At 32.4% G+C, this 72,089-nt stretch overlaps 1 protein-coding gene across 7 annotated transcripts; it reads right to left on the minus strand.

Annotated features, from left to right (window-relative positions):
• Window positions 1-17,179: 17,179 nt before the first annotated feature.
• On the minus strand, window positions 17,180-45,571 carry LOC107858567. Of its 7 annotated transcripts, none has more exons than XR_007051976.1 (5): window positions 45,424-45,571; window positions 45,202-45,347; window positions 40,713-40,859; window positions 18,874-18,936; window positions 17,180-17,463 (listed from the first exon to the last, which is right to left on the minus strand). XR_007051976.1 is itself a non-coding variant. In XM_047406357.1 (4 exons), exons 2-4 carry the CDS (start codon window positions 45,333-45,335, stop codon window positions 40,735-40,737), a joined length of 321 nt encoding a protein of 106 aa, XP_047262313.1. In that variant the 5' UTR covers window positions 45,336-45,347; window positions 45,424-45,557; the 3' UTR covers window positions 40,563-40,734. The 7 variants fall into 7 exon arrangements, 1 of the variants encoding a protein (XP_047262313.1); XR_007051977.1 differs by having other exon boundaries at window positions 18,869-18,936; window positions 45,424-45,557; XR_007051979.1 differs by lacking the exon at window positions 40,713-40,859 and having other exon boundaries at window positions 45,424-45,557.
• Window positions 45,572-72,089: the final 26,518 nt, after the last annotated feature.

Raw genomic sequence — 72,089 nt, forward strand, 5'->3', positions numbered from 1 at the left:
ACACATCATTTAATTCTATTCCTTCATCGACTAGTAGGATCATACCTCCTAACTCACATCCAAACCTTCACACTTAGTTTTCGATCAATAACCTTAAATTTTTGCATGCACTGTTCAAGCCTACTAATTTACCTCCTATACAATTATCCCCATGAATACATAATCTTCTCGATATGGTTAATGCTATTCCAACTCTACTACTGCTAAACTCTTCTAACTCTAGGTCATATGATATCATAGGATTCTGAGGAAGGATCTGATGGAATACTACTAAGCCTGTGGGCGATCCCATAACTATCTGTAGGGATGGTATGAGAAAGCCCTATCTCTAGGACTTTAAGCTTCACTGTTTCTATTACCTTGAAGGTAAGGTGGAGTTGACATAAGTGGAGCATGTTTTGAATCTACATAACTTTATTAGAGGAGCTTTCTATAGCATGATCTGAGACATGAAAGAAGGGAAAATTTTCGTAAAACATCTTATACGCTCTTGTCTATAAATATGGCGCGCAACATACCCATACATAAGACTCTACTAGATGCGTCTTTCAGAATTCCTATGATACTATTGAACCTTATGCTCTAATACCAAGTTTGTGACGCCCGAGTCTGGCACCCTGAATGCTACACGGTGTTCATGATCTTGAAGGACCACAAGCCAACCTTTTTCTGGTACCTGTAACTAAGCACTGCATAATATATTAAAATAAATGTGGAAAACTAACGAAAACGTGCCATAAGGTTCAAAAAATTAAAATACGACTAAATAAAGTTTAACAATATTAAAACTGAACATCAATACTAAAAATTGAACAAACTATCTGAAGATACTCTATAGTCTGAAAGCCTCTAAACTATCTGAATAAGGAGTTGATGGGACATGTCCCCAACTAACTCTGTCTACTAAAATACTTAGTCTAGAAATATAATTAAATAATAGAACATCCTCGAATGATGAGGACTCACTGCTAGGTCTACTGCTACTGACTGAAATTGAGCTGCTAAGGGTGCTTTAGACTCGTGCTTCTAACCTATGGTGTAAAGTAAAACACCATAGCGCAAATACATCAGTACATGGGAATGTACTGAGTATACAAGATAAGGTAAGGCTAAATGCAAGGACTTATGCATGAACAATTACTTAATTGAATAACATAAGAGTACTGAATGAAGACATATGCATGAATGCACAAACCATAACTAAAGTCATCGTGACACTGAATACTGAGACTCAGATACTGCTTTACTGACGTCTAAACTCATTACTAATACTAAGATACTGAATAACTAAATCTTTTGATATTGATAACTGAGTACTGAAGTCGAGATCAGTCCTCTCTAGTAGGTGATCTCTGAAACTTAATGATAATGGGAATGCTCGACTGAAATCTGAGATCAATCCTATCTAGTGGGTGATCTTTGTATCCACTGATAATGAGAGTACTTAACTGAGTCTGAGATCAGTCCTACGTAGTGGGTGATCTTTGAATCTGATGATACTAAAGCTGATTAACTGAACCCGAGACCAGTCTTATCTAACGGGTAATCTCTGAGTCTATTTATAATCATAACAATTGAATGTATGTGACAGTCCTTACTTTATACTATGATTGAATGTATCTGACAGTCCTTACTCTATACTACTGAGCTAAGTTCCTTTACTTAGACTGATTCTGAAACTGAGACTGTGGGAAGTAGTCATCTAACCGATATGCCCCTTCTAGCTAAGTTGGGGTCCAACCTGTAACCCTAATTAGAAGGGTGTTAGTACCATGCCATGGGTAAAGACCTCTCATGTGAAGTCAGTCCTATCTAGTGAGTGACACCTAGGATCAGTCCTATATATATATATATAATATACTAACGGGTGATCCCTAAGTATGTCATTCATATCTAACGAGTGAAATCTCATACCTACACTGGCTACGTAGTTCTGGAACATAGGGATTGATCCTAGGGATCTCAGTCTTCTCTAACGGGTGAGCCCCCATCCTTAGGTTCGCTCGGTGTTAAATCGTACTCCCAACTGAAAAACTATGAACTAATTTTTTTCTTAAATTGTACTAGACTGAGCTAAATCTGTTACTTATCATACTGATCAACTGAGTTAAATTGAGTTCACTTGGTTCCGAAGACTGACAGAATACTACTGAATCTCGTTATCTAATTGAATGATACTAAGTTCTGAATTAATTACTTGAATTTTACTAAGGTCTGAACTGAACACTTGAATACTACTAAGATCAGAGCTGAGTACTGAACTGAAGCTGGAATGCTAATGATACTGAGATTATAGAGATTTCTTAAGCTCTGTAACTGTCTGAGAGTACTAAGTTTTGTAACTCACTAAGTTCTAAGAATCGTGGCTTAACTGAGATTATCGTGAAAATTGACACGGGCTCTAGACTTCCAGCTAAATTGTCGGGTATAAATACCCCCAGGACTCGATAACATAAAAGTAAAAACTAAATATTCTTGAATAATCATGACTGTGGACTTTCATTCACCATTACAATTATTAAAGCATCTCTTCAAGCACTTGGAAATCATAAACATGTGATAGTATAGGGAGACATACTATTGGCTCATACCCAATTTAACAAGGTCTTGTATCAAACACTTAACATGCATTAAAGAGCACATAGTTGGGGTATTTCATGCTAACATGTCATAATTCATTCTCTCAGGCTTTTCAACCAACACTTGGCATGCGTGGGCCTATACATAATTGGGGATTTCTTGTCAACATGCTATAATGCCCTATTTCCTTCACACAAACATTTTATCAAATATATGAAGAGCATGCTTTGGTTATTCAATAATTTCTACACCTAATTAACATAAACACATCACATAACAGGTAACTTGAAAAGGCTTTTTCATGAATATCAAATAATTATCACACAGTAGGATCAAAGCTTAGAACTTTGTATCTAAATCATGAATTAAAAACTTAACAACACAAAATCATAAACTTCTATACACTTAAATCATGAAATCTCATAAAACATAAATTTATAATTTTGAAAAGGATTCTTGAACTTCTTCGGTGGAAGGAACCCAGGCATCAACATCTGCATCCTCAAAAGCTTGAATTTTGAAAGATAACTAACGTTTCTTAAACGTTCTTGGATTGGAAAATATGGGTCTTGATGTTTTCTTGATAGTTCTTAAACTTGAAGAACTTGAATTTCTTAGTTTCTTGAAGAAGGGTTTGAATCTTATTATTGGGTTTTGATCTTTAAAGTAACCCTAATTTTGATGTTATAGATGAATGAGGAGTTATCTTCTTTGATTTGACGTGATTGGATGTTAAATAGGGTGGAAAAAAATCCAGAAATCCCTTTAAAATGGTGTTTCAGCACTGTTTCTGACAAAACTGATGGTCTGAGTGACAGACCGTCACTCTGGTGACTGAACATCACTCCAACTATTATTTTTGGGCCATAAAATGGATTTACTACTTCAGTTTTAATGGCCAAAGCGACGGTCCATTGCTGACTTGACGGTCCATCAGCTTGTCTATCGCTCCTGGGTAGCTCGAATAGGTCTTAGTAAAATGGCCATAACATTTTACTCCAATACTGGATTTTTGTGAAATTTATATCGTTGGAAAGATAATTCAATTATCTATCTGTTTATGGGTCATGATCTAAAAATTTCATAGTATAACAAAAGATATGCTCATTTAAAGTTAACTATACCAAAATCCTTCTCAAGAATTTAATTGGTAAGGGATGTTTTGATTCATCTAAAAGCTAGGATGTATTTAAGACATTAATATACATCAAACTTGATCATAAAACTACCAAATCACTAAGATTTATTTCTCATGAGCTTGAAGCATGGTTCTACTATCGGTTGAGATTCTCGAGGTATTATAGCATCTTTCCTTTCTTAAGTCCTGTTATGTTGTTAATTTTAGTCTAATGAAATAAAAGTGTTGTTTATGTTAGCACCTTGTTGTGAATATAGATGATGAATAATGTTGGCATCAAGCTATGACTATGTCTATATGACTGTTTATTTTTGTCTTCTAGTATATATGATCAACTGTTAGAGAATCTGTAGTTGGCATTAACTTATATAATATGCATGATATGTGGTGTAAATTTTAAGAGCAGTGGAATGAGTTTGACTTAGTTGCTTGTGTGTGCGAGTATTTATGTTAGTTCTTATATAGTGTTGCACCTAGAACTTGTCTGGTTCAATTGATACTATGTTATATAAGAAATGATAGCAGGTCGCCTTGTGATTTTAGTCGACTTAGCCAAAATAATTAACCCCACTAAAAAGAATTTTCCATTTTTGAACCCTTCTTTGAGCCTATGTTAATTTCTTTTCTTCTCCACCAATCACTATACTTAACTCTCTGTAAGTTGTTAGCACTTAGCTCTGGCCTTGGCCCAATAGTGGGAATTGTGAACCTAAACTTAGGCAAAACACCTAAGTTGAGGATGGCTATTGTCAAGTTGTTAGCTATCTAAGGGAAAGTTGGTTTAGAGCATCCGACCCTGGTCTACTCAGGACACTGTGCACCTTGACTGATTTTATTAGCATAAGTTGAGGGTGGTTAATGCTTGTCTGTGTGTGTATATATATATATATATATAAAGAGGGTGTTGTGGTAAAGTGTAAATAAATTTGACAAGGATGAGTGAGCTAGTTCAAAAATAGCCTTGGCAGGTAGAACTTGTGGGCAAAGAGAGTTAAATCCTAGTGTTAAGTCACTTTTTCCCAAAATTTCTTCCTCACCTAGACTCGAAACCTCATTACAAGCCTGAGAAAAGACCTTCTTGATCTTAGCGAATCAAATATAAGAGAGCATTGGATGATAAGGTCAAGCCTATGGGTATGTGTACTATGTTTGTAACTTCTTTGACAAGTATAAGAGTTCTAATTTGTATCCATAAAATATACTGAGTGGTGAATTTCCTTGAATGTGAGAGCAATCTGAGTTGCACTTTATTCGATTGATCTCTGTAGATTCTTGTATCTATATTTGTGCATATGTATTGATTATTAAATAATGCTGGTTATGGACTCTGGCATGTTGAACCATATAATTAGGATGGCAAGTAAATGGTTGTGTAAAAATTGGTTCAGCAAGTTGAATGTCTGTCATTGCATTGTTCATATTTATGGTCTGGTGCTGAGTTGCTTGAGGATAAGCAATTATCTTAAGTTGAGGATGTTGATGTTCTGACTTTTGACAAAATATTTTGCATGTTTTTCTTGGGAAAATTATGTGTTTTCAAGAAACCAAAGTTGTATTTAATGGTGGATTTGAGTAATTTCAGGTTAAGGAATAGCTGAAGGAGAAAACTTAAGAAAACAGCAGAAAAAAGTCATTGACGACCCAAGTGGCGGATCGTCAGTAATGCGACAGACCGCCAGAATGGCCGCCAGAGATAAACAGAAGATTCCAGGTGCAAGGCTCATGCGACGGTCCAAGTGATGGACCGTCAAGATTGGACAGACCACCAACAAAGCCATCGAACTTAAACAAAATATGGGACTTCAGAGGGCCTATTAATGGATTGTCTGACGGACCATCGGGATATCGACGGTCCGCCAAGGTGGCTATCAAGACTAAACAGAACCTGGCATCTTTGGATCACCTAGTTACGGACCATGTGAGGGACCGTCAGTTGTGCGATGGGCCATAAGTTGTACCATCAGCTTGGACGCAGCTATTTTTGAATTTAAATTTTAAATCTTTTAAACTTGGGAACATATAAATACCCAGCTAGGGTTTTATTTAGAGATTATTCTAAATCGGGATATTTTTTATCTTAGTTTCCATCTTTGATTCTCTCTGTAACATAGAAATTTATGAATCAAACTACATTTGGGATTTAATTCATTCTATTGCTATTGAAGATTCAAGAATTAATTCTTGTAACCTTTGTAAGTAAATTGTGAATTTGTTTATGAATAATACAAATATTTTTCTCCTTCTTCTATGGAGATGAGTGGATAAGCTCCCATAACTAGAGTTATGGGAGCCTTGATGTAAACAATAGATATGGGTTGTGATTCTAATTGAGTTTCTGTAGGTAATTGATGTTCCATAAACCCTTCTTTGCTTTAATTACTTTTCTTGGTTGCAAACCTGAAAGGTGAGCCCAAAAACAATCACTTGTTCGGATAGAAAAGTGTCTGTTGGGAAAAGAAAGGGTTTACATGAAATCTAGAGACCTTAATCTTTAGATTAATGGAAAATGCCTTAACAAGGATTTACCTACATGAGAAAATGGCTGAGTTAACAATACATTCTTTAAATTTGAGAGAGTTAAAGAATAAACTATCCATTAAGGTTGAGAAACTAATGGGTAAATAATAGAATTCAGCTAATTTTGTAGTTGAAGTTATTGAGTGGAACTAAAAAATGACTCACAACCCTAACCATTTAGACATCTTAGTAACCATAACTCTGGTTTATTTAATATCATTACATTACTACTAGTAGAAAGCATCATTAGTTGGAAAAACTCTATTACAATCACTTAGAATACAATTCATAAATCAAAACCCCTCTTATTTCGAAACATTTGATCAACAGTCTAATAACAATCACAATACTTAGTGAACACAGTATTCGCTATAGGATTCGACACCCAACCTAGTTAGGTTTTATATTTGACAGCGATCGTTCACTCTATCATAAGAGAGGTATAATTTGGGCGTATCAAATTTTGGCGCCATTGCCGAGGAATACGGTTGTCAATTAAGTTTATGTTTGTTAATTGACCTTTGGTCAAGTTTCCCAAATTTTACATTTATTTGTTGTTTTTGTTTTGTGTAGGGTAGTTGTTGTGTATGCCAAGTACATGGAGATCGGGTGCACTGTTATTACTAGTACATCCGAAACCGCAGTTAATTGGCAGACTCTTAATGGAACATTTTGCATTTTTTTCTTGGGAAAATTGTGTATTTTCAAGCAACCAAAGTTGTATTTAATGGTGGATTTGAGTAATTTCAAGTTAAGGAATAGCTAAAGGAGTAAACTCAGGAAAACACTTGAAAAAAGTCATTGATAGCCCAAGTGGCAGACTGTCAGTAATGCGACGGACCACCAGAATGGTTGTTAGAGATAAATAGAAGATTCCAGGTGGAAGGCTCATGTGACAGTCTAAGTGACTAACCATCAAGACTACGACGGACCACCAACCTTGTGCCAGACTTAAGCAAAATAAGGGACTTCAGAGGGCCCATTGACGGACCATCCAACAAACTATCGAGATATCATTGGTCCGCCAAGGTGGCCATCAGGACTAAACAGAACCTGACATCTTTGGATCACCTAGCGATGACCCAAGTGATAGACCATCAGTTGTGCGACGGGCTGTCAGCTGAACCGTCACTTTTTCTGAGTTTAAATTTTAAATCTTTTAAACCTGGGAATATATAAATACCCATCTAGGGTTTTATTTTGAGATTATTTTGAATCTGGATATTTTTTATCTTATTTTCAATCTTTGATTCTCTTTGTAAGTAGAAATCTGTGAATCAAACTACACCTGGGATATAAATCATTCCATTGCTATTGAAGATTCAAGAATTAATTCTTGTAACCTTTTTAAGAAAATTGTGAATTTGTTTATGAATAATACAAGTGTTTTTTATCTTTCTTCTATGGAGATAAGTGGATAAGCTCCCATAACTAGGGTTATGGGAGCCTTGATGTAAACAGTAGATATGGGTTTTGATTCCAATTGAGTTTCTGTAGGTAATTGATGTTGCATAAACCCTTCTTTGCTTTAATTACTTTTCTTGGTTGCAAACTTGAAAGGTAAGCCCAAGAACAATCACTTGTTCGGATAAAAAAGTGTCTGTTGAGAAAAGAAAGGGTTTACATAAAATATAGAGACCTTTATCTTTAGATTAATGGAAAATGCCTTAACAAGGATTTACCTACATAAGAAATCGGCTGAGTTATCAATACATACTTTAAATTTGAGAGAGTACAAGGATAAACTATCCATTAAGTTTGAGAAACTAATGGGTAAATAATAGAATTCAGCTAATCTTCCAGTTGAAGTTATTGAGTGGAACTCAAAAGTGACTCACAACCCTCACTGTTTAGAGATCTTGGTAACCATAACTCTGGTTTGTTTAATATCATTGCATTACTACTAGCAAAAAGCATCATTAGTTGGAATAACTCGGTTATAATCACTTAGAATACAATTCATAAATCAAACCCTCTTATTTTAGAACCTTTGATCAACAGTCTAATAATAATCACAATACTTAATGAACACAGTATTCCCTGTGGGATTCAACACCCAACATAGTTGGGTTCTATATTTGATAGCGACCACGTAGTCTCTTATAAGAGAAGTATAATTTGGGCATATCAATGGGAAAGAGGCAAAAAAAGAAGTTTAGTTATTTAAAGCACGGAACAAATCAATAGAATAGTGGGAGAGATAGTAGGTAGTGGAATAATAAGAGGAATTAGGGAAATTCTTATTTTACAGCTAGTGCTTCTTATCCTAAGCCTTCAGGTGATCGTTATTTTTAGGCTAGCAGTATTCCTAAGGCTCAAGGTGCCTAGTCTTAGGCCATTTGAGTTCAATCAACCCCATCTGAAGCTCCTTGCTATTTTTGTAGGCAACTTCACTTACTATATTATTAGGAAGAGAGAAATTAGTTCTTTAATTATGGTCAGCTTGGTCATATGCAATGAGATTTTCCTTAAGCTAGGGTTTTGACTGGAGCTAATAAGGTCCCGATCACCTCTTTTTCGTCTCGTTCACCTAAGGGCACCACTTTATATACTGACAATGGCCAAAATCATCTTTATGCACTTGCTACTCATTAGGAGTTTGAGGCATCCCTAGATGTTGTTACTGGTAGTTACAGCTCTTCTCCCATGATGTTTATTGCTTTCTTGATCCAGGTTCTACCCTATCTTATGTAACCCCTTATGTGGCTGTACATTTTAGTTTTGGTCCTGAAAGTACTTTTGATCCCTTTTCTTTTTCTACTCTATTAGATGATTCTATTGTTGCTAGAAAAATTTATAGGGGTTGTATGGTGTCTATCTTTCATGTAGATACATTGATGAATTTGATAGAACTGGATATTTAGATTTTGATGTAAAAGGGATGAGTTAGCTCCATTTGTGCTATGCTTCTCTCGATTGTTGAACTCAAATCATTTTCCATTTTCCCAGTGAATCAGTGATTATATGGGGAGAGTTCCTTAGTACTCAAAGAGAGGTTTATTTCTTATCTTATAGCAGAGAAAATGATTTCCAAAGGGTGTCTGTATCATCAATTTTGGGTTAAAGATTCTAATAGGTTAAAGATTCTAACTCTAAGAGTCCCTCTTAGCAATCTATTCCTGTAGTTAATGACCCCGATGATCTTTTTGGAATCCCTTCCAATGGATTTTTGGATTAATCTTCTACCATATACCCATCCTATTTCCATTCTTCCTTATAGGATGGATCCAACTGAACTAAATGAACTAAATAAATAATTAAAGGATCTTCCTGATTAGAGCTTTATCTGTCTTAGTGTTTCTCCGTGGGGTGCTCTTGTACATTTCATGCAAAAAAATATGGGTATTTTTGGATGTGTATAGATTATTATCAATTGAATAAGGTAACAATGAAAAATATGTATCCTTTACCTAGGATTATGACCTATTAGATCAGCTTCAGGGTTCTAGGTATTTCTCTAAGATTAATCTCCATTCGGGCTATCACCAGTTGAAAATTAGGGAGGTTAATATTCCTAAGTCTGCTTTTTGAACCCAGTATGGACATTATGAGTTTATGTTTATGTCATTTGAATTTAATAATGATCCGACTGCTTTCATAGGTTTTATGATTCAAGTTTTCAGGCAGTTTCTAGATTTATTTGTTATAGTCTTCATTAATGACATTTTAGTGTACTATAAAAGTGATAAAGATCATGTCAATCACCTCTGAATTGTGTTGCAGACTCCTAAGGACCAAAAATTATATGTAAAATTTTCTAAGTGTGAATTATTTCTATATGTTTTAACTTTTCTCGAGCATGTTATTTCTAGTGAAGAGATCAAGGTGGATCCACAAAAAGTTAAAACAGTTAAAAGGCGGCTTAGACCCACAACTCCAAATAACATTAGGAGCTTCTTGGGCTTGGTTGGGTATTATAGCAGGTTTGTGTTGACTTTCTCATCTATTGCAGCTCCGCCGATAAAATTAACTCAGAAAAGGTTAAGTTTTTATAGTTCGATGTTTGTGAAGGTAGTTTTGACAGGTTGAAGGATAAGTTGACTTTTGTGCCTATTTTGACCCTACCCAAGGGTAATGATGGTTTTGTTATGTATTGTGATGCATCTCAGGTGGGATGGGGTTGTGTTTTGATACAACATGGCAAAGTTGTAACCTATGCTTCCAGGAAACTTAAGGTTCACGAGAAGAGTTACCGAACTCATGCTCTAAGTTAGTGGCTATGGTTCTTTCCTTAAAGATTTGATGTCATTATTTATATGGGGTGCATATGTATATTATTCAGACTATAAGAGCTGCAGTAAGTGCTTATGCAGAAGGAATTGAACCTCAGGTAGAGGCTGTGACTTGAATTGCCTAAGGATTATGACATGATCCTTCACTACTATATAGGTAAGCTAATATTGTTGCTGATACTCTTAGTAGGTTATTTATGGCGAGCTTATCTCACGTGGAGAAGAAGAAAAGAGGGTTAGTAAAGGATATTCATAGGCTAGTTAACTTGGGAGATCATTTTTTAGACTCTGAGGATGGAGGAGTGATTGTTCAGGAAGTGGTTAAGTCATCTCTTAGTGTTGAGGTCAAAGAGAAATAGGTTATGGACCCTATACTTATGAAAATCAAAGTTGATGTGGGTCAATAAAAAGTTATGGATTTTGAGATTGGGAAGGATGGAATCTTGAGGTATCAAGGTAGGTTGTGTATTTTTGATATTGATGGGCTGCAAGAAAGAATTTTGACTAAATCTCCTGAGTCCAGATGTTATACTTCATCTGGGTTTGACCAAAATGTATCAAGACTTAAAGGAAATCTATTGGTGGAATAAGATGAAGAGTGATGTGAAGAATTTTGTTGCAAAATATATAGTCTGTGAACAAGTCAAGGTAGAACATTTGAGGCTTGATGGCATGTCTTATGAGATATAGTTGCCCATATGAAAGTGGGAGATGATATGATTAATATGGACTTCGTTACTGGTCATCCACGATCACGGAATGAATATGATTCTATTTGGGTAATTATGGATAAAATTTCTAAGTCTTCTCATTTCTTGCCGATAACGACCAACTACTCAGGAAAGGATTATGCTAGGTTATTCATTCAGGAGATAGTAAAGTTGCATAGAGTGCCAGTGTTGGTTATTTTAGACCGAGTTACGTAGTTTTATTCTTACTTCTGGTATTCATTTCAGAAATGTTTAAGTACTCAGGTGAACCTTAGCACTACTTTCTTCCCTCAAATAGATGGATAAGCAGAATGAACCATTAAGACTATAAAGGATATGCTAAGGGCCTGTGTGATTGATTTTAAGGGAAGTTGGGTTGACCATTTTCTTCTTATTAAGTTTTTTTACAATAACAGTTACTATTCTATCATTCAAATGGCTACTTTTGAGGTAAGTGATTGGGTATTCTTGAAGATTAGGACTGCTCAAAGTTACCGAGAGCTTTATACGGATGTAAGGTAAAGGAAATTGGAGTTTGAGGTAAGCGATTGGGTATTCTTGAAGATTTCTTCTATGAAAGGAGTCATGAGATTTAGAAAGAAGGGAAAGCTCAGTCCCTGTTACATTGGTTCATACAAAATCATAAGGAGAATTAAGAGTATTGCTTATGATTTAGATTTGCCAGCGAGCTTGGATTTAATTCATCCTATTTTCGATGTGTCTATGTTAAAGAAGTGTGTGGGTGATCCTTTCTTTGTAGTGCTTATGGAGAATATTAGTGTTACAGATTCGTTGTCTTATAAGGATGTCTCGATGGAGATATTAGATAGGAAAATTTATAGATTAATCAAAAGGTGGAAGAAGCTACATGGGAAGCTAAAGAAGACATGAAAGCCAAGCACTTGTTCTTGTTTCCCATGTTAGATAAATATGATTAAGGTATGAGTTTTGTTTCCCTCTTATCATATTTTGAGTTTGTCCTTGGATTCTACTGCATTCTTATTATTCTCATGTTACAAATGTCCTAACTCCTTATTTGAGGATGAATGATCCTAAGGGAGGTATAATGTGACACCCCGTAAAGTTTTGATCATTTTACTTTCCCACATGCGTAATATTGATTTTTTACTTGAATTATGATTATGTATGTTAAAAAGACATTTTGGAAAAGTTTGGGAATTTTTGGAAGAGGGTCAAGGTTGTTTTGGAACCCCGAGGCAGTAAGCCTCTGAGGTAGTGGTGTGTCACACCACTTAACTTCCAAAATAAGGGTGTGGCACAGAGGCTAAGCTCCGCGATAGCGGCGTGCCACGCTGCTATGTATTTTTCATCAGTTTTTTTGTTTCACTTATCTTTAAGGGATTTTGGTCCTTTTACCCCAAGAAAAACTTTTAAACATCAAATAAATCCCTTTTCTTCAGTTGTCAAATATCAAATACTACTATTCTTCTCTTTAACTCCCATCCTAAAGGGTTTCACAAGGAATTCATCATTGAGGCTCTAACTTTAATTTCTCTTTGATTCCCTCTATATTTCAAGCATGTCTCTCATTCCTTAACTTGAATTTTACATTATGGAATTTATTTAAACAATATTCATTTGTTTTAATTGATGGGTTTGAAATTGGGTTAAGGGGTTTTGAGTATTACTACTTGAATTACTTTTTCGATGTTTTAAAGGAATTATTCATGCTTTAATTGATGGCTTTTTGGACTGAATCATTGACTTATGATATTAATTGGAATAAGGGACATGCGTTTCCCCAAATTGATGAGATTTTAGTTTGATAATGACATTAACCTCAACCCATATTTAGACTTGATTTTGAATATGGATATTTGTATGGTTTAACTTGTCTTTTGGACCCATTGCATTGCGTTAAAGGATAAATAGATAAATATGGTTTTGAAATGCCCTTCGTGGCCATGGTTTTGGATTTTAAATAGAAGTTGGGAGTCTAATGGTAATATGGACTAGTTTGGCTTAACTGAATTAGCTTGCAAACATATTGGTATGATGATACCATGTTGGTAGGTTAATGGCCGGATACATGTAAACTATTTTAATTTAGGCTTAAGGAGAATTATGTAGCTCACCGTGAAATGAGTCCGGGCGGGGATAACACTTGAAACAACATTTGCCAACATTGGTGGTCTTAATGACCATGTGTCTAGATACACATTTTATTTTGGATGGCACCTTAGTGTCTTTAGCTTTTCCTTGGTTTTCCTTGGTACATGCGGCTAACATGGAGTAGGGCCCATCCATCATAAGGAGTAAAATGCATATAGCCCATAAATGCCTTTAGGATGGAGCGAGCTACATAGTTCAAGCTAATGCATTAAAATATTATGTAATTAGACCTTTTCCCCTATCCTGACATCCTGTATATGTATCTATAAATATTGTGCATGTGGTTTTCACTGGATTTAGATAACTGAACTATTTTATCCCCATCCCTTGAGTTACATGCCAGTGATCATCCCACTGACCGTCCTCGAACCATGCATTATTTTATGATGTAGGTTCAAAGGACTTTTCTATCACTCTTGTACAGCGTTAGGTGTTGTGATTCATTGATTGAGTTGTTGTGAAGTGGTGAGACTCCATCTTTAGAGAAGCCCTGCCATTTCACTAGGTTTCTTTTCATATTTTTGGAATTCTAAATTTCTTTCTATCATAGTCTGGGGCATGTCCCGATTAGTTTGGTATTGCTGGTTTATAGGCTTTGTGGACAAGTTTTGTATTGGCATTTTGTTTTGACTCTTTGAACTATCACTTGGTTTATTTATCCTTCTTATTACTATTTTGGTTGACTTATGCTATTTACATTTATGGTGCTCTTGAGGCAATTCTATGGGGGTTGTCTACGGCCTTTGGTGAGCTTAAGATTAGCCATCACGGCTAAGCCTAGGTTTGGATCGTGATAATTCTTAGGGCATGTGGTGACTAAGTATTGGATTATGGTGGATCCAAAAAAGATTTAGTTATTCATAATTGGTCCATACATATATCTTTGACCATGGTTTGAAGTTTTATTAGTTTAGAAGTCTACTAAAGTTAGTTTGTCGAAGGATTTGCAACTATTGCAGTGCCTATGACTAGATTGACTAGGAAGGAGGTTCCATTTCAGTGATCCGATGAGTGTGAGATGAGCTTTCTAAAAGTTTTCTAAAGCTCAAGGGTATGCTTACTTCGCTCCTATTTTGACTATTCTATTCGAGAACGAGGGGTTTATAGTGTATTATAATGTTTATACTTGGTATGGGTTGTGTTTTAAAGTAGTAAGGTAGAGTTATTTCTTATCCATTGATAAATTTGATGGTTTATGAGTTTAACTATCCTACTCATGATTTGAAGTTGGCAACAGTAGTTTTTACGCTCAAGATTTAGAGGCATTACTTATATGGTGTTCATTGAGAGATCTATAGTGACCACCATATTATTTAGTATATTATGACTCAGAGAGATATTAAATCGAGACAACACATAAGTATTGAGTTACTAAAGGACTATTATATCTCTATCCTATACCATTCAGGCAAAGTGGATACCTTGAGCCAAAAGGCGGTGAGCATGGATAGCTTAGCCTTCATTTCAGTTTTGGAGCTGTCATTGGCTTGATACATTCAGTCTTTAGCCAACTTGATAGTTCTACTTGATATTTCAGACCTTAGAAGAACTCCTTACGGTGTTTAGGCTAGATATACATTGATGGAGTAGATTCAGGATCATTAGTTTGATAATAGTAGACTTTGTGGCGTTCGTGATCAGGTGTTGAGAGGTAAGTCCAGTTGGGCTACCTTGAATTCTATGGGTATTTTAAGATTTGATGGTCGTATTTATGTACTGAGGGTTAGATATTTAAGTTGATATAGTTAAGGCTTATAGCTCCAAATATTATATTCAATCTGGGCAAACTAATATGTATGGATATTTGAGGCATCATTACTGGTGGAGTGGCAAATAAAGGATATAGCAAATTTTGTAACTCGTTGTCATTGTTGTCAGCATGCGAAGGTTGAGCATCGGAGGCTTGGTGGCCTAATTTAGCAATTACCCATTCTCAAGTGAAAGTGGGAGCAGATCACTGTGGACATTATTAGAGGGTTGCCTCACACTTCTCATGGTTCTGACAACATTTGGGTCACTATAGATCGATGGAAAAAATAGCCCATTTGCTCCTTATCTAGATGTTGTTCAATGTCGAGAGGTTTGGCCATATCTATGTTTATGAGATTGTTTGCCTGCATGGAGTGACCATATCTATCGTTTCATACAGAGTCTTAGTGTTCGCTTCTAGATTCTACAGGACTTGTTAGGAAGAGTTAGGTACTCAGGTAGATCTTAGCACAACATTTCTCCCCTAAACTAATGGGCGGTCGGAGAGGACGATTCAGGGTTTGAGGATATACTCTTTGCGTGTGTAATGAACTTTAGAGTTAAGTGTCACTTAACCTCACTGACTTTCGCTTATAATAATAGCAATTGTTCGAGTATTGAGATGGCACCATTTGAGTTATTATATGATGGGTGTTGTAGATCTTTGATAGGTTGGTATGATATGTCTGAGATTAATCCCGCGGTACTGACTTACTTCTTGAGTCATTAGATAGAGTTCAACTGATTTAGGATAGGCTGAGGGCAGGCAGAAAATTTATATTGATCATAGACTTTGTTCCTTAATGTTTGGAGCTAGCGATCGGGTTTTTCTTCGAGTATCGCCCATGAAGGGTGTGATGAGGTTCGACAAGTTAGGAAAGCTCATCCTCGAGTATACTAAGCCATTTAAGATACTTCAAACTATTGGGGAGGTAGTTTATGAGTTGTCCATGCCCCCAGATTTTGCATCTAGTCCAATTTTCCATGTCTCAATATTGTGGTGTAATATCTTAAATAAATCTCATGTACTTTGGTAGGACTCGGTTTAGTTAGATGAAAGGTTGAACGTTATGGAAGAGCCTGTCTCTATATTTTCTAGGGATGTCAAGAGGTTGAGATATAGATGTATTCAATGTTTAAGGTTCAATGGAGACATCATCTAGTTAAAAAGGCTACTTGGGAGATTGAGAGTAACATGCGGATGCAGTACCCCCACCTATTTGAGCCTTCGAGTACATCTTAATCTTTTCCTTTTGTGAACAAAAGTACTTTTAGTAAGGGATATTGTAATGACCCTTTAGATTATTTTCTGCATTTCTACACGTTTTCGCATTTAAAGGTTTACCATAGCTGCCCTAAGTCATTTATGACTTGTTGGAGCTGACAGTTCAATTACAAGACAATTTTTTTTGGTTTTTAGAGCCAATTTGTTGTTTTGAAGTTTTTGTTGTTTAGATTTGGATATCGGGACTAAACCTCAGGTAAAATAGACTCGTATGCCAATTTTGACAATTTTGTTAGATCTAAAACATCATTTTAGGATAGGGGTACCTTTTGTTTGGGACTTAAGGCTTCCGAACTCATTTTTGGCAATGGGGTGGAAATTAGTTGTAATGATCCATTGAGTGTGGGCCCCATAATTCATCAAAATGACCCTAGATAGAAATTTCATGGCATCGTTGAGTCCAAAATGTCAAATGTATGGTAGCACATTTTGTTCACAATAATGAAATTTCAAATGAATCTCGAGGGTCCGATTGGAGTTTTGGCACTTGGACAAAACTGCTCGTGCAACTTTAACTAGTGCATGCCAAAAATGGATTTGCATTTGTGAGGCCTTGGTCGCATTTATGAAGGCCAAGGAAATAACCTATCGCGATCTCAGGAACATGGCAGCATTTGTAAAGGTATATGAGCCACCATATTTGCGGGCTTGTCTTTGCATTTGCAAAGGGTAGGCATGGTTTAGGGTCGCGCTTGTTGTCACACCTCAAATCCTATTGGGGAGGACAGGCACCCGTAGCCATGAAGGCCCGAGAGAACCAATCCATGGCCTTGTACTTCTTATACATGTAACTATAATAACCAAAGGTTTTGCCTTACATGGATAAATGCATTGATGAGAAATAAATGACAAGCCCAAAACTATAGATACCAGACTTGGCCGTTGGGGCCATAACATCTAAAAGATAAGACACTATCATGCTTAACTTTACATTGGTCTACAAAGCCTCTAAAATAAACATAGACACTTAGTTAAGATCGGGACAAACCCACGCCATACTCTAACTTATACCAAAATATATAAAATAGACTCGGACAGCCCCAAATCAATCTGGAGCTCACAAATAGCTGGATATCCTGGGCTCCTGCTGAGCATGTGTATTATCTGAAGCACCTATGCCTGCAGCATGAAATGTAGGTCCCCCATAAGGGCCGTTAGTACGAAAATATGTACTGAATACGTAAGGATGAAAGTAACCACACATGATATAGGAGCTCAATGAAAATCAGATACAAATGTACAAATAGTGCTAGTAGACCACCTTTATATATACTTTTTGGGTCAGGTACATTACATTTTTTGTTCATTTTTCTTTTCATACTCATAATCTTTGTAAGCCATAGGATACAAATGACCAGCTGATCAGTGGTAAATAGATAAATCAGAATTACTCATGCTAGGCTTATGCCCCTGAGCTACCACCCATAAATAAACATTGGGATAGGTCCATGCTAAGAATACGCCCCTGAGCTACAACCCACATATAAAGACAGTGAGATTGGTCCATGTTAGGCTTATGCCACTGAGCTGCCACCCATTTAATTAATATTTGTGTTACTTAGTTTATTTAGCCTTTGAGATTGTTACTTTGGTGGTCATAACATTTTGATACCTTTGAACAATAATCTACCAATAAAAGATATTTGAATAAAAACCTAACGCAATGACAAAGAGGTATGGAGCAGATTGTACACGGATGAAATATTCAGGAGCTGAAAATAACATAGGGTCTTATTTGACTTAAAAGAGAACTCTTGAGACTTACTAGTGAAATGTAAAACTGCAAACTTGATAATAAGAATGTGGTGAGCTATTTTAACACATTAGGGACCGGGAACAAGGTCATTATCTAGATGGGAGGTCATGTGCTTCCACTAGGTATCATCTATTATGAGAGAGCTTCAGAAGCTTACTTTGTACCATAAGTGTTGGATTCATGCCAAAGAATACGAAATAGAGTAGCCTTACATACCTGGTTGTATAATTCCTCTATTAACCCAACTTAACTTCCATCCTTTAGGATTGCTTATGTATAATAAAGTATATGGTAAAACTAACATCAGTAACTAGCCAACACATTGGGCTACTTAAATTTGCCCAAAATAGTAGTCGGGCAGTAAGCCCTTAGTTTATCAATCAAAGGTATTATTTTAACCCTTTACTCCTCTAGCTACACCCACATACCATACATATTCTTATAAGATCCCCCGAAACAACTTTGACTTTATTACACCCTCCAAATAATACACAAAACAACATGGGCAATAAACATATATAATAATTAATTTGGTGGTGTACCACCACACCTTTATTCTATATTTCAATACAGACTAATCACACCTTTACCCAATATCAACCTAGCATCCCCCAATATATACACAAAACACAGTCCATAAAATAGCCCTAAATCCCTTTTATTGTAGCAATCAAATATGAAATTCATCATCTGTTGAGTTCTCTATAACAACACATCCATAATTCTTTTCCAAATTCATATATAAGGAGGAAAAAATGGAGCAGTTACCTTACCTCAATTTTCTGTAACTTATCCTTCTAATTTGAACTCTTCAAGAACTTGAACTTTCCTTCACACTTTAAATCAAAGAAGAAAAGAGAAGTTTTTTAATAACAAAGAAAAAGTGAGTAGTTAGCTTACTTTATGTTCTTCTATGGACTTATAATTAAAGCATGAATGGCATGTTTTCCTAATCTTCTATGGGAGAATTAAGCTAAACCATAATTGTTTTCACTTACCTAGAATTAAGAAAAAGTGAGCAGTTATCTTACTTTATATTCGGCCAATGATGCCTACTAAGTACCCGTTGTTTTGGTACTCATACTACTATTTTTTATCTTTTCCTAATGCATATTTGAGTATTATACATCTTCACTAACATTACATCCAACTTACTTTGGGACTCAAAAATAGGGTGAGCTTTAAGAGCCGGAGCTGATCTTCACTCCTTCTATTATTTTTGGATGGTTTTTACTTTCAAGACCATTTGTATATTGACATTATTTAGTACTCATATTTTTTATTTAGTGGCTCTTGTTTTGACCTTTGCATTTAGTGGCTCTTGTACCGACCTTACCGGATCATAGGATACTCTTTTGTAGACTTTTCTCATTTACCGTCTTTAATTAGTTATGTTTCTATTTACTATTTAGTCATATGCTTCATTGGTATTTCTTATACCTTCCACTAATTAGCCCATTACTAACATTTTGGGCTATGGTTTGGCTTACCTACTAGTGGGTTAGGTAGGTATCATTAAGACCTGAGAAATTGGATTGTGACATGTATCTAGTGTAGGCCAAAGATGGACTTTGCATTCACGAGGCCCTTGCCACATTTATGAAGGCAAGGTTTTTTACGGCTGCATGCGTAGGACAGCCTTTGTATTTATAAAAAGGAGGCTAGATAGGTTAGTTCAGTCTTTTTCTTTGTTATTGCAATGAACCATCCACATTTATGAAGGTTTGTCTAAGCTGGCACCTAAGTTCTTAGCGAGGGTACCGCTTTTGCAAAGAAGGGACCCCTGACAGCATATATATATATATATATATATATATCTTCTTTATTTTTCCAACATAATTCTAATTACCAAACACCATTATAGACACCTTGAGCTAAAAAAATGTAGAATAATCATATTGTGGAACTAGGATTAGCTTGGGGACATGTTTGTGGTCATTATGTTGTCGATACACTATAGTTTTCCTTCTTAATTCCTCACTAATTTATTCAATTTAATTTTTTATTTTCAAATATTAGAAGGACTTGTTTGGGGGCTAAATTGAACTCAAATTTTGCTAAAATAGAAGGCAAAATAATCCTTGAACGGAGAGGAATGCTAGGAAGATTTTAATTTTATAATTCCATAAGCAGGCCCTACATGATATTTTAAGCTTGATTTTTTACCTAAAGCATTAATATGAAATAGTATATCGTTATTATTGTCCTGATGCGTAGACCATTAGTTTGATAGCATGGCAGCAGTCGAAGGCTTCACGAAAGGGAAAAGCATTAGGGTAGAAGATTTACGAGCATTCGATAGTGTCCATGAAGGATAGGCTTACCTTACTTTTAGATTATGCTTAATTATGGTATTATCGTAGTACTGTGCTAGCGTGAGTGTGTATTTATGGATTGGTTATTATTTTAGCATTTAGTGCTTTATTGAGCCAGTTAGGGGCCCTTTTTGGTAGAATTTGAGCCAATTTTTTCCTTAGGTTAGTATACTATAATCCTTTATAATTAGACTTAGTGCTTATCGTACCTTGGGATAAGATCGAGAAGCCTTATACTACGTTCAGGCAGATGCTTGCCATAGGTTGGGTTTTTGGGGTTTGGTAGTGGGTTCAATTGCTCGTTTTGGATAGAATAATTATGATAGTCCCTTGTGAGTTTGGTGATCACTTTAGCTATTTGTTAGTCCATTATCGGGGGTTTGTAGGTTGACTTATTGTAACTCCCCAAGTATGCACCCCAAGCGTCACACGGTGCTTACGACCCCGAAGAACCACAAGCTAACCCATGCCTGGCACCTGCTGTGAGCACTGAATAATAATACTAAAATATGCAGAAGTTAGGTTGAAATGCCATAAGGTTCATAATCTGAATACTGATAAATATAGCAACTAATAATAACATCTGAAAACTGAACACTGTCTGAACTAATCTAGTCTGAAAAGCCTCTACTGAACTGTCTGAATGTGGAGTAGATGGGACAAGCCCCCAACTAACTCTAACTAATAAAATACTGAATCTACTATAATACTAAAGTAAATAATATCCTCGATGGATAAGGGCTCACTACTAAATTTGTTGCTATTAACTGAATCTGGCTAAGCGCAGTTAAGAACTTGAGTGTCCGAACCAATGATATGAGACATCATAGTGTAAGAAAAGAGTATGAGATTAGTATATGGAATGTACTGGTATGCTAGATGAGGTAAGACTAAAATGCATGGGTTCATATGCATGAACAGTAACTGCTGAGTGATATAAATATAACTAAATAAAAGTACATGGATAACTGAAGCTACTACAAACACTGATTATGCAATACTGTGCATATACATATATACTGTGTCTGAGATTTATACTGAAATTGAGTACTAAGTTTTGATAACCGAGTAGCTGATATTTGAGATTACTGATAACTGGGTGACTATTTCTGACAGTCCTGATTCTGTAGAACTGAACTGAGTTCTATGCTGAGATTGAAACTAAAACTGTGGGAGGTAATCATCTAACTAACATACCCCTCTCTAAATTGATTAGGGTCCAACTTGTAACCCTAGTTGGAAGGGTGTCAGTACCGTTCCACGGGTATAGACACTGACTATATGGATCCACTAAAATATCATTCCAAAGGACTAAGGGTCACCCTCTACTGGCTGGTTCCCTAATGAGAGTGGTATTACCCTCAACTGGCAGGTAAACACCTTATCAACCCTCAACTAGCAGGTTTATATCTCAACATACGCTGGCTACGTAGTTCTGGAATGCAAGGATTGCTATAAAGGGTCACACCCTCTACTGATAGGTGAGCCCGCATCCTTGGTTTCGCTCAGTGTTGAATCCTACTCCTAACTGTATGACATTGATTATTAAACTAAATTGAACTGGATTGAGTTTCACTGAGTTCTGTAACTGACTGAGTACTACTATTTGTGACGTTATTGAGACTATTCCGTAGCTACTATGATCTAGGTAAATAGCTAGATTTTTCGGGTATTGAATACCCCCAGGACTCGATAGCATCAATAGTAAAACATGGAAAAATCTTTAAAGCATACTATCTAGTCACTTAATCATGATTCATTCATTGAGACATTTTGCCAAACACTTGCAAGGCATAAACTTATACATGAATAGGAGCACATGTTAACATGTCATGATTGCACTATTCAATTCATATTGTCATTCTAACAAACACTTGGGGAGCATGATTATTTCATATAATAATAAACACATGTATAAATATAATGGCTACAACATTCAACTTGTAAATTCAAGGATTTAACATGAGAATCACATAATGCATCACACATGCTATCTTAATCTCATGAAACTTGTAATTAATCATGGATTGAAACCCAAATAACACCATGAACATACAAACAATCTAATTCAAGCATGGAAATTATAAATCTGAAAACTTGAATTTTTAAATAGGGTTCTTGGACTCCATGGGTGGTAAGGGCCCATGAATGAACACCTAACATACCTGGAAAGATGAGTTCTTGAAGTTTCTTGGTGGAATTCTTGATTCTTGAAGGCTAGGGTTTTGCTAATTAGAAGAGAGAATGATTTTGATTTGAGGAAAATTGAGTAAATGATGATCTAATTAGGTTATTAGGGGTTAATTAACATGTTTAGACTAATTAGGATCTTGAAAAAAGACTAAATTGCCCATGAAAGAAATTAAAATTCACGTCACTGAATTCCTGCATCGCGGAGATCCACTAAAAGTTGGATGAAACTATTTTAAAAATGGACAATTGTGAAAATGGGTTTTGGCGCGACGCGGGCCAATCACGGTACCTCACTGGAAATTGAAAAATGTTATTTTCTACTACACCGCGATGCGGCCTAATCGTGGTGCTTCACTGAAAATATCAATTGAGAACTAGAACTTTACTGCGATGTGTTGGAATCACGGTGCCTTACTGGAAATTGACGAATGTCATTTTGACCCTCACCACGACGTTGTGCTTCTCAATTTGACATTCTGCTTCACTAAAAGTGTCATAACTACTCACCCGGATATCGGCTTTGGGTGAAATTTATATTATTAGAAAGCTAACTAAATTTCCTACAAAATGATGGGTCCTAAGTTGGAAAATTCTAAGTATTTTTGAAAGTATATAGAGGAATTCTTTTGTACGGAGAGCTAAACTGAGCTAGAAAAATATGGGGTATTAAATTTATCACTTTAGATATTTTGTTAGGCTATTATGGGGGGTTTGTGGGTTGAATTAGACATTGTTTTAAGCTCTCTTAGCTCAATGACATTGGGAAGTGTAGTTTTTTACCTTAGTCCGTGCCTTCATCCTGAATAATCAAAAATCGCTATACCTTAAAGAATCTGACCGCTTAAAATTGGATATCGACTAAATTAATCTGAAATAGGTTAAAACTTAGGATGTTACCTTTGATTTTATACAATCATGTGTTAATTCTAGTTTCAATTTGACATATGTCATATTTTTATCACTTATGAGTTCCAGTTTGAGTCCAGCATCATTTGTATTTATTATTATGTGCTACTTTTGATTTGATTGGCATTTATTATCATCCTTATTACTGATCTGGGTCAGAAAACTAGTAAAAATTGATAGAAGGTGGTTATGATCGGGAAAAGGAGCATTAATTACCGATGGCCTATATTTTGAATTATTTTGTGCTCGTTGTTGCCATATTTCATCCTTAATTTACTATTATTCTTTTCATTTACCCTCCATCGTTATGGGAGCTCGGTTTGATTATGTTCTTTTTTGTTTGTGCTTTCTAGGCCTATGGGAGCCTAGTTAGGTTGTAGTTCTACTTTAGTTTCTCTTTTGCACACTTATTTTACCTTTATATCACTTTCACTTTGCTTGATCTACTATTTTTTATTTTGCTGCTTAAATTCTTATTTTAGCTTACGTTATCACACTTTACTTACGCTTTTAGTGTAATTTATCTTAGGTGTCCTATGATGCCTATTGAGTACCTAATTTTTTTTTACTCATACTACACTTCTGCATCTTTTTCTTGATATAAATTCAAGTCCGATCCACTACCACTGAGTTTATCCTTGAGCGTGCTACTAATTTAGAGACAGGGTGTGCTTTTACAGTCTGGATCTCATCCTCCTCCTTTTGTTAGTTTTGGATAGTCTTTTGTACAGTCTAAGACTATGTCATATATTTGTCATTATTTAGTACTTCTTTTAGTTTAGTGGCTCTTGTAGCGATCTTACTAGGTCATGAGGGGATTCATTTTGTATATTTTTTCCTTCTCCTTCGGTTGTATAATATGTATATATCTATTTACCATTGCTTTGAGTTACTTCATATTTTCCTTGTACATCTTTATTCTTTATTTTCTTACCTTTCATCAGCTAGCCCATTACTTGTTTCAGGCTATGGTTTGACTTACCTACTAGTAGATTATAGTAGGTGCCATTATAACTCAAGAAATTAGGATTGTGACATTACTAGTTAGGCCGCATGGCAAAGGGACGGACCATCACTTTTCTCATCGTCCGTTGGAAGACGAACACCCTCCAGTAAAATGGTCATAACTATTTACATTGGATTAAAAAATGATTGGTGGCATTGGAAAGAAGACAGTTATGTACATTTTAACAATATGTTATATGCTTTAATTGAAGCTCTAAGGTGCAATCTTGATTGGTATAATCTTTGGCCATAAGGTTGTTACATAGAAATAAAATTGAATCATATTTTCTTCAAATGTTCGATTATCAAAATTAATTGTTTTTAACTATTTTTATAGTTTCCTAGGGATAGAGCATTAAACTATGGTACATGGCATGTGAAAGTATAGTCAAATTCACTCGCACGAGAAAACAATTAATCAGTCAAGTTTGTAGTGAATCTATTCGGAGCAGTAAAAATATAAATCTCTAGTGAGTGCATGGAAAACATATACTTGCATTTTTAGATGGTGTGCAAGCTGTCATACTCCCTCTAATGTGTCAAAAAATTATGACTAATTTAGCTTAAAAGCATTAGGAACTTAAGTCCTTAATGACAATTTAAGTTAGTTTTAATGTTAATTTGGTTTATTTTAAGGGTTAAGTCCAAGTGGTGGTTGAAAGAGCAAAACGAAGTAAGGAGATGGAAATTAGAGCTAAAAGTGCAAGAAGGCATCATCACAGAAATTCAGTGAATCACTAATGGTATTGGCATATCATCGAATAGGGATTTCGTGACCTAAATTAGTAGTTCAACCAAGGTTAAATAGAGGTAATTTGGCGATGAGAAAAAAGTGATTGGTGTATCGTCGATCAGTTCAATTGAGAACACTCCCGATGCCAAAGTTATCAGATCCCAACCCTTGAGCTCAAAGTCAATGTTATGTTGGCGATAGTAAATTAGATCGATGAATTGTTGAGATATTTGGCAATAGCATTTGTCTTTCACCAAATTAGATGTGGCAGTATTTTTGTAAATTCTTGTCCCATTATTGCTTCAGCTATAAAAGTCTTTCTGGTAGCTTAGAACCCTATTATTTGCCAATGTTGAGATCCATAAGTTTGTATTTGAAGCCCTAGGTTGGGATTTTTTTAAATTTCTTATTGTTCTATGTTAAATTTGGATTTCCTTTAATGATAATATAGGTATATTTCCCCTTTCTCCATATATGAGTAGCTAAATTACCAACTACTGGTTATATATGAATGAGTTTGGGACCCTTAGACTTGCCTTCTGGATTGCAAAGATTTTTGCCTTGGCTATTCTTTTTTATATAGAATGTGTTGAGCTTGACCAGTTTTTAGGTCCGTTCTTCATTTGTGGCTAGTTCATCATTTGATAAAAAATTTGGCATTGATGTTGAGATGTAGTGGATTCATCTCATAGGGTTGTTAGGTTCGTTGCTGATGTTGGGTGTATTTATGCACTCTAGTGTGACTATTCTAGCTTCATTATTCTTGTTTTAAGGACAATTTGTGTGATTTATGTGCTAATATGATATAAATAAGCATGTAAGTGTCCAAGTCCGTATTTACAATGTTCAACTTGTTTTCTAAACAAGTTTGTACTTAACTGAGTCATTTAGAATTTAACCTGGAAAACTAGTGTTACTAGCTTGAGCTTGGTGTGTGTCTAGTTAGTTTCATTGGATTCTATTGTATTTAAAAGGTTCCAAATTATTTTAATGGTGTAATTATATGTGGAACAACTTGTTGGGAATTTATAAGGTTCAATTTGATTAAGTTAAGAGTCGAAACGATAAGTTGAAGATCATGGAAATTAGACTTATTTTAGCTCTTGTTTTGATTCATCGTTAAGGATATTGTGTTGTTTTGATCTATAATATGTTGTGTGTGATGATTTAGGAAGCTTTGTGAGCTGAATATGGTGATATATTGATGATAAAAAGGCTTGAAATTCATTAGAAATACACTACAAAAGGCATGCAAAAAAAATAAGACGTTCAACACTTAGAATTAATTTTAAAGGCTAATTCCAGTGATCCAACGCGATAGCAACGTGATGCATCAGTCCAGAAATGCTGTGACTAATGCGCCGCATCAATTAAGCCAACGAGTTGAGCAACGCATCGCGGTGGGTTGTCCATGCACAGCCAAAAATGCAATTCTTTGCTGACAAGGCTTGGGGTTTTTCCTACTAATAATATAATATATTTCTCACGTGGGAATCTTTTGGGAATCATCTTGGATCACACTCAGTCCCTTAATCCTATAAGGATTAGGAATACTTTATTATATATACACACATTGCACATAATTTTGGGGGAATCGATGGACAAACTTGGACAATTCTTAAGGATTCTTGGATACGTTAGTTACGTCGTGGACGTATTTTGAGGAGGCAACTGCTACATTTAGGTTTTAATTTTCATTCTTTATTTAGCTTTTAGTTATAATAACATGTATTCAATTATTTGAATCGTGATTATGAATATTATCGTCTAAAATCCCTCTTTTCAAGGTTAAAGTCAAGAACATGACTACTACTGTTTTGAATTAATTTTGTTTAATTTGCTTATTATATTTGGTTGTTTGTTCATCTTTGATTTAACTATTTGATGGATTGATCACTCAAAAAATATATTAATTGTCGACCTTTTGATATCGGGAGAGGGAATAGAGAGATAGAACATGGACATGAATAAAGTATGGTTTTTATTCATTTATGAAATAAAGAATTGAACTTAGCATCTAGGACAGGGATGTACTTAGATGCCTTACTTGATTCACACATAGGATGATAGCTTAAATAACTTAATTGGATTATTACATCCCCTCTTAACGATGTAGTTGTAATGTCCAAGTTAGGTAAACGGTTAGAGGTCGGGAGACCATGATCATGCCATTAACCCTACGAATCAACAACCAAGATAAGCAAGTTAATGAATAGTGTTCAATAACGTAGTATGATTGTTCTATTCTAAGTGCTTTAACCCTGGGCTTTATTCCATTAATTATTTCAAAACTTTTATTTACGCATTGTATACTTTAGTTTTAATTTATAATTTCCAAACTCTCTTTTGGTTACTTTTGCACTAAATTAATCTAAAAGTGAACTGAAATTGAATCATTGTTTAACCAAGTCCATGTGGGATCGATACTTGGCTTTCTTAAAGACCACTTTACTGCTTAATAGACCATGTACACTTGCATGTACGCTTGGGCGCTGACAGTTCCCTTGGGATGGTTTGTCCTGTTGTTAGTGTGGGGATCGGATACTCCTTTGTTATTGTGTTATGATTTTTTCTAGTGGAGTTGTAAGGTTAAAGACAGGTGGCCTTTTCTGTGATCGCTTCATGAGTTGGCAAGTTGGAAATTCTTTATCTCAAGTCGTTGATTTTATAGTGGCGGTTTTTTGACAACAACCATGGTTTTTAGATTGGTATATTTCTTCTTTGATGATGTGATCCTTGTGTGGATTAGGGAAATTCCTATTTCAGAGTTTGTACGGCCTAATGAGGCTTGGTGGAGTGTTTCTCTTTGATGATATGTGCCTGTGGCTATTTCTTACTTAGATGGAGTGTTAGATTGATTAGTTGTCAGCTAAAATTACATTTCTCTGAGTTGCTAGAGTTTTTGCCAATACTGGTGTGGTTTTCAACCTTGGAAAGTTTTTTTGTATGTTTGGATAGTTCATGCCTCCAGCTGATATAGAGTTGGTTGCTTGCATTTTTGGTCGATGGTTATCCCTAAGGTGATTTTTGTTCTTCAGATATATCTCAACTGTGACTTGGAATGATTTATCTCTAATATGTTATATTTGGATACTAAAGTCTATTAGAGATAATTGACATCGATATATGATTATTGGTTCAGTTTTGACTTGACGCCTTAGAATGGCGATTTGGAAGCTATGATAGATTTAGAGTATGAATGCCTACCTATTTTTAGTTTTGGTTTGAGCAGTTGAGATAGAGCAATTCAGCATTGGTATTGAGATTTCAGCTTGGTGTTGTAGAGTTTGCGTGTACCGTTCATTTTAGACCTGCCTCAGCTTAAATTTTGTTATAGGCTGGTTGAGCCTACTCTGTGGTTACTTATTCGGTCTTGTTGATTTTGAATGGATTATAGGTGATAAGTGTTCGAATGATAGCCCATGGACCCGGTATTAGTTCTTTTAGCTTTGACCTCGAGTACCTAGTTTTCTTTGGAAATTTTTTATAATATACTCAGTGGGAGTAATATACTCGAGATGGATTTAGTAAGGCTTCATTCTCGATGGATGAGACATCCTGGAGTGTAATATTTAGTGGTGATAGTTATACCTTGGATTTTGAAATTTCAATTTAATTTTCATCTGTACTGGTTGCAATATTGGCATGGGTTGCATTCCTTGATCATCTCCATTTGTATGCCCAAATTGTGCCTTGTAATCTTATTCTCATGTTTATCGTATGGACTTTTAGCAGATCAGCTTTAGTTCCTTGAGTTCTCCATGATGATATGGTATGGATGAGAATTAGGTAATTTTCTCCTGGTTTAGAGTGGATAGCAGGTGCAAGAAGGTAAAGCAAAGTTATATTTAGATTTAAAGTCTATGATATAAATCATGTTTTGGTTTTCTTTTGGTTTGATCAGCCTTAGAATGGTTATGTTTTTATCAAGATAGTATCGGTGTGTTATGGTTCAGTTGTGCCTGCATAAGCCCTTTCAGTTCAGTTAGAGGCCAGTTAGCAGTCGAAGTTAGATTTTGACTGTTTGGAAATAAAGTGAAGGTACTAGAAAAAAATGAATACCAATGGTGAAATCCCTTGCCAGTGTTATCTCTTGTGGAGGTTACCTAGGAATTCATGTTAGGAGCATGCGGGGCCAATACCTCATCCTTTCAAGCTTTTGAGATTCTTTCTATCCGTTGACTTTTGGGGATAAAAGTCCTTTTAGTAGTGGATAATGTAATGACCCTTCAGGTCATTTTCCATGTTTATGCTTATTTTTTACATTTGAGCTTCGTGATAGCTGCCCCAAGTCATTTATGACTTGCTTGGACTGACGGTTCATCGGGCAGTTCGTTTGATTTTAGAACCAAGTCCCTGTTTTGATGTCTTCACTAGTTCCAAAATGGCCACCGGGTGAAATTTTAGTGAAACAATCTCAAATGAAAATTCTGATTGCACCAGCAGATTCAGAATATCAATTTTATAGTAGGTAGACCTTTGGTTTGGGTCCCATTGCACCCGTACTCATTTCGATATATCGATTGGAAAGTTGAACAATTGAAAGTTTAGATGTGGTACCCATATTTGGTCAAAATGACCTCAGATTGAAAACAACTTTGCCAATGCATCTGGAACATCAAATTTAGTGTGGTTACATATTTCGTTTTTGAAAATTGGATTTTGAATGCATCCCGAGGCATTGGCCAAAACTTGGAATTTAATTCCAAGTTTCAGCAGTCTTATAGTGCGGCGAAGAAACGCGATCGCGGAAAGAGACTCGCGATCATGGAAGGATACTCGCGATGTTGCAATTGCGGCATGCGTGGGTTCGTGATTGCCCTAGTTGAGGGCCCGGGAAGGGTTATTAAAATACCCATTTTGGACGAGAATTGACGATTATCTTCCTCCATTGAGACCTAAAAACCCTAATATGGTGTGCTAATCACAAATTGGTCATGGTGGGTGACTTGGGATCTTGATTATCATTTTTTATAGTGATTATCTTTAAATTTAAGCAAAGAATCCTTTGAATTCATGGTTGAATTTCTTAGTTTAGACCTAAAGCCCCAATTTAGCTTAGGTCTTGATTTTAGCCCAAAGTATGCCTAGTTTTCACCCATTTCTTGAGGGTTATGATTCTTTATTCATGTATGAACATTAGGTTGACTTGGAAACGCATTTTTCGTAAGTGGGACCCACTTGGGGTTTCTAGTGTCATTTTTGGACCCAAAGTATAATGGTGCAATATGGGTATCATTAGACTCATATTCATGAGTAGATTGCTATTTTGATAGTGTGTTGGCATTTTAGGCTTGTGGAATGAAGATGAGCTTTTGGTGAATGGTGGAAAGTTTTGCGATTCAGCTTTGAGGTAGGCTTATGTCTACTCTTTTTTATAGACAATGTGTGATATATGTTGCGTGTGAATGTGAATGCTAAGATTGATTATGGATAGAATGACTTAGTATTGAATAGAAGTTTGGGGACTCGATATGAGTTTTGACCTGTAAGTTGCATTTCTTAATACACTTTTTGGACCTGATGGCCTTCTCCCTAGTTTGGATTAATTCATAGGATGAACAGGTCATGATGCTAGGTTTTGGATGTGTTTTAAGTGTTAGAATCATGATTAGGATGATTAACCTTAGTTGGGTTATTCTAGTTATCTTGAAACCGTAATTTGGGGGTAGAATTGACATAAATGCTTATGTTTCTAGACCAAGTTCCTATCTTAGAATTAGTTGGGGCTTACTTAACATCTAGAAGTTGGACTAGATACCTTAGCCTAGTTTGGGGCATGGTTTGCCTAAATATGGAAATTAAGGATTAAAAGTGGGATGGCCAACCCATTTAGGCCAAGACTTGTGTTAGCCTTGTGCACTTGGTTGCGGATGTTAGTCATAGCTGAGACTAGTAAACCTTAGTATAAGGTTACTTCGTGGCTTATTTAATAATGGTGCACTTTTACCCAGATAATGATATTTGGGCCTATAGATATACTACTTCCTTTTTTATATGATGTTTGACCTATAGAGATGTTATTTCCTCTTAGACTTGATATTTGGCTTATAGAGATGATATTTTCTCTTAGACATAACGTTGGGTCTTTAGAGATGATATTCCTCTTAGATCTTATTCTTGGGCTTATAGAGATGATATCTTTTTTATTTATTATTATTGGACCTATAGAAACGATATTTCCCTTAGATATGACAATTGGCCAAAAAAGGTGACATTCCTTGTAAGTCATGATGTATGACCTATTGATATGAGATATTTTAAAGATGAGTACATGATTATTGACATTATGCCTCCTATATGAGAGATAACTATATACTTATAGATATTATACCTCCTAGATATGAGATGCCTCCTATATGTGAGACGATTATATACCTATTGATGTTATGCCTTCTAGATGTGAGATGGCTTCTATATGTGATGTGATTAGATATATTCTATGGTTAACAAATAAGATTATCAATATTAGTTCCGAAAATGTATATGGGTTGAAGGCCATGATTATGATGTGGTGATTATTTCAGCTATGTTATTGGGCCGAGGGTCATGTTATAATGTTGGTTGGATATCGAGAAGTGTTTATCCTTATAAAGGATACGATTACAGTTTATGCATATGCATATATATGTTTTTGTACACATCTCTCTGGTATGAGACAGAGGAAGATGCGATATGATGTTTATTTCCACTAATTGAATACTGGTGATGGTATGCATAGATTTGGTACATTCATAAATATTATATCAGTAATTTATATGATTCTAGATGAAATGCAATCTTATGTATGTCCTTCCTAATTAAGGGTAAAGCTATGTGGTAGCTAGTTGTCTATTAGGTGACTATAGCACTTAATGACTTATTTTATGATGTTGGTTAGTTGTTAAACGGGAAATGTGTATCAATGTGGCTAGGTAATAAGAGATGTTAGTGATAAGAGATGACTTGATAATAATAATGAATAGTTGGTAAGTAAGGATTAGTTGGTAAATGAGGATTTATTGGTAAACGATGGCAAATTAATTAATGGCATTAGTTTAAGTAAGATGGTTAGATGATAAATGGTACTGTGTGGACTAGTAATGATTAACGGCTATAGGTTGATTAGTTGATAATGATGATTAGTGAATAAATAGCGATTATGGTCTAGTGATGAATCTTGACTAGATGTTGGGTATTGGCTACTTACTAACAATGGCTAGTTTCTACCCAGTGAATAAGGATTATGTGAAGAATAATGTTTAGGCTAATAATTAGAGGTCATGTGAAAACTAGCTAACTAGTGATTTAATGATAATAAGCGTTGGTTAGCTAATATCGAATAGTTAGGAAGTATCGACAAGTGAGATGTTTTATGATGATACGATTATGATTATAAGTATACTAACAGGCTTGTAGATTTACCCTTCTTTTACCACGTCTTGAGTCTATGCACCTAATATATGTCTCTAAATATATTTGTATTAATGTTTATGATAACATTAATACTCGACAAGGTCTGAGGATATGGTGATGATGATATTGATACCTGACAAGATCGGAGGATATTGTGATGCTATATTGATATCCGATAAAGCCGGAGGATATTATGATGATGATATTGATACCCAGCAAGGCCGAAGGATATTGTGATGCTATATTGATACCCGACAAAGCTGGAGGATATTTTGATGCTATATTGATACCCGAAAAGGTCGAAGGACATTGTGATGATGATATTGATACCTGGCAATGTTGGAGGATACTGTGATGATATATTGATACCCGGCAAGGCCGGAAGTTGATTACGCTGATGATGATAGTTATGATAGAAATGGTTAAGATGATGAGATTGTGATATTGATTGTGTACTTTGCATTCATTACTGCATGCGCATCGCCTATCACCAGTATGCACTTATGTCTGTCAGCCGGTATGGGATAGTTGCATAGATATGGGTGAAGAATATGCCTTGTGTTATTGTATGTTGATTGAACCTTTCGAGTCTGAGATGGTGGGGGTACGCAAAGGCTCGACTAGGTATTTGGTTTTCCAAAATAGCCGGTTATTCACGTTGTTATTGATATTGTTATTATCATTTTTATAATCATTATTATTTCTTGCTTATGATAGATTGGTCATTGATCCGGTATCAAAATTTGAGGTATATCTACGACCTCTTCTATCTTATGATGGTACTATTATGCATGATTATTTCGTGTCTAGCCTTGTGAATTAGAAGCCCTGAGTATAATAGTATTAAATCTTAGTAATATTATAATAAGGTCCTAGAATGAGGATATGATGATCTAGGTTATGCTTTGAGATGACCTTACGTTTATATGTACATATATATATATATGTGTGTGTGTGTGTGTGTGTGTGAAGTTATGGCACTACTGTATATCCCTTCTTTCATTTATACATATTGTATACTTTTTCTTGGCCTTGTATATTGCAATAAGTATATCTTCCTTCGCTCTTCATTCATATATTGTCCTTGGATATACAATATAGTATTAACGTCTATTGAATATGGCTGGAATAGGATAGTTCACCCTGATACTTCTTTAGATTTACTATATTAGACTCTTGGACTTGAACAGGATAGTTGTCCCTTATTATTCTCATTGGCTTGTTATATGATTTTGGACTCTTAGGTGTAGTTTTCATTCTGTTTATATGTTGTATATAGCTTCTTTATCTTTAGATCTCAGTTGGCAATTGCCTACTGAGTACCATTCATTTGGTACTCATACTACACTTTTGCAGCTCGTAGATCATAGTACAATTTATCATCGTTGATGTGTGCATCATACGGAGAAGCCATGGTTCGGAGACTTAGAATGAGCTTCTGATATTCGGAGTATTACTTATCTCTCTATTTTGTATTAAACTAATCTCTATATTGTGTTCAGAGATAAGTTGTATCAGTGTAGTTCCGTTGTTGTTTCACTTTTGTACTCTTGTGATATTACAAGTTTTTATAATAATACCGCCAAGTTTTGGGATTCTATTATGTATTGATCTTTATTTCATTTATTCCGTACTCTTTTTCTTATATTATTGAGTGGTCTGTTACTAGCCTTTCCAGACTACAGGTCGGCTTGCCCACTAATGGGTTGTGGTAGGCACCGTCATGACCTGAGAAATTGGGTCGTGACAAAAACTATGATTAATGGATGTACTAATTGGGTTCGGAAATTGGATAATGCTCTTTGGGCTTATCAAACAGCTTTTAAAATGCCAATTGGTATGTCTCTCTATCAAATGTGTTTGGAAAGGCTTGTCACCTATCGTTGGAGTTAGAGCATTGAGTTCTTTAGGATTTAAAGAAGCTTAATATGGATTGCAAAAGAGGCTTCTAAATCTAGAATAGATCAAATATACGAGTTGGAGGAATTTGGTCTTCGAGCATATAAGAGCTCCTTTTTAGAAAAAAAGTGAATGAAAAGGTGGAATGATACTAAGAAAATGAAAAGAGAGTTTCGTGTGGGATATGAAGTGTTACTTTACAATTCAAGGTTGAAACTCCTTGTGGGAAAACTCAAGTCTAAATGGTCGGGCCCTCTTATGGTGGTAAATGTGTATCCTAGTGGTGCAATTGAGTTAGAAGACCATGAAAAGAGAAAGTTCACATTGAATGGTCAACGGTTAAAATACTTCTATATTAGTGGATCCAGAGTTGTTAAGTGGAGGTGCTCCATTTTAAAGATGTTACTTGATAAGGAACAACATCGCGCCACGATGAAAAATAAGGCATTTCTTGGGATGAAATCCAAGTTTTACTTTTTTGTTTTGAATAACGTTTGTTGTATGGTGCATAGGATTGGAATGTGGAAAATGGATCACAAAATAAGTCAGAAGAGAAAAATGTAAGAGATCGTGTGCAAAGCTCCAGGGAAAAGGCTTTGGTAAATTGTCAAACACATTGGTGAATCACCTAAGCCCTTTACTAAAATTGATCTCTCAAAGCTATTCAACTATGAGATTTAGAGAGAGTTTCAAAATTTGACGTATTGCCGAGGCTCTGGGATAGAGTGTTTCATCGCTGATTTGGTTTGCTATATAGTTCCAGGTACAAAAACTATAACGTTTAGCGATGGTTCTGTAGTTTGGCATATCGCCAGTCTCTTTAGCGATGCTATGTCCTTTGCCAAACAGGGTCATTTTAAAATATGACGATTAGACTCTTGACTATTCACCTTTTGAATCTAAGGTTTATTCAAACCTTTTCACATTCCCGATTTTCCTTTATTCTATCACTTAGACTATACACAAATACAAGCTCACACACTCAATTTCTCTATTCAAATAACCACACTGCATAAGCACACAACCATCACTATCATTATCATTCCCTCACTAGAGTTTGCACACCACCATTTTTTATCTCCTCTCCATCAATTTCTCTCTGAATCTAAAGGTTGGAGATTGATTTTAGGTTTAAATTTCACTTTATTGCTCTTGTTCATAGTTATATGTCACTTATTATGTGTACTATGTTCCTGTTCAAAATACTTTGATTGGTGAACTTGATTTGTTCAAATTTGAGCTTTAAAATTAGGGGATTTTTTAAAAACTCTTGACTTTTAGTTGTTGGTTTGTGAAATTAAGGTGCAACTGAGAGTTAATCGTGAGTATACAGTTTATGGGTTGATTGTTTTGGTATAAGTGTCGAATTTTTTTTGGTTTTAACGTAAAATTACTTTGAAATTGAATGATTTTTCCCGATGATATATTGGGGATTTTGTTTTCTAGGGAAAAATCATCGATATTGTTTTTTGGTATTAAAATCTAGAGAAGTCTGAGTAGCCATGGTGTGTTGAGATGAAATGGCCATACAAATGGTTTGAAAAACTCAAAAGCTTCGAAGGTTGGGGATGATAACTTTTGGTGATGAGGTTGAGAGCTTTAGTGATGCACCAAACTTAGTGGAGCTTTCCAAAACACTCAATACATCACCAAAGGAAATAATGGGACTAGCTAATAAAGGTGATAGTTTGGTGATGCTCGGGGAGTATCGCTGAACAATTTGGTGGATCTCCAAACCCCAACTTTGCTTCACCAAATTCCTCTTCCCTAGCAGTTCCATTTTGCAATAAGGGTAGTGCATCCATGAACCCTTTGGTGATCTGCCAAAGCAGTTTGGCGATGCATTCTTGGAAAATCTTGTGTTTGTTTTTTCTAACTTTGCCTAGTGCATTGCTTATATTATGTGTAGCTATGCCTAGAAATAAGTGTCTATCCAAGAAACAAACTCGCTTTTCTCTTCCTACATCCAAGGCCTCAAAAGGAGTAAAATTTTTGGAACAATCACAACTAAAAAGGATGGTTAAAATGACGCCGGGAACGCAGATAACTCTTAGTCAGCCGGCAAATATCTTAGCACCTTGCTATTTCAAAAGTGGGTCAATTGATTGAATTAGATAAAGTATTTTATCTTCTTTGTACTAATCGTTCTTAAACAATAATTGGTGTCTTCCAAACACAATTGAAGCATCTAATTATTAATATCATTATTCAAACTCACAAAGGACAAAAAACACTTAGTATAACAAACTAGGAGTATTGAAAAAAATTTAAACTCAATATTTGATTATTAAATTCATCACCTAACAAGATGCTTGTTCTTTACCAACTGAATTTCGTTGTAAGGAACGGATTATATTGCTTATACTAGTGAATTAATTATTTTTATTTCATCCTTCTAAATTTTAAAATATATAAGTAGTACTAAACATAGCTTGGTTTATAAGTTACGGATAATTGTTGAAACAAGAGAATTAAGCAGCGGTGACAGTGATTTTTGTTGGGTTTGTCGACGGAGCTCCACTATTGTCTTGGTGGCAGTGCAGCTGGCTTGGATTCACCAGCGGTGGAAGCAGTGGTTGTTGTGGGGTTTTGTTGGTTGAGCAGTGGCCATTTGGTAAAGTCGTCAAAGAAAGAGAAAGGAGAGAAGGGAGGTGGGGTTCCATCGACCGGTGGGAAGCGGTTGCGGCTTGATATGGTTGTTGTTTTTTGGTGAGAGAGGAGAGAGGATTGTGGAGGCGGCTGTTTTTTTAAGGTGAAAAACATGAGATTAGGGTTGGTTGTTTTGTTTAAGAAGGGATGAAAAAAGTGACTTGATCTCAGCCGTTGGATTAATTTTAATCAACGGTTTGAGATTAAAATAATGTAATAATAATTTAAAAATAGATCAATAATTGAATTTTAATTTGAGGTCAAAATTGATAGCAATTCTGACTAAAATTGATATTAATTAAATAAGAATTAGGCTAGAAATTATATAAGCTAGGCAAATTGAATTGACTTAGGCTGCTATTTAATAAATGTAGGAAAGACGTGATAATAATAATAATAATAATAATAATAGTTAATGTTTGTAAATTATGGACATGTATAATTGTGGAAATGATTTAATAAATATTAGCAAAATTATGTAAAATATTATATAATGTAAAAATAATAATATAAAAATAAATTATATATTTTCAAATCATGAATGCAACACATTAATATTTATTTGATATCAAAATAATGCATAGAAAATACCAATATTTAAAATTAATAATTTTACTAAAATAGCAGCCTAAGAGGTATCATGAGGTCAAAATTGGGTGTCAACACAACTAACCCCATTTAGTCCCACAAATTGGGGTCTGTGGAGGGCACAGTGTACGCAGACCGTACCGCTAAGGTAAAAAGGTTGTTTCTAATAAACCCTCGGATCAAGAAAAATAGTCTGAAGTAGTCCAATTTCAAGAAAAAAATAGTTAAAAAAAACCACAAGTGATCGCTTACCACCATCCATGATTGCTTTTTGGTGGTCGCTTTTTCTGTTTTTATAGTAGTGCGAGAAAGAGAAGTCAAAATCATAGCGACGGTGGATGAAGAGCAACGATGACCTTTTTTTAGTAGTGATTGAATTCAAAAATCGATTAAAACTGACAGCAATTAGATAAAAGGTTGGCTAGAATTTAAATAAAATTGAGAGAATAATTGAATCGACTTAGGCTGCTATTTAAATATAATAATAATAACAAATAAATAAATATTATGAAAATTGTTATTCTTACAAATAAATTATGTATGTCACACAAACATATTATATAAAAATTATCGATAAAAAACTATGGCTGGAGGCTCCGGTAGCGGCAGCATAAGTGGGATTCACCGGCGTATTTTGTTAGTGGAGAAGCGGGTGAAGTTTGTGGACGTCGGAGATGACTCTGTTTTGCTCGTCAGTGGGGAAGGAAAGGATGGTGATGCCAATGAGAAGGGGGAAAAGGGATTGGCCGCCTGCTGTCGATCCACTGATGGTGGCAGGCAGCGGCTGAAAGAAAGAGGAAAGAGAAAGCAAGGGTCCGAGGTATGCCGCAGTTTTGTTAGAATGAATTAGGGTTTTACTTTTTGGTATTTTAAAAGGAAAGAACGCAAGAGTTTGAACCCAGTCGTTGGATCAATGTTGATCAACGGCTGAGATATAAAGATTAAGAATTTGGTTAAACAATTGAATGGAATTTGAAATTTAGTTCAACTGAACACAATTTGGGCTAGGATCGTAATAAATTAGATAAAATTAGGCTAAAATTGTTATAAATTGGCAAAATCAAGCTAGAAAATAAATAGATTGAAAAAAATTAAATTGACTAAGGTTGCGGATTAATACAATAATAATGATAATAGAAAAATAAATAATATAATTATTCTCAGAGTAGCCAAGAATAAATTGTGTAAATAAAAATACGACACATAATATATTACTTTAAAATCAACGATAACAATAATTCAAAATAGACACCTATAAATTATGAATACAAAATTTAAAATTGTCAATAAGAATAACAAGAATAATAATGATAATATTATTATTTTTATTAATAATAATAGACAATGTATTAGTAATTTACGAGTGTGAATACTAAATAAAATATTAACAAATCATGTAAAGATATTATATTTAAATTGATAAATTGCAAAAAATGATAATAAAAGTAATAAAATACTTTGTATATTTTTTAAATCATGAATGTGACACATCAATATTTTTTTGATACAAGAATAATGAGTAAAAAATACTAATATTTGAAATTAATAATTTTGATAAAACAACGGCCTAAAAGGAGTATTGGGGGATCAAAATTGGGTGTCAACACACACAAAACCAGAACCTTTGACTTCAAAATGATCGAGTAGGGACCTTTTCAAATGAAAAAAGTATCGAGTTTACAGGAGAAGCTAAAGAAACTAACCTCTAATTTTGAATATCTCTCAAACAATTGAAACTTTGATTCCGGGTCTTCTCAAAGAAAATTTAATTTTGGGTTTGATTTTTTAATTTTTCGAATTGGTTTTGGTTTTAAATTTTAGAAATTCGATTAAACGGTTTGGGTTTTTATTTTTCAAAAAAGAATTGGTTAAACCAAAAAATTAAAATTATATATATATATATATATATATATATATATATATATATATTATTTTATATATTTAGTATAAATAATATTTTTCTGTTATTTCATTTCATTTCATCCATGTTGAGTTATTTATATTTGGAAATGAAAAATAGGTTTGAAAAGAATTATTTGTTTTTAAAAAAATCACCAATTTTAAATGCCCGATCATGACAAAGAAAGACTCACTACTTTAATCTTCAAAATAAAAATAAAATAAAAATTCAAAATAACTGAAACGAATTTATAAAAATCGAACCAAATCGAATTTATTTTGGTTTGAGTACGGTTGTCATTTTCGTCAATATGAAAATCAAAAAATCAAACCGATATTAAACAAGCAAATCGAACAAACTAAATGTCCACCCCTAATCTCATCATATATATAATTCTGAAACTACCTAATACTTTCAACTCAATGTAAAATAAAATAATTTTTTATTTTATTTTGTGATTATTATACCTCATATCTCACACCAAACGACTCCTAAATGTACATTATATTGATATATTATATTATCGTGCGTAGTGTGATGTCTTACAATTATATATAAATTAACCGATAGAAACTAATAGAAAAATACGCTTTATTTGATACCTGAGTTGTTCTTCGCCCTATCTTAGGCCAATGAAATTTCACCTCTTTAATTTTTTAGTGATAACATAATGAGTCAAGCTAAGGTTTATTTAGCTCAAATACATCTGTGATACCATCTATGTCAACAAACTAATTTTAATTTCTTGAGAATCTTTTGCTTGATTATACGTGTTCACCACTTTAATGTCTAATTTCTTCTTATTTTATGTTTTTTATTCTTCAAGTTTATACTTTTCCAATTTAAATTTTTCAAGCCACAAAAATCCTACGTAAATTCTCAAGAAATAATTTCAGCTAAATTTATAGCAACACAATCCCCCAATAATTTTCCAAGTAATAATTTCATAGGTAAATCCCCAAGAAATAATTTTAGCTAAATTTATAGCAACACAATCTGCATCAGAAAAGGTGGAGGAAGGAGTATTACCATTGGCTATACAGGCTAATCACTAGATGGACTTGGCAAACAAGGACAAAGAATCCTTGGATAAGGGAGATTTAGATGACAATATTGAAAGAATGGCCATTGAGGGAGGTTTGTCACCAAAGCAAATTGACATAATTAAATCAGCAGCTGGGAAAAAAAATAAAAAACACAATAAGGCAAGTGCTAATACAATGCTTACCAGAAGTCAATCTAAAAATAATTTAGTATGAAAGCATTAGTGTGGAACATAAGATCAGTCAATACAAAGAAAGTCTTGTTGATCACAATGCAAAAGAGACACCATTTCTTTTTTATTGGTCTCATGGAACCCTTCCAAGATGCCAACATTATTGAGGAGTACAGAACCAGATTGGGTATGCAGAAGGCAATAAGTAATTCCTCTGGAAAAATATGTGCTTTTTGTGATGGAGGAGTCCAATGTACTGTAGTAAAAGATGAAGAGCAGCAATTAACTTTGAAGATTTAAACTCAAGAAGAAGGAAGTGGAGTAGTAGTTACCTTGGTATATGCTAAGTGTACAAATCAGGAAAGGTTGGCATTGTGGGAATCTCTAGCAGATATGGCTCAATCTATGAATGAATCATGGATGGTTGGGGGAGATTTCACTATAGTAACTAGCGATGAAGAAAAACTTAAGAGGCTTACCTGTTACAGTAGCAGATACAGCTGATTTTAATCACTGTATTAGTATATGTAATTTGGAAGACCCAGGTTTTAAAGGAAGTAAGTTTACATGGTGGAATGGGAGAGTTGATGAGGCTTGTATTTTTGAGAGGCTGGATAGAGTATTATGGAACAACAAGCGGCAAAATTTGTTCTAGGTACTAGAAGTTAAACATTTGCCTAGAAGTGGATCAGATCATGCTTCTTTAATATTGCAGATGTATAATCCTCAGGAAAAGATCATCAAATCTTTTAGATTTCTGAATTTTTGGCTGAAGGATGAGACTTGTTCGGAGGTTATTAGGAAGAATTGGACAACAGAAGTGCAGGGTAATCCACTTATCATATTTCATCACAAGTTGAAGAAGACTAAAAAAGCATTAACTCTGTGGAGTAAAGAGATATTTGGTAATATTTTTCAAGAAATTGCAACTCTTGAGGATGTTACTAAAGTCTTGGAGGTTCAATTTTAACAGAATCCAACTGGAGAGAATAGAGCTAAATTGTTCAAAGCCCGGGCAGATCTGAATATGCAACTCAAAAGAAAGGACTTCTGGAAACAAAAGTCAGGATTTGAGTGGTTTAAGGATGGTGAGAGGAATACTAAATTTTTCCATACTATTGTAAGGGGGGGAAGAAACAAGCTGAAGGTAAATAGAATTCAAAATAAAGTAGGAGAGTGGATGGATAATCAGGCAGATATCTCAAAGATTGCCGTCAGATTTTTTGAAAAATAATTTACTAAAGGGCAGCAATGTGAAGATTTCTCTATTTTGGAGGAAATACCAAAGGTAATTGATTCTAATCAAAATAAGGAGTTAGATTGCAAATCCAACAATGAATGAAATCAAAGAAGCTGTAATGGGGCTTAACAGAAATAGTGCAAGAGGACCAAATGGTATGACTGGAGCATTCTATCAAGATTCTTAGGAAATTATTAAGAATGACATCTATGATATGGTAAAGTTGTTTTTTGGTGGATATGAACTGCCCAAGTTTATCACCCACACAAATTTAGTAATTTTACCAAAGAAGTTGGTGCTTAACACTTTTTATGACTTTAGGCTAATTTCTCTATGTAATTTTGTGAACAAGATATTCTCAAGAATCATACATGATAGAATTAAGAAGTTGTTACCAGGTATTATCTCAGAAGAGCAAGCTAGTTTTGTAACCGGAAGGAGTACAGTAGAGAATATCCTGGTGGTGCAGGAGATTGTGTCAGAAATTAATAAAAGAAGTAAGCCTCCTAATATGGTCTTAAAGCTGGATATAATGAAAGCAAATGATAATGGCTTTTCTTGACAAAAGTCATGAGAAAAATGGGTTTTGGAGAAGTTATTATAGATTTGGTGTATAGGTTGTTGAGTAATAATTGGTATTCAATCCTTTTAAATGGTCAACCTAAGGGTTTCTTTAAATTTACTAGAGGTTTGAAACAATGATATCCTCTGTCACCAACTCTTTTTATTATAGCAGCGGAGGTAATGTCCAGATCTCTTAATAAGTTGTTGTTGAATAAAGAGTTCAAAACTTTTAGGATGCCTAGAGGAAGTTCTAAATTGAATCATTTAGCTTTTGCTGATGATATGATCATTTTGTTCAAGGCAGAGATCAATACTTTGAGATTGTTGACAGAAACATTAGAGAAGTATGAAAGAGCTTCAGGTCAGAGGATCAATAAGGATAAGAGTGTTATATATTTGCATAAAAATGTGTCTTATGGGGTAGTGGCTATGGCAGAGGTGATAATAGGAATAATGAGAAATGATTTCCCTTTTACATACCTTGGCTGTCCTATTTTCCATATGAGAAAGAAGAAATATTACTACCAGGGTATGATGAACAAAATAAATGGTAAATTACAGTGTTGGAAGGGTAAGTTACTGTCATATGGGGGAAGGGATATACTGATTAAACATGTTATTCAAAGCATTCCAGTTCACTGTTTAACAGTAATGAATCCCCTAATGAATGTACTGAATCAAATACAGAAGATGCTTGCTCAATTTTTCTGGAGCAGCTACATTGGGGGCAAAAGCAGACATTGGGTGAAGTGGCAAGATATGTGTGTGCCTAAGGAAGAAGGAGGGTTAGGTTTCAGATTGTTAAAAGATGTTTCTATGGATTTGTTTTGCAAGCTATTATGGAACTTCAAGGACAAAAAGTCTATTTGGGTGGACTATAAGAGGAATAATAACTGTAAGAAAGAACATCCTAATATGATTTTATGGAATAAAGGAGCAGGGGGTTTACAACTATGGAAGAAAATGTTACAGGCTAGAGATTTGATAGAGCATCAAATTTTATGGAAAGTCAGGAATGGGGAATCTAGCACTTGGTGGGACAACTGGACAACATTAGGAAGTCTGTACCATATTATAGAAACTGATTTGATTTGGGATGATAGGTTTCAGAAGATAATAACTTTGACAAGTCATGCAACATGGAATGTTACTGTGTTGAATCAATTGTTGCCAGGGGAAATTGCTAATCACATCCTGGATAATGTACAGCCACCAGATGAGAGTAAGGAAAATGATAAACCCATTTGGATGCTTGAATCTAATGGAAAATTTACTGTTAAGTCTGACTGGCAGTATATTAGACTGAGAAAGGAAAAGAGTCAAATTTTCAAGGAGATGTGGATAAAAGGGCTACCTTTCAAATTCTCCTTTCTAATGTGGAAAATGTGGAAAGGAAAAATAACAGTTGAAAAGGCTGTTAGAAGGTGGGGGGTGGAAGGTCACACCAAAATTTGGTGTTGTACTACCCATGCTCAAGAGACCGTTTCACATGTGTTTAGAAGAGCTCCTATTGCTAAAGATATGATCCTATTTTTCTTATTTTGCAAGAATAAACATACATGGACTAAATTTCAAGGAGACTATCATGGAATGAAAGAACCCAGATGTTAGACTCAAAGATAGAAGCTACCATCTAGTTGTCCCTAGCATCATTATTTAGGAGCTGTGGAGAAGAAGAAATAAAGGGAAACATGAAGAGAGGCAGCTATCTGAGCACAGTGTGCAGCACAACATCATCAGAAATATCAGATTGTTACAGAAAATAAGAAAGCCATACCAAGAATTTCCTAATACATGGCCAGAAATTTTGATAGAGTTGGCAAGGCACAAAATAAGGATGAAAGTCATAAAGGTGAAATAGGATTTTCCTCAACAAGGATGGATTTTAATCAATACAGATGGAGCCTCTAGGAGGAATCTGGGAGCAAGTTCTTATGCATTTTATGCAAGGGATGATAGGGGGATTTAGTGTATGCAAAAGGAGAAATCATGGAAGATATGACAAGTATACAAGCAGAAGCAGAAGCTATACTACAAGCAGCATTACACTGTAACAAGGCACATATTAGCAAAGTAGTCATACAAATTAACTCTTTAAGCATGCAGAAGTTTTTAACACAACAATGGGATTGTCCATGGAGCATAGAGGATAAATTCAATCAAACATGGAAGTCATTGCAACATATAGCAGTCCAGTATCAGCACGTTCTGAGAGAAGGAAACAAACTAGCTGATTACTTTGCTAATTATGCATTTGAAGTAGAGGAATTCACTTTCACAAGCTTCTAACAGATGCAAACAACAGGAAAGAAAATACTCAGCAGTGATAAATCTCAGATACCATACTTGAGATTGTCGCCTCAAAAGGAGTGAAAACATAGCTCAAGAAAGTCTAATATACAGAAGCTTATATAAGTAATCTGTTGCTTGGACTACTGTACACAAGAATACAAGGGGTCGATCAGTAAGAAGAAAATGAATCTATGGCAAGCTATGACCTGGCCGATGGCTTTAAGTCTGCTACAAGATCAGAAGAGAACTGACAAGATAGCTGCCACTTGGGGTACACAACCAGATCCAGGCTACTAGGACCTTCAAGGTGATTAAACATGAGTTTTGCTATTCCAACCATCGAAGATTTCACCTAAATGGACAGGGGAGACAAGTCAATCGGAGAGGAAAGTTATAAAAATAAAATAAAGAGAGCAGTAGCTACATACTTTTGCAAGTGGATATAAGAGCTCAGATACAGCTTCAATCGAAAGGAATCAACAACTAGAGCTGAAGATGGATGTTGTAAATGATAGGCGGCGACATCAACTCTCATATAGAAAGGATGGAAAATGAGAAATGTTTTTAGGATACCCTATCTTTACGGATACATGTCTAAAAAATTTCTAGGATGGGCCGGGTCAAGTTTACTTTTATGATATTTCGGGCTGGCCCAATGCGTAAAGACTATGTGATTGGTTTTTAATTTGAATAAAAATTTGAAAATTCAAAAATTAAATTAAAAAAATAGCAATACAATCCCCCAATAATTTTCCAAGTAATAATTTCGTAGGTAAATCTCCAAAAATATAATCCCCAGCAAAATTCGCAGCAAATAATCGCTAAATAATTTTTCATGTAGTAAAATCCGCCACATAAATTTCCACCAAATATCTCTATGTAAATCCATAGGATAAATTACCTTAGAATTTTTCTATGGATTTAAAAAATATATATATTTGTCCATGTACCTACGATTTATCTAAAGATAAAATACCTGATGATACATTTCTCCAGGTAATGTCGCAAGTATGAAATTTGTACAATATGGCGCCAAATTTACCTGCAGAATTTATTGAAAATATATAGTTCAAAGGTAGCATATTTTAATGTTGAGAAATTTAAAATTTTCACAGATAAATTTGTATTTTTTGCAATATTTTTTCCTAGGTAAGATCCCCAAGTAATTGGCTATTTTATAATAGTGTTGGAAAATTGCGACTTATTTGACCTAAAAGCGTATGAAATCAAATCCTCAATATAAATTTGAGTTAGTTTTAATATTAATTTGATTTATTTCCAGGGTTGAGGCAAAGAGATGGTTAAAAGAGAAAACGGAAGCAAAAGAAATGAAAAAGTGAAGCTAAAAGTACAAGAAGGCATCACCAAGGATGTTCGGTGAAACTCTAATAATGTCGATGCATCGCCAAATAGGGATTCCACCACCTAAATTTACAATTAAACCAAGGTCAAATTGAAGCAATTAGATGATGAGAAAAGGGAGATCGACGTATTGCCGATCATTTCGGCGAAGCACACTCGCATCACCAAAGTTACCAGATGCCAACCCTTGGAGCTCAAAGTCAATGTCATTTTGGCGATAACAAATGACATCGATGCATTGTTGAAATGTTCAGAGATAGCATCCATCCTTCGTCGAATGGAATGTGATGGTAAATTTTTGTCCCACTTTTGCTTCAGCTATAAAGTCTTTTTGGCAGCTTAGAATCCTATTTTGTCAATTTTGAGATCTATAAGTTTGTCTCTGAAACCCTATGTTGGTCTTTGGTTGATTTCTTATTTTTCTACATTTAATTTGGATCTTCTTTAACAAGAATATGAGTATGTTTCCTCTTTCTCTATATATGAGTAGTTAAAATTTTCAACTTGGGGTTATATATGAATGAGTAGTGATAATTTCATAGGTGATGTTTATTTGTCTTTTTAATTAATTAATTATTATGGAATTGACTTCTCTTCCGTGTTATTAACTTATAATTGGAGGTCGCAAACACTAGCTAATCGTAGGTCTTTTACCATCCTTGACAAAGGGGATAAAGGTGAAGAGTAGTGATCAACTATGACTTGATGTTTGTCATTTAATAGTAGTTCTTAGACATAAGGTTACTAAATTGAGGTTTTAGGTTGGTTATGATGTACCACTTGTGAGGTGTTCCAAAGAAACCACTTGTGATATTTAATGCTTTATTGAAAGATTGACATTAAAATCTAGGGTCTAGCCTACCTATAGCTATAAATTGAACTTAAGAAAATATTCAATTACCCATGCATATACTTGCTCTCATGAAAGGATAACCCCAAGTGTTTTTAATCTTTGATTACAAACTTGTAGTACTCACTCTTGCATACTACGCTTACGATTGATTACTTGTTTACAAAACATTCCAAATTAATTCCTTTATTTTACTTTCCTCGCATTTTACCTATTACGTGAAAACATTTAGTGGATTATTACACTTAAAGGTGAACCTATCTCCTTCATTTTCTTCTATATCGATTCAAACTCACGAGTTGAATTATATATTGTATAATGACCTTATACATTTTTAAATACCATGTACATCTTCCGTCATCCCACCAACTTTTTCAGTTAGTGTACCCATTAAAATGTACCAAGTACCAGTTATTCTTGTCCTTCCAAGAAATTATTGACAAATTTTATCAATTATTCATGTTTCAATCTTAAAGTAGTTGATAGTGTATGTGCATTCTTTGCAAGATGAGCCAGGCTAATTTTATTTTTATTTTTTTTGGGGGGGGGGGGGGGGACATGGTAGTAATTTCATTTAGAAAGGAGAAACATTAAGAGTTTAATGTAACAACATTTTTTCTTGCATTTGAATCTATTACAAATTAAGGCACTTCAATTAAAAGTAACACACAAGTTATACGTATTCATGAGAGTTTTGTGTCAATTTTTTTCTCATTGTCTAGGATGCCTATATAGTAGATCATCTTGATTTATATTTTTCTTGTTAGAATTATTTATTTTTTGTGGACTTAACATTGATTTTTTATTACGTTAAAGTATAATGGAATGATGCTATTAGTTGGTGGACAAGACACATGTCGTGTATTCATGTAGATTCCATATGGGCCTGTATCCATTTTATGTTATTGGTGTGGGCTGGCAATAGTGGAGGCCTGTAGTAGACCTGTGAGTCCATAATTGGGGGTGTACTAGGTTAAGGCTTTTAAGACTATAAATATAAGGTTGGGTCTCCTCTCCTGGCTTTAACATAAGACGTATTCCCATAAGCTACCAGCCGTCATAAGTGAAGGAAAGGAAGACTCAGCCCAGTTCGTCTTTGATTACATGTTGCAATGGCGGGCAAAGGTATGCATCTTTCCTCTCGCATATTCCATTACTTTTATAGGTGTTCTTGGTTTATGTGAATCTTTGGTGTATTTCTCCGCTAATCTAACACTTGGTATCAAAGTTTTTCACATAGATCTTCAAACCTATTACTCAGTTCATGAGAAAAATAATTGGAAATAATGATCGTGACGCACTCCATCTTAAACTTAAATCTGAAATAATTTCCCTTTTTCTTTTGGCTGCTAACTTCATTCCAATTGTTGCACACTACTTCATTCCTTAAAATAAGGTGTATATATGATTAAGAGTCAGTCGATGGCTAAATCAATTGAATTTTGGAAAGTGGATGAAACCAGTTTTTAGAAATTGTGGCATGTTTTTCGGGTTCTAGGGTTATTGTTGTGCGTAATGGAACAGTTGTTTTCGTTCGATGTGGAAATTATTCTATGGAGTATTGTTAGTTTAAAAGAAAATTGTCTGAAGCTATAATTCCAAAAAGGGTTGTTGGTAGGAATTTGATGGGGTTTCGAATTAGACTTTAGTAATATTATTGCACAGCAAAGTGTTATGCATTTTATAATGTAATGAAAGAGATGACCACCGTATGATAAAGTATTGAAAACGGAGTAGTTTGCATATGTTTTCATGTGTTTTGAAACAAAAACTCCTCATGTGATGTTTAAACATTTTGGGTGGTTATTAATATGCTTTTGAATAAAAAGGGCTATGGATATGATATGGTATGAAATGAATGACTTGAATTTGGAACTGTTGCATGAAACTAAGTATTCATTGAACAAAGTGTTTCATATACTGATCGTATTTTGAAAAGTGTCCCACTTTTCAAAAGGCCTATATTGATCGTATTTTGAAAAGATTTCAGATGGAAAATTGTAAGCCCTGTGATGAAAGGTGATAAGTTAATCTTAGACTTGTGTCCCAAAAATGATCTTGAGAAAGATTTTATGAAAGATGTGCCTTATCCAAGTATTTTTTTTTCCTGTTGCATTTCTTATTTACAAGGTGTTAATTTTATTTATTTATTTGATATTGGCTGAAGTAAAGTCAGCTAAACTAAACCCTTCTTAAGAATGTGTTCTGGTGGCTATGTTATTAAAGATTCATTTATTTATTTAGTTCTATATGCTTAGATTAAAAGTTATTTATTTTATGAAATTTAAAAAATTTAAGCTATTATGTATAAAAGATGTCGAATTATTATTTATTTATTTATTTATTTATTCTATTTAAATTTGGGTTCATTTGTGTCACGCCAACTGTGCAAAAGGTGACAAAATGACACACCAAGACGCTAGAATTGTAACTAAATCAGATTTATAATATTTTTAATTGTGTGGTTACTTATTTTGTCAGATGAGCAAATTAAGCAATGGTGTGTTGAATTCCTGAGATTGAATTTGTTTTGTAAATTAGGATAAATAGTGTACACCAAAGTGACCTATTTGCTTTGTTTTATGAGACTTGTTTAATCCATTTCGAGGGATATCACTAAGTTAAAACATACAATGACCTGCCCAAAGGAGATTTATTATGTGCTTTAAATTAGTATTGTGAGCCCTATTATGTGAAAATATTTTGATTTTAGTAAATTTATCTGCCCAAAGGGGATAGGTTTCTAATATTGAAAATATTTTCTTGCCCTGCCCAAAGGGGGGCTACTTGTTGATGTTGCAGGACTCATCATTGTGATAAGATTATTATTCTTATGCCTTACTAGTTTGATAAATTCATTCATGTTATGTCGTGGAAAGTTACCATTTATTTGAACAATAACAATTCTGAAATTGTGGTTTCGTCGAGCTCTAACTTTAAGCAATGGAAAAAATCTTAAATTTGCTTTGGGCATGACTGACATAGATCAAGCCTAGTGTGAGGATGAGCCTCCAGCTCTCATTGATTCTAGTACAACTGCTGAAAAATATTATGCTAAGTGGGAGAGATCTAATAGCTATGCATCCTTGCCTTTAGGAGGTCGATTGTTGAGCACCTAAAAAGTGACTTACCTGAAACTACCAATGCCAAAAAGTTTTTTGCCCAAGTGGAAGAAAGGTATCTTGTATCCAATAAGGCTGAAACTGGAGATCTAATGAATAAATTTATAGGGATGACGTATGACTTTACTAGGATTGTTAGAGATTACATACTTAAGATGGTCCATATCCAGTCCAGATTGAAAACTCTTGAAATAACTCTTCCTGATACTTATATTGTTCACTCTGCTCTTAACTCTTTGCCTGCTGAGTTTAGCCAAATGAAAACTGCCTATATTACTCAGGATGAATCTTGGTCAATCAATGATCTTATCTCCAAACATGTTGTTGAAGAGGAAAAATTAAAAGGGGGAAGGATGAGATTTCCATGTTAGCTTCTCATGATTCCAAAGCAAGCTCTTGCAAAGGACCTAGGAAGCTTAAAAGATCTAATAATCATATATTTAAGAAGGGTCAGGACAATAAAAGGCATGATAAAGATTAAATTGATTATTCTGGGACTAATAACATGGTTTTTAAGAAAAATAATAATTATTTCTTTTGTAAGAAACCAGGTCACAAGCAGGGAGATTGCACCAAATTTCATTCTTAGATTAAAAAAGAAGTAAAAAGAAGGGAATCATCTAGCTCTTGTTTATTTTGAGACACACTTTGTAGATGTCCCTATTAATTTTTGGTGGTTTGATAGTGGATTTACTACTCATGTTTCCATTTCCTTGCAGGAGTTCAAAAATAAAAGGAACCCAAAGAAAACAGAGTCAAGAATTAGAGTCGCCATAAATGTCCAAGTTCAAGTAGAATTCATAGAAGCTATAGTTTTAGACTTAGAAACTGGTTATAAGCTTGTTCTTGAAAACACTCTATATGTACCGTCTTTTAAATGAAATTTGATTTTTATTCTAATTTTAGATAAATTTGGTTATGATTTTAATTCTTTTAATGAAAAAGTTAATTTACTTTTGAACTCTCGAGTTGTTGGTCATGGAATCCTATCTGATGTTTTGTTTAAAATTTTCTCAGCTTCTAATTTTGAATATGACTCTTTTCATTCTGAAATTGTTGGGTCTAAACGATCAATTTTAAATGAAAAATCGGACCTATTATGGCATAGGCATTTAGGTCATATCTCTAAAGATAGAGTTGATAGATTGGTTAAGTCTAATATTTTTCTTCTCTTGATTTTGGGGACATAGGAACATGTATTGATTGAATTAGAGAAAAGTTGACTAAAAAAAGGGGGTGCTGCTCGTAGTTCTGGTTTATTGGAAATCATTCACACAGACATAAGTGATCTGTATTCTACTACAATATGTGGCTCAAGTTATTTTATCATCTTCGTTGATGACTTTTCTTGATGTAGTTATGTTTTTCTTATTAAAGAGAAAACAGATTCTCTTGAAATGTTCAAAGAGTTTAAAACTGAAGTAGAGAAACAACTGTGAAAGGTCATTAAGATAGTGAGGTCTAATCGTGGGAGGGAGTACTATGGTAGATACACTGAGACTGGGCAACAGATAGGACCCTTTTCCAAATATCTACAAGATCATGGCATCTAAGGATTCTTTTAGGATCATTATGGCATTGGTAACCCATTTTGATCTTGAGCTACATCAGATGGATGTAAAGACAACATTTTTGAATGGTAATCTTAATGAAGGGGCTTACATGTAACAACCCTAAGGTTTTGTTGGTTAAGGCAGTGAGCATCTTGTGTGTAAGTTGAAGAAATCTATCTATGGCTTGAAGCAAGCTTCTCGACAGTAGTACTTGAAGTTCGAGGAAATTATCACTTTTATGGAATTTGTGGAGAACAAAATTGATCATGCATCTATCTTAAGATCAGTGGTAGTAAGTTCATCATTCTCACTCTTTATGTTGTTGATTATTATTGTGCACACTTTAATATTATTTTATTATATTAAAGCTTTTTGCCTTACGTATTGGCTATGTCTCATATTGATAAGATCATATTCTTATTTTATTGGATCTTTCTTTTGGAGTCATATATGGTATATCATTCTACCTTGTGGATTTTCTGGTTGTTGCACCATGTAATATGTTGCACATGTTGAACCTTGAAAATCAGGATTTTCTAGTGGAGCACATGTTGTTTTAGTGCTCACACATGTTGTAATAGAAAATTGCGGTGACAATTTTTCTATGATACGCATGTCGATTTTAAGCGTATATATTGATATGAAAAATCGTTTGAAGGACTAACAATGAAATAGCCTCGATTTAGAGTCCATGTTGGCTATTTCTTGCTACACTACCACATCATTTGGTTTATGTCTACAAAACCTCAGTGTTAGTAATTGTGGACTGGTCTTATGTCGTTGGTTGATGCAAGTACTGCTGCAGTTCACCAGTGATGTTTCGCTTGACTGAACTATGTTGGAGATGACATTCCACCGCTAAATATTTATGGCCACTGTCTATTCAGCGAGAGTCATTTTCATAAAAATAAGTTTTTCAAAATTTTTCTTTAAAAGTTAACGTTGTCCAAGTGGGAGAATGTTAGAATTATTTATTTTATGTGAACTTAACATTAACTTTTTATTATGTTAAAGTATAACGGGCTGATGTTATTAGTTGGTGGAGAAGACATGTAATCATGCAGATTCCATATGGGTCTATATCCATTTCATGTTATTGGTGTGAGCTGGTAATAGTGTAGGCATGTAGTAGACCTGTGAGCCCATAATGGGAGGTGCACTAGGTTAAGTCTTTTAAGCCTATAAATACTAGATAATGAAGGGCCCGTAAATATTTTAAATATATTTATAGGTATTTACTTAGTTTTTTAAATAATCATCAATATTTTTAAATTAGCACAATCAAAAATGATGATAAAGATACACGTTATAATAAAGTGTCAATTATATTAATATTTTTTATAGAATCATACAAAACAACTAAAAAATAAAAAATGATCCATCTATAAATTTATTTTGAAGGGGTTTAGAGAATGAAATTCAACCTATTTGATGAAAGTTAAAATTAATCATATCATTCTTTACAAAGTGATAAAAATAAAAAAGTTATGGTTTCACATCTTGTTTTATATACTATAAAATCAAGAGGATAATTTAGTATATTTTCTTTAAAAAAATGATTTATATACCTGATGAGAGAATATACTACCTCAAAATAATATATTTTATTTTGAAGATTGTAAATGTGTTATAAAAAGATATATGTAGTTAAGTGTACCAATTATAACGTCATGATATAATATGAACAAACGTACCAATTAAATTAAATAAATTATAGTTTTAGAATTATCTTTAATATATATAGTTATAAAATTAAATGAATATTTTTTCATCATTTATCAGTATCTTTTTTATTATTTTATTATTAATATAGTACTCCATCCGTTTTGATCAATTTAAAAGGAAAATGTCTCTTTATTTTTGATAACTTTTTAATCAATTCTGCAAAATTAAAGAGTATTTTGATACATTATACATATCTTTAGCCTATTAATATAAGATTCAAAATCTTTTTTTAATTTTTTAAAATTCAATATCAAATCAAAATCAGATAAATAAATTACACTAACTAATTAAACTCTTTTCTCTGAGTATGAACTAAACGTTCAATCGTTTCCATATCAGTTCAATGCCATTGTAATTTATTATTTCATTGCAATATCTTAATTAAAAGTAATCTCAAGCCATAGTTTAAAACTTTACTCATCAATAATATTATATTATATAATGGACTAAATTTTAAATAAGGAGCTCAACTTTGATATGACATAATATCCGTAATGGTTTATACATTAATTTCAATGAATTTTATAAGTTTGTTATAATTATTAGAAGCTTATGAAAATAACCTTTAGGTAAAACATAATTTTAGAAGTTTGAATTTTGAAAATAAATATATACATTTTCAGAAGTACAATTTACCATCTACAAGTTTTGTATTTTTTTTCTTAGAAATGCACCATTCTGTTAATATTCTATCTGTTCCAGTTTGTTTGGTTTATTTTATTTTGGTAAGAAATTTTAAAAAGTAAAATATTTTTTTTAATATGGTGATATTAAATAAAAGATATGTAAAATATATAAAAATATTCTTTAATCTTATAATCATGAATGTGACATGTGAAAAGTTAAAATTACAAATGTTGCTAAAAAATAAAAAAGATTTTTTTTTTTTTAAAAAAAAAATAAATCAAACAAATTGAACCGAAGAAAGTACTAAATAATGACAAATAAAACTTCCACAAAAAATAAAAAAAATAAAAAAGCAAAAAAAATAGAACATGAAAGAAAATAAAAAAAAATCGATGAAGAGCTTACTAGAAATTGAAAATTGGAAGAGCGATACATAATTTTAGAAGTTTGAATTTTGAAAATACATATATACATATTCAGAAGCACAATTTAATATCTCTAGGTTTTGTATTTTTTTTCTTAGAAATGCACCATTCTGTTAATACTCTATTTGTTCCAGTTTGTTTGGTCTATTTTAATTTGGTACGAAATTTTAAAAAGTAAAATATTTTTTTTAATATTGTGATATTAAATAAAAGATATGTAAAATATACGAAAATATTCTTTAATCTTATAATCTTGAATGTGACATGTGAAAAGTTAAAATTACAAATGTTGCTACAAAATAAAAAAGATATTTTTTTAAAAAATAAAAAATAAAAAAATTAAACAAATTGAACCGAAGAAAGTACTAAATAATGATAAATAAAACTTCCACAAAAAATAAAAAAATAAAAACGCAAAAAAAATAGAACATGAAAGAAAATAAAAAAAATCGCTGAAGAGCTTACCAGAAATTAAAAATTGGAAGAACGATTTGATATGCAACACGTTTCGAGGAAATAAGAAGATGGATCAGTCTGAGAGAAGGCTAGAAGATTAGAAAGATAGATGAATTCTGGACATACAAAGAGAGGAGAGATGTGCAGAAGCCATTGAAAGTGGGGATAATTCGACATTTCTATCAATTACTCTGTTCATCAATTAAGAAAGAATGGATCTGGATACTTCTCTAGGGTTCTAGTGCAACAAACAAAATATCATGGAGTATAAAATATATTTATGCCCTTAGAAATATCATAGAGTATAAAATTACATTTATGCTCTTGGTCGTTCACTTCTTCACATTTCTATATAGTATAAGCCTATAAATATAAGGTTAGGTCCCCTCTCCTGACTTTAACATGAGACGTATTCTCATAAGTTGTCAGCCGTTATAAGTAAAGGAGAGGAAGACTCAGCCTAGTTCGTCTTCGGTTACGTGTTGCAATGGCGAACAAAGGTACACACCTTTCCTCTCGCATATTCCGTTACTTTTATAGGTGTTCTTGATTTATGTGAATCTGTGGTATGTTTCTCCGTTAATCTAACATTTCTGGTATACAAAATTAATTTTTTTTTTTTTGTTAGATAAAATATTAAAATATTGATAAGTGTACAACAACGACATGAATAAAAAGAATATTGACAAGAATTAAGTTGTATGAAATATTCAATGATTTTTTTCGGAAAGAGAAGACTTAGAATACGTTAACATAAGCAGAAAAACACTACCTAGTAATTGAAATACTATACAATCGCATGAACACAAAGTCAGCATGTAAAAATTAAAATCACAAAAAAAAAAAAAAAAAACTAGAGAAAACACATAATTTGTCAGCGACCAACGTCACAAGTAAATTGATGAATTGTATTTATTGGTTCAAAAATCACAACAACAAATTAATTATGTTATTTTTCACTTTATTTTATTTTTTTACTTTATAACATTTTATCGTCTATTTGATTTTCTTTCAAACAAAGATAGGTGGATCTAGGTGTATCTTGGGAGCAGAAGCTAGAGAACTTAAATCAGAAGAAAAATCTTGATTCAAAGTATAGATAAAAAGAAACATCACTGAATTACATGTCAGTAAAAAGACATAGAATTCTCTTTTTTGTTTTATGCTAAACTCCACTTTTTCATTCATCTGTTTCCTCCTTTTTCATATATATCTACTCCCTACTTTTTTTCATTTATATGTTGCTTTCTTTCACCTAATATTGATTTCTTCCGTAAGGGAATTTGTAACTCTCCAAACGGGAGGAAAATTCCGTAAGTAGAGCACCAAAAAGTCCTACTTTTTGAATAAAAAAGGTGTGGCAACCTAAGCTAAGCTCTACCTGATTAATTTCAATGTTTGGACATTCACCCTATTATATATATTTCTGTTGCAGCTTCAAAATAAACTAAAAACTAAGTTGATTGATGGAGCATTGCATAATATGAAGATAATGTACGTAATTACAAGAGACAAATGCAGGACCAGATGTAAAGTGTTTAAAGACAACTAGGACCAACAATTAAAGTAAGAAGATATACAAAGAAACTAAAAGATAGGAAAAATAACTAAATTTGGCCATTCGTGTTGGAGGTTAGCTGATATTATCTCAATTATTGTGATCTTTGATCATAAGATTGAGACATACATCAGATAGAGAAGATGAAAAAATCGAGATTCATATAAATATAAATTGGAGGAACAATTAAATCACAGTTACTTGAAATACATTAAGGGTATGTTTGGTACGATGGAAAATGTTTTCCTGGAAAATAAGTTGTTTTCTACTTATTTTTTCATGTTTGGTTGGTGAGTGAAAAATATTTTATGGCATTTGGTAGGTGAGTAGAGAATATTTTTTAGAAAAATATTTTCTAGTGTTTGATTGGTGAGTGAAAAAATATTTTTTAGAAAATACTACTACTAGCTGTTAGCTAGTATATCAATGTCTCTAACAACTCAACAATTTGTAAGAAATAATTTAAGCATAACAAATAATATTAATATCGAATTCTAAAATACTACAATCACTAAATTTAAGCAACTATTAATTAACAAATATAGTAGACATTTTTCAACATTTTGTCAGGAAAATCTCAAGATATTATAATCAATAGAAATATAATGGAACGACAAGCTTATTCAACCTCGTGAAACAAGTTTCATCGATGACAAGATGAAATATGCAATTAGTAAAAGTAACATAGGTAAGTCTTTCACATAGGTAAGTCTTTCTCTATGAATATGAAAATAACAATACATTCAACGAACATTGGAAATGAAAAAAATTCGGATTTTACTTTTTTTTATTTCAAGCAGTGAAAAATTAAAGTAAAGCACAGTGAAAAATATTTTTGAGTAATGTAAATTTTTGAGAAAAGTAAATTTTTTGAGCCATGTAAATATGAGTGTTGTTGGGGTGGGGAAAAGAGATGGGGTGGGGTCATAAGTCTCATTTGTCATTTTCTGAAAAATGATTTCCCTTGACTCATGAGGGAAGTCATTTTCCATCAAATGAAGGAAAATGAATTGTTGTGGAAAATATTTTCCCAACATTTCATTACAACAAAACAGGAAAAAATTGAAAAATATTTTTCAAAAAATATTTTTCATCGTACCAAACACACCCTAAGTGCATACATCAAAGAAGATATAACTAAAGTGTTAAAGTAAAAGATGGTGATTCTAGCTAAATAGAAACAAATTAACATATTCAAAAATTTGTCAAGTCAGTGAGCACCTTATGTGAGAACTTCAAAGTGACAAAAAACTACTACTAATTTATAACCAATACTCATAAAGTTCTCGTCTTTGTTTATCCTCATTCTCCATATGGTTTTATAGGAGTACCACTAAATGATATGGTGCAGTATAAGATTGCTCTTTTCTTAATCATAAGGCTCGAGTTTGAGTTAAGGCTCGAATTTGAGTTTTGGATATAAAAAATTTTTTGGTAGGGAGCGCTACCTCTAAATAGGCCTTGTCCCACACAAATTCGAATTAGTCGGACTCCAATGCGACTATCGAACACCGAATGAAAAAAAATAAAAAATTACCCGAATCAGCCACTATTGGACTTTTATTACTACTTAAAGTCTAATTTTTAATTAATTACAATTCATAGCCCCCTTTTGCTTATTAATTATTCCTAATTACAATTTATAGTCTTTCTCATGTATTTTCCGTCTTTTTCTATTTTCTATTATTCTCTTCTTTTTTTTCTTTTTCAATTTTTTTTCTTCCTTTTTTCTTTTTCTTTTTTTGTTTCTTTCTCTTTATTTTTTCTTTTTTCACTTTTTCTTTTTATTTTTTATTCACTTTTTCTTTTTCTTTTTCTTTTTTTCCTTTTCATTTTTCTCCTTTTTTTCTTCTTCTTTTTCTGTATTTTCTCTTCTTCATTTTTTCCCTTTTTTTCTTTTTATTTTTCTCCTTTTTTTAAATATTTTTTCCTTATTTTCGATTACTCTACTTTCTCTCATTTTTTTTTTATAGTTTTTCCTCCTTCTTTTTCTTTCATTTTTCCTTCTTTTTCTCTCATCTTTTTCTCCTTTTTTTTTTTTTAATTTTTCTCCTTTTCATTTGTGTGAACTATCAAACACAAATACAAGTGCGAATTATAAAATATAAATACAAATGCGAACTATAACATATAAATACAAGTGTGAACTATTAAATACAAATACAGACGCGATCTATAACATATAAATACAAGTGTGAACTATCATTTGTATTTTTTAATTATTGAAAATTAACGATTGATTTTCTTTCCACGAATACTTATTTGTATTTATTGATACGAGTTGTATTTATTGATACAAATAAATACAACTCAAATTTTTATACAAATACAATATATACAAATACACATTGAATTTATATTTGTAAAATCATTTGTTTCATTTGTTTGTTCTTGTATTTGTATCAAGTGATATTTGTTTATTTACAAATATGAATGATAATTTTGATATACTAATATAAAACGGTACATTTGTATCAAATGATAAATTACATATTTATATATTTTAGAATCAAGAAAATACAATTAATGCACTTACTTGTTTGTATACAAATATAAATGATAAATTACACATAGTCACGACTAATACAATATGCAATCAACTTACAAATACAAAATAATTTCTTAAAAATAAAAAGGAAATGAAGAACATAGAATACAAATACAAGTATAATCCAAATATAATCTAAATATACAAACGCAACAAAACCATAATATAAATATAATCCAATATGATATGCAATCAATTATAAATTACAAATACAAAATAGTTCTTTAAAATACAAGTGTGAATTATATAAAATATAAATGATGGCGCAACTAACAAATACAAATACAAGTGTGAACTATTAAATACAAATACAAATGCGAACTATAAAATATAAATACAAATGCGAACTTTAAAATACAAATACAAATATAGTTATGTCAATAAATACAAAAATATAAATGGCGGTGTGACTATAAATACGATAATAATTGTGATATTTATGTTATCATCCATGAATTGTGCTCGACTAGTCATATTTTTCAAAAATAAATTAAAAATATAAAATAGAACAAAAAAATAATAAATAAAATAAGTACAAAAAAAATAAAAAGAAAATTAAAGAAGAAAAGTAAAGAAGAAAGAGAAATAGAAGTTAGAGATTAAAGAGAGAGAAAAAGAAAAAAACAAAAGGAAAGAAACAAAAAAAAATAAAAGTAGGAAAAAATAGAAAAAAAGAAGAAGAAAAAATGGGAAAAACACAAAAAAATAAAAAAATAAATAAAAAAGATAATGATAGTGTTAGGTAAGAAAATATTCAGTTCAACGAGATAAGCGTAATTAAGATTTTTTTTATTTTTTAAAAATATTAAATTCTATTTTTGGTTCGACTAAATAGGGATTGTATTCATATTTTATATGAATACATACTATCTGTAAAATCGAATACAGCAGACATAAATCGAATACAGCGACTATAAATAGTAATTATGTAAAATGTGAATATGAAAGGTGGATAAAAAAATAAAAATAAAAATAAAAGGTTAATAGGAGTAATCTAATACCACAATTTATGACAGTAAAATAAAGCCAACACACAAATACTCTCAAGAAGAAAATAATACAGCAACAAGATAATCACAAGCCTCAAACGTAAAATTACCTAACCAAAACAGTAAAAATAAAACAATCGACATACTAACAATAGTACCAGGCATGCAAATCCTCTGGCTCCCACTTATACAAGTTAGTTTCGGCGACTGCATCAAGCAAAGTTTGGCGCCGACAAGTCTTCCACTTCAAGTAGTACTTAAGCTCCTCGTTTATCAGGTGGAATCTAAATCCAAGTGGAAAAACACTATTTTCTTCAAAAAACTTTAATCTCCTACAAGCCAATGACGATGATGGTGCTTGTAAATCCATCAAAAGCTTCATCTTCTTCAAACTCACATAATAATTTGACTCGCTTTAAAAATTAATACAATTTTTCTTTACCTATGAATCTAAGGCTGTAATTCTGGAGGAAAAAAAGTAAAATTGAAATTCTATTTTACATATACACACAAGAGAGAAGAGGTAGAGATTACAACTTTAGGGGTTTCAAAAAATATAGGTTAAAACTTTAGATTATATCTGAAAACTCATTATTGTTATTTATCTGCTCAAAATTAGTAGGATGTAAGACACATAGCCTAGAAAATATGTAATCTGTGAAGCATTATGTATCACCTCAACAGACTTAAATGATCAAAATATCTCTACTTTTGAATTTTTGACATTAAACATACATGTCAATACCATATAGAAAATTTTATTAGGAATAAAATGTGATGAGCAAATTCATGTGAGGATTACAAAATTGGATATACTTCCTTATATTTTAGTAATTTACACTGACCTTTAATTTATGTTCCTCATAACAAAAAAAAAAAAAAAGATAATTAAGCAGATTGATCTATTGGGATCTTTTTTAAAACTAACAATGACCCAATTATCAGCTAATTCTCTCTACCACTCTTAAAACTTGATTTTAAAAAAGTATTTGTTCGAATAAATTTTTATCCTATGAATTAGTATTAGGATCAATGGGTATTTTTCCACAACATGGACATCATTCTTAGCAAGAATTTGTTGTAGGATAAGAGGATTTGAAAAGCATTATGACATTACAATTTTTAAGGTTTAACTAAGGCTTAGCTTAAGACTTTACTATTCATCGTATTTGATTTGGTATTACTACCACACATAACTTCGAGAGTCATGATAATACACTAAAGAATGTCTTTATGAATATTTTTCATTCTCACTTTGATGACTAAGCAATAATTTTTCAGGGGATCTCCGTTCATCGTTGGAGTAATCGAATAAATTGAATTGTCAATATGAAAGCGTAAGAACTCAACGGAATTCCCTTTCTTGTTTGTTTGATTCGAAGGGAAAGGGTACAATGAGTTCTTAAGAGTCATAATGCTTTTTATCTTTATTTGGTTTTTGTATGTAATCGTGTGGATATATTATTTAGACATCATATATACATTACTATATATTATACTATATAATAAAGGAGAATAGTCTAGCATGAGGTTATGTCAAGTGTCCTCTTTATAATTAGCATTTTACGACAAAAATTATTTTGTAGATTATTATTTATTACATAGTTATTTCATATCTATATATCTATATATATAATAAAGGATAATAGTCTAGCATGAGATTATGCGAAGTGTCATTTTTAGAACTAGCATTTTAAATTAGATTATTAATTATTTCATATTTATTTCATGTATATATATAATAAAAAGAAGCCACGTGGCAAGATATTAAAAAGTCACGCGATAATTTTTAGGACATAACTTAATAATGTTGTAATAATAATGTATTAAAAAATTTAAATTATTTGAATTTGAAAAAAAAATATTATTTATTTGAAAAAAAGATTTCATTAGCTTAAAAATAGAAACTCATGGTTAAAGAGTTTTGAATGAACTTTTACTCTTTCATGTTTATCTCTTTAAAAATTCAAATAAATGTTATAAAACTATCTAAATATAATTTATGTAAATATTAAATAAAAGATAAAAATATAATAATGATATTAATAGTAAATAATAACAGTAAATTTAGTAGTAGTAGTGCGTAGTAATAATAATAATAATAATAATAATAATAATAATAATAATAATAATAAAATAAATAAATAAATAGTAGTTGTGACAATACATATAATACAAATAGTAATATGTTATAAATGTATTTACATTATAGTGAATGTTTATCAAGATCTAATAAGATCTAGTTGATATCTATTAGGATTTAAAGTATCTGTCTTTTAGTCAGAAACTAGGAGTATTTTTTCCTATAAATAAAAGGCTTTTGTTTATTGTATTCTCAATCTTATGATCTCTCATCAGAAATAAAGAAGTCTCTCTTCTTCTCTCTTTATTTATTTTTTTGTTCTTACTTTTATATTTCATAACATGTTATCAGGACGAAGTCTCTTACCAATTGAGATCAGTATGGTAAGCTTAAATCTTTGGTAAGGTAAGAAGTTGATTTAGTCGTAAGGCTTGTTATATTATGAAGTTTTATTTGTTCTTGAAATTCCGTGATGAAATACGTAAATAACGATGCTATTGTTTGGCTAAATCTTACTGCAATCTAGAACAGATTGCCTTCTCTATTCCATAAACGCTCACCAACATATGTATGTCCACTATTGTTGATTGTATTTAATTTAATTTTCGATTTACAAAAGAAAAGAAAATTAATGGTTGTTGCAACCTTGGCTGCTAAGATTCCTTTAATTACTGGTGGGGTGAGAGAGGCAACCAACATGTTTATATTACACCCGATGGGAATATTTATTGCTTTTATGGGTTTCAAACATCTCTGTGGTCATTTAAACTTTGTTTTAAGCTATTATATGCGTAGGAATGATTTGATTAGGGATATGATTAAGATTTTGATGTGTGATTATACATTACCAAGATTGTACATACTGTAATTAACCAATCAAGCTTGCCTGGGAAATAATCAAGTTTGTGAAAATCTTAATCTCTATGCGGTTCAGATCCAAGGAGAGAATACCTTGTTTCTAAAGCTTCTTAAAGTTGTTAGAAAGTGGCTTAAGTCTCACTGGGGAAAATCATGCTTTAGTTTTTTAGGATTAAATTTATGAATTGTTGGGAAAGGTACCACATAGCTTCAAAGTGATAGTATTTCTTTATATGATAATATTTCTTATAAAGATGAGTATTCTTCTTATTTATTGAAGTTCCTATAGAAAAGAATCTAATTTGGACTCAAAAGGTCAAACATGCCACTCAACCAATAACAGAAGGAAGTATGCTATAATTCTTATGTTCGTTATTCCATTTATTGCATAGTCTTTATGAGACTGATAGTATTTCTCCTAATTTATACTTCTTGTGCATTATGAATTGTGGAAACGTTTGATTGTTTCACTTTATAACTATACTGCTGTGAAAATAATATGAAGAAGAAGGTTTACAAAATTCTAAAGACAATTTCAAGGTTAGTAATTCCTTATGTTATCTGTCTTTTGCTACTACTAATATAATTATTATTGTATTTGAGGAAAAATAATTGGTTTGGAACCATTTATATTTTAAATTTATTCCTCAAGAACAATATTATCAAAAAGGATGATAATATGTTGGGTTCAAGTCCCATCGATTCATGTCTAAGACGTCTTTATATGAATAAGATATTGAGTTTGAATCTCAATACACTATATTGATGATATTATGATGGCTAAGGCAAAATAATGGGTGTTCAATAAAAGGTCATGAAACATATCCATTAATATGCTCTATTTTATGTAGTGAATATGGTAGCATAAATCTGAAAGTTGACAACTTGCTTCATTGTTGAAAGAAGACTAGTGATTGAAAACACGAATATAAGCGTGGAGAACAATATGATAATAATCATCAAAAGTGATAATATTTGCACACGCTTATTATGATTATAAGATATGCTAGAGAAAATTTTTCTACATCATATGTATGCCTCAATTTGCTCCTGAAGTAGCAATAAGATGAAAGAGGTTATAAGATATATAAGCTATCATAATTTGATAGGCTTAAGACACGATTATATTCCATTTTTGAGAAATAAGAATTTTGATTATTATAAGCACAGATACATTCACTGGGGTGAATGTGATAATATTTAGTGAAGCTTATTAATATAAACGTGTACTTGATTGTGATGGTATGACAACTCACCTCCGAAAGAGGCAGAATAACTGAGATGAGTTATTTTGAAATCTACTTCTAAAGTAGTAAATCTAAAATTTATTCATATAATAGTAAATTTGAAATTTACTAAAGCAAAAACACATATCATGGTAAACTTGGAGTTTACTAGATTAAAAGTTCATAAGTTGACATGAACGATTGCAATATCCCGAAGATGTGCATACTGAGTATTGAACATATATTGAAGAATTAGAAAATTCTTCATGAACTTTAATGTTGCTTGCTCTCATGATAAGTTGGTTGGACCAACTAATTTTGGGATTGGATCCCTTAAAATCTGAAGAGAATAAAAAATGGATAAGGGCTCGTTCACCTATCATGTGATATGTTGAAAAGATGCATCAATAAGATAGTTACATGTACGTTTATTATCAATCTACAGTTTGACATTCATAAAGTTGTTTGCTCAACAAAATTGAGTTAAGAGCATAACTTCGGATTGTGTAATCAAGACAATTCATCTTGATGATGATAGTTTGACATTGAATGCCTTCGATAAATAGCTAAACCATTATAAATAAGAACAAAGTTTCATGTATTGGTATGATATATGATATGTTGCATACAATAGCACTTGTATGCATTAGATTAATATATTATGATTATTTCTTCTCTCTCAATTGGTTCAAGGTTAGAAACCAACTATTCCATCTAATAGTTTTGATGTGCGGTATACAATTAATAAATATACCATGATGCACAAAGATGGATTCCTCAAGGATGGAGGATGTATGTTAGTTTTTCTAGCATAATAGGGAGATTATAAGAAGCCATGAACTGTGTTAGGAATTATCATCAGATCCTCATTCAAAAGATAATTCAAGTCAAATGCCGAAAGCATATCATATTTAGCTGCAAGTGCTCCTATTTTGTGTGCTTAAAGGAAAAAGTCTATGCATGCGTGAAGCATGATAGACCAATCGGTTCAAAATACAATATTCCTTGAAAAGAATAAGGAGCAAATAATCTTGATAAGAAGGCAATGTGCTCTTGAAAAGCCTACAACATAACAATTCATGAAACCTTATGAGAGGTTTAAAAACTTGAAAATAATGAAGTGATGAGATCTAAAAATATTATGTCACATTGCGAACCAAAATAAAATGAGAAACCGTCGACAATACCTTTGATACAATATTGGTGCAATATTGTGAAAGATTATGAGGATCTGAATTCTATGTATATTTAAGCATGCTGACGTAGAAATATTTATCAAGTGACCTGAAAGGATGCATTTTTATAAGCGTACAATTTATTTGATTTGCAGTCCAGGCACTTGAAGATGTCACACTCAACATGTTGGATATAGTTACTTGACAAAAATCCATATGAAAATCCCTAAAGGATTCAAAATTCCTGAAGCATATAAAGTTTTTGAAATTTTTTTTACTATCTTCATAGGAGATAATTTGATGATTTGAGTATCATTGGAACTCTTGGAGAGTTTTCAAAAGCAATAAAATATTTACTTAAATGAGAAACATGCAAAATTAAATAAGGATCTATTCCAACCTCAAGAAAAGAATGAGGAACTCCTTGGTTATGAAGAACCATATTTTAGTATAATTGATGCACTAATGTATCTTGCAAATACTACAAGGCCCGATATAGCCCTTTTTAGTTAATTTGTTATCAAGTTTGCAGTTCCGATTTTATTGGTCATGTTGATGTTAGGTACTTATCTGACCTACATAAAGCTCGGTCTTAAATAGGCTATGTATTCATATGTGGTGGTACTGCAATATCTTGAAGATATACAAAGCACTTTATCATAGCCACTTCATTGAATCATGCTGAGAAAATAGCAATTCATGAAGCAAGCCGAGAATATGTATGGTTAAGGTCCATGATACATCTCATTCAAGAAAAATGTGGTGTGAAATATGACAATCTACCTACAATTTTATACAGAGATAATGCATCATGCATAGCACATCTTGATGGAGGATTCATAAAAGGAGATAGAACGAAGCACACTTCATCAAAGCTTTTCTACATACATGAGCTATAAAAGAATGGTGATATCAACATGAAACAGATTCATTCGAGTGATAATATGGCTGTTTTATTCACCAAGTCTCCTTCAATTGCAACTTTTAAAAAGATGGTGCACAAGTTCGGGATACAAAGGTTCAAGGATGTTCTCATTAGGGGGAGTTAATACACGTTGTACTTTTTTTTCCATATGAGATTTTGTCCCACTGGGTTTTCCTCGTAAGATTTTCAATGAGGCAGCCGATATGTGTATTATTAGAAATGTGTACTTTTTTTCCTTCACTAGATTTTTTTTCACTGGATTTTTTTCTAGTAAGGTTTTAACGAGACACATTATCTATCTAGACATTCAAGGGGGAGTGTTACAAATGTATTTACATTATAGTGAATGTCTATCAAGATCTAATAAGATCTAGTTGATATCTATCAGGATTTGAAGTATCTATCTTTTACTCAGAAACTAGGAGCATTTTTTCCTATAAATAAAGTGATTTTGTTCGTTATATTCTCAATCTTATGATCTCTCATCAGAAATAAAGAAGTCTCTCTTCTTCTCTCTCTATTTATTTTCTTGTTTTTGCTTTTATATTTCATAGTAGTATTATTAATAATAATATTATTCAAAAAAAGTAGTAGTAATAATAATGAATAAATAAACTAAATATTAAATAAAAGATAAAAATATAGTAATAATATTAATAATAAATAGTACTAATAAAAAAATAATAATAGCAGTAGAACTCATAATATTACGTTTAGGATGATATATTTAACAAAAAAAATATTAAACAAAAGATAATAATAATAATAGTAATTACAATAAAAAATAATAATTGTAGCAGTAATAGTAGAAGACACGTAGTAGTCTCTCTCTCTCTCTCTCTCTCTCTCTATATATATATATATATATATATAAATAAAACTAAAAGCAAGACAAGAAGCCACGTGGCAAGATATTAAAAAGCCACGTGATAATTTTTAAGACATAACTTAATAATGTATTAAAAAATTTAAAATATTTGAATTTGAAAAAATTAATATTCTTTATTTGAAAAAAAGATTTCATTAGATTAAAATTAGAAACTCATGGTTAAAGAGTTTTGAATGAACTTTTACTCTTTCATGTTTATCTCTTTAAAAATTCAAATAAATGTTATAAAACTATCTAAATATAATTTATGTATATATTAAATAAAATATAAAAATATAAAAATGATATTAATAATAAATAATAGCAGTAAAATTAGTAGTAGTAGTAGTAGTGCATAATAATAATAATAATAATAATAATAATAATAATAATAATAGTAGTAGTAGTAGTAGTAGTAGTAGTAGTAGTAGTAGTGACAATACATATAATACAAATAGCAATAGGAGTTGTAGTAGTATTAATAATAATATTATTCAAAAAAAAGTAGTAGTAATAATAATAAATAAATGAATAAATAAACTAAATATTAAATAAAAGATAAAAATATAATAATAATATTAATAATAAATAGTACTAATAAGAAAATAATAATAGTAGTACAACTCATAATATTATGTTTAGGAGATATATTTAACAAAAAAAAATATTAAACAAAAGATAATAATATAATAGTAATAACAATAAACAATAATAATTGTAGTAGTAATAGCAGAAGACACGTAGTAGTAATTTTTTAATTTAGAAAAAAAATATTGCAGTAATAATAACAATAACAATAACAATAACAATAACAATAATAATAATAATAATAATAATAATAATAATAATAATAATAATAGAATAAAACTATTAATCTTAGTAAAACTTTAAATTTTGAAATATTAATCTATTTGATTTTGAATTTATCCAGCTAATTAATTTTTTAAAGAATAGAATAAAACTTATCATGAATGAAACATTTAATTAAATGTGGTAACTAGGGAGAGATAACATTCATAATCCAAGGCAACTATGACTCTCTTTTGGAAGTTATTACACGATTAAATAAATAAATTAAAGGTAATAGCTGTCTAGCCACAATTCAAGCAAATGTTTGTATTGGAAATTAATAATAATTTGAATTGAAAATAAATTTATTAGCTTAAACCTAGCAATCATAGTTGAAGAGTTCTAAATAAACTCTAACTATTTAATAATAATAATAATATAAATAATTATAGTAGACTCATAATATTACGTTTAGGATGATATATTTAACCAAAAAAATATTAAACAAAAGAAAATAATAATAATAATAACAATAAACAATAATAATTGTAGTAGTAATAGTAGAAGACACGTAGTAGTAATTTTTTAATTCAGAAAAAAAATTGTAGTAATAACAACAACAACAACAACAATAGTGATAATAATACTAATAATAATAATAATAATAATAATAATAATAATAATAGAATAAAACTATTAATCATTGTAAAATTTTAAATTTTAAAATATTAATCAATTTGATTTTGAATTTATCCAGTTAATTAACTTTTTAAAGAATAGAATAAAACTTATCATGAATGAAGCATTTAATTAAATGTGGTAACTAGGGAGAGATAACAATCAATTCATAATCCAAGGTAACTAGGGGATTTGGGCCACAGGTGATAAAAGAGACTTAAAATGAGGTGTAGGTGACATAAGTCGTAATAATTGAGTAGATGCGACGATTACTTAATTATGGTTTAAGAAAGTTTGGAAAATTTCAAAATAACCCACAAGTTTTTAAATTTACACTTTGATTCAAATGTTAGTTAATATATAACGGGGAACGAAGAAAAAAATACTCTTTTTTCTCTCTCCTCATCCGTTGTTATTTTCTCTCTTTTCGCGATACTTGTTGTTTATTGTTGTTGCTGCTTTATTCATCATCTTCTGATTCATTATCATCATCTTATACTTTATTATCATCTTCATATTCTTCTTGTTGACCATTGTTGTTGTTGTTACTGTGTTACCCCAACTGCTGCTCTTTGACCAAATTCTTATGTCAAATTTTACTTCGTAAATCGCTTTCAACTTTGGAATTTACTTAAGAGGAGACTTTGGTAAGTCAGATTATGCTTTTTAGTTGAATCTAGTTAACTTCTAGTGTGTTGTTTTTTCAACAATAGCTTGCACGCGAACATAAATACAATACAAGAGCAATCTGTTTAAACAGATCCATTATCTACGGCACTAGATAAATGTTCTATTGTAACAGTAGACTCATGTTTATGGGTTTTAGGTGTCCGTAATATGAATCGAATAGATGGGTATTCTGTTGCACCAGATTAGTAATCTGTTTCAACAGATAAATAATCTGTTTCATCAGATTACTAATATGTTTCGAACAATAAAATACAACTCCTATTACACACAAACCTAAAAGATAACTCATATGTTTTTGCTATTGATACTCGAATCAAATTATTACTTAATTGTAGGAATGCCATTCGTTAAGAAATAGAAATAGACAGCACGAAAATTAAATAAGAAATAAAAAGTCAAGTGCACCAAACATAATTTTTTATAAAATAAACAAAAAAAATACATCGATAAAATAAAAAAAAAGCTTAATTATTATTATCTTCATTATTATTTATATGACCAGCCGACCAATCTTCAACAGGCAGCAGCATCGCTCTCCTCAGCCTGCGGATCTCCCGTAATATCCTTACTCTGACGGCGGCCAACTTCCAATTCAGGTCATGAACCTCCTTCTGCAGTTCCCGCATGGTGTCTCGTAAATAGCGACATCCCACACAGGAACAGTCATATCTAGAAAATGCATAAGTTGACAAAACGTACGTAAAAATAAAAGAAAAGAAAAGAAAGAATTCGAATGTAATGTAATATACAACAAATATTTACACAAAAATTAAGAAAAAAACTTACTCGAGACAGGAACAAGCTATCAAGTCCTTGAAGAGAAAGTAGTTGAAGGTGTAACAAGAGCAAGGAATAAATAGTGTGTAGTAGAACGAACGATTGAGTAAGGAGGGACCTATTTATAGAGGATTGAACTTGAATGAGTTAGGCAAAAAATCGAAACTGTTCACCTCCATTTATTAATGACATTCTTGATTACTGTAAAAAGTTATGAATTAATTAAATTAATCAATATTATGATAAGTCATGACTTTTTAGCTTTATTATTATTAATAATTAGTTCTTTTCAGGAACCGTTTTTTTACACTGAGTTGGACAACAGATAATATATCCGTTGCATCAAATAAATCATCTGTTACAACAGATATATCATCATTTGCAACAAATAGATAACCTGTTGCATCAGATAATATATCTGTTGCAACATATAATATATATATATATATATATATTTAAATAAATTATCTTCATGACATCCAAATTTTATGTCTTTTTAATTATATAAATTAATAAAGCAGATTTAAAGGCACAACTGTTCACCTCCATTTATTAATGACATTCTTGATTACTGTAAGAAATTATGACTTAATTTAATTAAATAATATTGTGATAAATTATGACTTTTCAGCTTTATTATTATTAAAATAATTATTCTTTCCAGGAACCATTTTCAATTTACACTGAATTGGACAACAGATTATATATCTGTTGCATCAAAAAATTCATCTGTTACAACAGATATATCATCCGTTGCAACAAATAGATAACCTGTTGCATAAGATAATATATCTGCTGCAACATATAATATATATATTTTTTTTTCTAAAATAAATTATCTTCATGACATCCAAATTTTCTGACTTTTTAATTATATAAATTAATAAAGCAGATTTAAAGTCACAACTGTTCACCTCCATTTATTAATGACATTCTTGATTACTGTAAAAAATTATGGCTTAATTAAATTAATCAATATTGTGATAAGTCATGACTTTTCAGCTTTATTATTATTAATAATTAGTTCTTTCCAGGAACCATTTTTTTTACACTGAGTTGGACAACAGATAATATATTTGTTGCATAACATAAATCATCTGTTACAACAAATATATCATCATTTGCAACAAATATATAACCTGTTGCATCAGATAATATATCTATTGCAACATATAATATATATATTTTTTTTAAAAATAAATTATCTTCATGACATCCAAATTTTTTGACTTTTTAATTATATAAATTAATAAAGCAGATTTAAAGGCACAACTGTTCACCTACATTTATTAATGACATTCTTGATTACTGTAAAAAAGTTATGACTTAATTAAATTAAGCAATATTGTGATAAGTCATGACTTTTCAGCTTTATAATTATTAAAATAATCAGTTCTTTCAGAAATCATTTTTTTTACACTAAGTTGGACAACAGATTATATATCTGTTGCATCATATAAATCATCCGTTACAACAAATATATCATCCGTTGCAACAAATAGTTAACCCGTTGCATCAGATAATATATCTGTTGCAACATATATATATATATATATATATATATATATATATTTTCAAAATAAATTATCTTCATGATATCTAAACTTTCTGACTTTTTAATTATATAAATTAATAAAGAAGATTTAAAAACAAGAATATTTCTGGTGAGTTTTTTACGGTTTAAATTGTGTTTATCATTTATTTCCTTATTCTTTTCTGTGAAAAGAAATAACTTAATTAAATCAAGCTGGTGAGTTTTTTATTATTGTAACAAGTCATGACTTTTCATCTTATTAAATTTAAATAATCT

Source organism: Capsicum annuum, chromosome 2, assembly GCF_002878395.1.
Source record: "Capsicum annuum cultivar UCD-10X-F1 chromosome 2, UCD10Xv1.1, whole genome shotgun sequence".
NCBI classification, from domain to species: Eukaryota; Viridiplantae; Streptophyta; class Magnoliopsida; order Solanales; family Solanaceae; genus Capsicum; species Capsicum annuum.

Coding starts and splice junctions, on each gene's coding strand:
- LOC107858567 (XM_047406357.1), bottom strand. CDS start 45,335: ATGGTTGGAATAGCAAAACTCATGTTTAATCACCTTGAAGGTCCTAGT. Junction 42,597..45,201: donor GACTTAAAGCCATCGGCCAG/GTCATAGCTTGC, acceptor CTGCACCACCAG/GATATTCTCTACTGTACTCC. Junction 40,860..42,534: donor CTCTTCTGAGATAATACCTG/GTAACAACTTCT, acceptor TTTTTTTCCCAG/CTGCTGATTTAATTATGTCA.